Source organism: Lipophrys pholis, assembly GCF_963383615.2.
Source record: "Lipophrys pholis genome assembly, chromosome: 1".
In the NCBI taxonomy this organism is placed as follows: domain Eukaryota; kingdom Metazoa; phylum Chordata; class Actinopteri; order Blenniiformes; family Blenniidae; genus Lipophrys; species Lipophrys pholis.
The window spans coordinates 3061784-3131631 of record NC_137635.1 but is presented as its reverse complement, the minus strand read 5'-3'; the positions used below and the strand labels follow the sequence as shown (position 1 = coordinate 3131631).

At 40.6% G+C, this 69848-nt stretch overlaps 7 protein-coding genes across 9 annotated transcripts; 2 read left to right on the top strand and 5 right to left on the bottom strand.

The window, feature by feature from the left end:
* Window positions 1-5573: 5573 nt before the first annotated feature.
* bub3 (BUB3 mitotic checkpoint protein) lies at window positions 5574-9124 on the bottom strand. 2 transcript variants are annotated; one of them, XM_080483676.1, is made up of 8 exons: window positions 8923-9124; window positions 7965-8159; window positions 7779-7848; window positions 7530-7681; window positions 7100-7258; window positions 6762-6939; window positions 6373-6589; window positions 5574-5783 (listed from the first exon to the last, which is right to left on the bottom strand). In XM_080483676.1, the coding sequence occupies exons 2-8, from the start codon at window positions 8157-8159 to the stop codon at window positions 5774-5776; spliced, it is 981 nt and encodes a 326-aa protein (XP_080339802.1). In that variant the 5' UTR covers window positions 8923-9124; the 3' UTR covers window positions 5574-5773. The 2 variants fall into 2 exon arrangements, with proteins under 2 accessions (XP_080339802.1, XP_080339803.1); XM_080483677.1 differs by lacking the exon at window positions 5574-5783 and having other exon boundaries at window positions 6229-6589; window positions 8923-9101.
* Window positions 9125-10635: 1511 nt separating this feature from the next.
* On the bottom strand, window positions 10636-11745 carry hmx3b (H6 family homeobox 3b; the record flags this gene model as incomplete). The annotated part of the gene is made up of 2 exons (XM_080483698.1): window positions 10636-11231; window positions 11466-11745. 2 exons carry the CDS (start codon window positions 11743-11745, stop codon window positions 10636-10638), a joined length of 876 nt encoding a protein of 291 aa, XP_080339824.1.
* A 2226-nt stretch (window positions 11746-13971) lies between these two features.
* Window positions 13972-19008, bottom strand: acadsb (acyl-CoA dehydrogenase short/branched chain). The gene is made up of 11 exons (XM_080483618.1): window positions 18904-19008; window positions 18545-18704; window positions 18360-18460; window positions 18060-18266; window positions 17802-17972; window positions 17216-17341; window positions 17032-17124; window positions 16864-16953; window positions 16642-16779; window positions 16365-16464; window positions 13972-15861 (listed from the first exon to the last, which is right to left on the bottom strand). Exons 1-11 carry the CDS (start codon window positions 18937-18939, stop codon window positions 15785-15787), a joined length of 1299 nt encoding a protein of 432 aa, XP_080339744.1. The 5' UTR covers window positions 18940-19008; the 3' UTR covers window positions 13972-15784.
* Window positions 19009-20106: 1098 nt separating this feature from the next.
* LOC308122031 (zinc finger protein Pegasus-like) lies at window positions 20107-24204 on the top strand. 2 transcript variants are annotated; one of them, XM_080483630.1, is made up of 4 exons: window positions 20107-20374; window positions 20663-20819; window positions 20897-21085; window positions 22044-24066. In XM_080483630.1, the coding sequence occupies exons 1-4, from the start codon at window positions 20333-20335 to the stop codon at window positions 22949-22951; spliced, it is 1296 nt and encodes a 431-aa protein (XP_080339756.1). In that variant the 5' UTR covers window positions 20107-20332; the 3' UTR covers window positions 22952-24066. The 2 variants fall into 2 exon arrangements, with proteins under 2 accessions (XP_080339756.1, XP_080339757.1); XM_080483631.1 differs by having other exon boundaries at window positions 20365-20451; window positions 22044-24204.
* On the bottom strand, window positions 24078-26127 carry pstk (phosphoseryl-tRNA kinase). Its single transcript, XM_080483652.1, has 6 exons — window positions 25812-26127; window positions 25093-25342; window positions 24811-25012; window positions 24653-24728; window positions 24486-24579; window positions 24078-24407 (listed from the first exon to the last, which is right to left on the bottom strand). Exons 1-6 carry the CDS (start codon window positions 26031-26033, stop codon window positions 24190-24192), a joined length of 1062 nt encoding a protein of 353 aa, XP_080339778.1. The 5' UTR covers window positions 26034-26127; the 3' UTR covers window positions 24078-24189.
* A 976-nt stretch (window positions 26128-27103) lies between these two features.
* Window positions 27104-35027, bottom strand: adam9b (ADAM metallopeptidase domain 9b). Its single transcript, XM_080483593.1, has 22 exons — window positions 34884-35027; window positions 34634-34737; window positions 34466-34539; window positions 34303-34375; window positions 34120-34196; window positions 33398-33590; window positions 33217-33279; window positions 32965-33036; window positions 32695-32864; window positions 32516-32603; window positions 31773-31903; window positions 31434-31605; window positions 31088-31177; window positions 30795-30990; window positions 30441-30552; window positions 30000-30180; window positions 29718-29804; window positions 29525-29630; window positions 28657-28786; window positions 28483-28549; window positions 28263-28306; window positions 27104-28152 (listed from the first exon to the last, which is right to left on the bottom strand). The coding sequence occupies exons 1-22, from the start codon at window positions 34951-34953 to the stop codon at window positions 28035-28037; spliced, it is 2418 nt and encodes an 805-aa protein (XP_080339719.1). The 5' UTR covers window positions 34954-35027; the 3' UTR covers window positions 27104-28034.
* A 2457-nt stretch (window positions 35028-37484) lies between these two features.
* On the top strand, window positions 37485-57907 carry LOC308122017 (poly(ADP-ribose) glycohydrolase). The gene is made up of 17 exons (XM_080483608.1): window positions 37485-38043; window positions 38121-38209; window positions 38288-38997; window positions 39250-39372; window positions 39615-39701; window positions 40054-40128; window positions 43053-43145; window positions 43976-44130; window positions 46326-46405; window positions 46491-46551; window positions 46693-46768; window positions 48312-48459; window positions 52912-52990; window positions 53613-53721; window positions 55414-55519; window positions 56669-56797; window positions 57001-57907. Exons 1-17 carry the CDS (start codon window positions 37928-37930, stop codon window positions 57174-57176), a joined length of 2412 nt encoding a protein of 803 aa, XP_080339734.1. The 5' UTR covers window positions 37485-37927; the 3' UTR covers window positions 57177-57907.
* The last annotated feature ends 11941 nt before the right edge of the window (window positions 57908-69848 follow it).

Here is a 69848-nt window from a genome sequence, read left to right as displayed (position 1 = left end):
ATGACGATCAATAAATGAGTAAAAGAGGGAGCCGGGTGTGATGCTCGGTGCACGGCAGCAGAATAAACTTCCACGCAGTGTTCTGCCGCCTGCCACAAATCTGAAAAACAAATGGACTTGCCCAAGGCAAGAGCCATCAATAATAATATAATGTGTGGACGATGATGAATTAGAACCAGACTTCTCGATGCACGACTGTTCTGTGTACAGCAACATTATTAGTTGAACAAATTGATCTCTGTATTCGCATTATTCACGTTGGTTTGCTTAATCTGGAGTTGAGTCGATGGGACAACACACTGGTTCACTTCACCGAATTCAGAAAAGTTAATAATGTCCAATAATCAAAAGCTGTTTATGAAAGCACCTCCTTTTTGTCTCATTGATTTGGCTCCATAATGCACGACAGTCACTGATCACTCAGACAGGATGCACTTAGGAAATGACAAATGTGTTTTCAATTCAATAACATAGATTTTTCTTCCTGTTTATCCACAGGTTAGAGTTTATGCACATTGTCAAGTAAAGACAATACTAATAAATTAATGTATTACCGCATTACAAACAAAGACATTAACGCTGAACAGGGAAACATGTTAAAAATGGTCCTGGTTATTTTATTTAAACTAGAAATGTGTAGAAATACTGAACATTTCCCACCATTTTGCAATTGTGTCATTTATTTTAATCCTGACATTACAAATCTGTCTGACTGATTGAATCAGATAGCTTAGTACTTTAACCTATTACAGAGCAAAAACATGCTAAGATACCATGATAATACACAATGTGAATGCTAATCAAACACCATGTGTATGTGTTGGTCCTATTTGTGGTACTTTTATAACTATTAACACAAATTCATCTAAAGCTGCAGAACTTAGTAATGTGTACGATGCAAAAACAAGATGTTAGAGGCCCTCACAAAAACAATCAGAAACATTTTTAGGAGTTTTGATTGTTTTTTCCCCCCACTTTCTAACCGATTTGGTCGTATGGAGATTTCATATATTGGTGTTCATATCCCTCATATGTCTTTACAGCCTCGCCTATATTATTCGATGACACCTCAGTGTGGGTTGATCTAGTTTCCAAGTGCTCTTTGAAGTTAAACTGTAACATTTGGGTTTCTCCGGGGCCTCTGGCTTCCCCTCACAGTCAAAACGTGCATTTGATGTTAATTGGTGACACTAAATGACCTGGAGATGTGAATGACAGTGAGGATGACTGTCTCAATGTTGCGCCTTGCTTTTGTCCATAGTCAGCTGGGATAAACTGTAAGTTAGATAAAATGCTTCAGATGATAAAAGGATGGATGTTTTCAGTATAAACACAATGTCAAGTTGTGCTACAGCATCTACAGAAAGTGTACCTTGTTTTCTTAAGGTGTTATTTTGCTCAAATAATAATATTATCTATAATCAAACTACTTCAGCAGGTTGCACTTCCTCTTATCCCCATAGTTTAAAGATCTGCTTTCACTCACTCTCTGGGTGGCTTGACAGCCACATTATAGCAGCCTACATATTTTTGCAATTGTTCTCAAACAATCCCACAGTCAGCCTACATAACCTATGGATCCGCACATAAACTACGTAATGTTACTCAACAAATAGAAAGCTGATCACAGAAACCAGCTCCGAGCTGATTCATTTCTGCAGCCGTGTCACTTAAGACTCATGAGATCCCCGCAGCCCACAACAGTCACCACAATGTCTCCGGTGTGAAGGTTTCTGTGTGCTGAATACCTCCCTGAGATCACTGTATCGTGACCTAGATGTCACAGGGCAACCCAGGGAAGAGGACAATGGCAAAAGATCCCATTTTGTTATGGTCCAGAATTGAGCCATTAAATGTCAATGAACCAGAATCAGCATGTGTTGATCTATAACAATAACATCTATCAAAACACCTGTGTTAGTGTTCTTGTAAGTTCATAATGTGTACATCAGTACATGATATGCACAACTTTATCCATCTCATCCAACTCATGTGACACCAGTGCTTAATTGGACGATAATAGTTGTCTTGAGTTTGTATTCTTCAGGGGATTTTGCCAATAGTGTCTAATAAAGCAGGCTGAAATGGATACAAGGAGTCGGTTAAATCTTGTCCACGGTCACCCGGAGGCAAAGAGGAAACTTAAGCCTCAAAGAGGTGGTGCATTAGTTCTGCTAAGCTAACCGTGAATGCTAATTGCAGGAAGGACAAACTGTAACCCTTGCCCTGTGGCCATGAACCCATTAAACAGCACACAGTGGTGGAGGTGTACAAAAAAGGCTGGCCTGAAAAGGCCTACAATCTGATTTTGGTTTAAATGGGGATAACAACAAGTTTCCCTTGGGATGTCCCCTCCCTGTATTTATTTATTTATCTTTTTGACAGTTTGAGAAAATAATTGTCTGTCACTCCAAAGCTGACCGCAAATCATGGACACAGTGCAACAGGTTTTATGTTCTCAAGTGGGATATGGTGTGTGACATGCCAGACTGTCCTATAGAAAAGTGGCTCTCAATAGGACATGGATCAGTTATGCTCAAGTGTTTGTGGTTCCACGCCTGGAGGATAATAACACATCTCGTCGCGGTACAATATGACACCCTATACTTGGGAAAGCGGTTCTTCACCAGTACGAACTATCAAACACCACTGCTACTACTGCAACCGCTTTGTTGGTAACACATGTAACACAATATTTCAAGAAACAGGCCATAATGTAAAAAAAAGTAAATTAATTTTTCCTGGACATGTCCAAACATACCTTAAACGCTGTCTTTCCTACTGAAACACCCAGTTTAGACATTGTGAAATGACCCTGACACGTTACTGCTATGAGGTAAGAGTGTGAACCACTACACCACTAAAACACAAACACCATCCACAATCAACCCTAAGGTCTATAGGGCCATCACAATTATTTTAGATTATCTTCAGTTTGTTTTTGACTACGTGGTGGTCACTATTATCCCGTTATTGTAGTGTCAGCAAAGCCCACGCTGTTTCAATTAAATCCATGAAAGAACAAAGCGAAGGGCAGATTTAACTCGGCGTCATTGTTTTATGGTCCTCATTTGAAAAACATCCATGCCACACATTTCATTTACCAAATGATTAATCTCCAGCTTGAAGCCCAAGAGCATAATAGAACCACTAACTAAAAATCTGTGACCCCCTCTTGTCACAGTTAGAGTTTTTTTTTGATTGACTGCAGTCCAGTTCCCAGGTGAGTGCCTCCCCCCGCCATCCCACCCCCAGCAGCCTGCCTGACCAAAGGAGATGGATGGCTCAGAGTGTGAAACCCAACAGTGGGTTACATGGCCTTGAGCTTCATCGTCTAATTAGCCTCTAATGTAACTACAATGCTCTGGAGAAGATGTTGTCTCGAACCACCAAAGCTCTTTGAAAGCCTCCCCGGGGCAGGGGCAGTTTGGAGTGAGGTGCTGTGGCAGACCACAGCCATGTCCGAGAGAAAGAGTCGGGTTTCATTCCCTTGCTTGGATGTACTGGAAACAGGATCTAAACGTACCTACGAGTCAGACGCCGAATATTGTAACTTTTACTTCACCGTTTACTCCTTAACTGTAGAAATGGCGTACTTTGGGAATCAATAAAGAGTTTGATAAATACCATTCTGTGTGTACACAACTTGAGAAGGTTGCTATAATACAAAAGAATTCATGTTTTTGCAAATGAAAAAAAAAATCATTCATCCTGCTACTATTCAGTTGGAACTACTGTGTACATCTTGTACCGAAGGTCAGATTTATTAAATACATACTGCATATGTGCTTGTTTCATTACCGAGGATCATTTAGACTCATTCACCAGACCATATTGGTTCACTAAAACATTTTCCTTTGAAACAAGCCAATGTGCATGAGAGGTATTCTTACATGACAATAAGCATGTTTATAATGATGATAAACAATTTACCTCTGCAGTTGTGTAGGTTTATAAATGCTGGATAATTTCCCTTTTACAACTCTGCATGTTCATCAGTGTTGGCAATGAAACAGAAGACACACGATAATGCAGAGAACGCTGTCAATATTTTCCCGATGCATCATGTGATTTCCCCACAGCTCACAGAGGACGGTATCATCAGCTGTGTATAATATTAGAAGCCAGCCTTAAGAGATAAGGTGTCTGATTGAAGGTCATCCGTGCCCTCTTGAGTGAACATAAGAGCCCTTTGTGGTTGGGTTAAATGCACCTGACAGCCTGTTGGAGCACAAGCACCCATTTTAATTGTCGTGTAACGGTTTCATGTAGAGCCTAACTGTCTGCAACACTTCAGCGGTTGGAAACCAGAGCCTGGCCGCACAACCACAAATGTGGTTATCTGGATGCTTGCAAAGCGGACAAAGAGGGGGGAAAAAAAAGAGAGAGAAAAACCCTGTAGAGAGAGCTTTGTGGAGACGAGCAAGGAGAAAGTTGCTGACAGATAATGCAACAGAGTTATTTCCAGCAATTTATTCAATTACAGAGCTTAACACATCCTTTAAGGCACTGAATTAAAAGACTACATTTGTAACTCTGAGTTGAGGATGGAAAAATACTAATTGCTTTAAGGTTTGCTGTTAAATCATTACTCCCAATTTAACAGCAATCCAGCATAGGGGAAACCTCAAATGCAGACTTGAAAAAGCTCGGTTTTACAATCCTGCAGCAGCCAAAGATGAGCGGAAGAAAGATATTTCACCATAATCCCCAACAACAGACCCTAAGCCATCCCCTTGTCTGCTGCATGTGGGAGTAATTATAAACCCAAAATGATCGCCATTTCATATGAGGCATCAGTCAGAATAGTATGTCAAGAGCAGACTCATTATCGGCAATCATGGGAATTAGTTACATCATTTCACCAAATCGAACTAATCATTTCCAGGATGCCACAGAAGCAGATAGAGCCATTAGGAAAAAAATGAAGCTCTTAAATTCTATAATTGACATCTATATCTTGAAGGGGCCCCGGAAATTGCATTATTTGGCATCGAGAATCCGAGCTGAGGGGAAGAGAGACCACTTGGGACGCATGTAGGGCACTACTCCCTGGTCATAGTCCCCCATTCATTTTATCCCAGTGTAACAACTTAAGACACAGCAGAAAACTGGTAAAATGTCTTAATCATCGCTATTTACTATTTTGAACCTTTGATTTCAGCCGGCCAGGTCTTCCATTTTAGTGGTTTTCTCCTAACGTACCCTCATAATAAAGCAGGATCTGGTTTAGGCCCTCAGACCACTGATGTCTATCAGCACAGGTCACTGTCCGAGGGCAAGTGGAGCCTTCAGCAAGATGAGTGGATCGCGACTTTCCCTCAACACATCGTCAAGAGAACAACCTCTCCTGCCCTCACACATTCCTGCATTCTTTGGCTTTCTTTCCGAGCAGGTAACACAAGTGGATATTGTTGACAGCATAAACTGGCTTAATGTTGCTGGCTACATTTTGAGTGGTTTTATTAATTATTCTGCAACTGTCCAACCGTAGTTAAATCGAAGTATTGGAAAAATCCAAGATCATCACGCCAAGACACATTTGAAAATAACAAAACAAAAACTGTAAAAGCTGCATATAAATCGGTTTAATAAAGAACAAGACACGAGAATAGAAAGATTGACAAGAGAAGGGAAAGATACTCAAACAAAAGACACTTAAACTGCTGCACAAGAACATAGAGAAATGATAGGAAACAGTAAGGTTAGGGTGCACTGGATGCCAGCAGATAAATCCAATTTGATTGCAGATGGAAACACATCCACAGTGCACTCAGGTTGACCTGCAAACCAAAACATATGAGAAAATGGATTCATTCCGCGTGAAAACAAGCAATGGCCAATTTGGAGACAACAGGTTTGTTCTGTTATTTTTGTCTTTGTCATAGGAGGAAACATTTTTAATCAATGAAAGGTGAAAGTAGACAAATGTGCTAAATCACTTTTTATGTAATAAACTTCTAATAAATACTGAATTGCGAGAAAGTGAGCAATATTCTGATGGAAAACGTTATACAGTGTTAAACGATACAAATAACGTCGCCACAAATGGCATCACACCCCAGCTGACAACCGGCTTTCAATTTTACAGTCGCAAAATAGTGTAAATGTTTGCATTACAAACTATAAAAGGCGTCTATTTGAGTGCTTATTTGCAACAGCCTCCGATACAAAAACTGAAAAAAGGACTTTGGAGTTCTCATCTGTCTATCTTTCAGCTGTCGGATATTGAAAAGTGGGCGGACGAAGATACAGATCAGCATATGCTGCAGCTGGACGTGCTCTCGGTAAACAGAACAGCTCACAGAGTCAGGTGCAGGCAAACTGCTCTGGTATGAAGTCCTGTGAGCCGCGGACGAGAGGAGGACTCACTTGGGCTTTGTCTCAGCGTCTGTGACTTGGCGGATAAAGATGGCGTCCTCCGGGTGGCTGATGTCGCCTTTCTCGTGCATGTAGGAGGAAGCGATTGCGAGCATGGTGCCGTCGTTATTGAAGGCCAATGACGCAATGCTAGTCGGATAGCGGTGGAATTGACACAGGCGCTTCTTGTTGAATGGATCCCAAATGTTGACAAAGCCGTCTGAGCCACCTGGTCAGAGGAGAGGCTCAAGGTCATCCTCAAAGGTTTTAGGCGTGCTTACCGCTGAGATATGATCTATATTAACCAAACGTGGCAGCTCAATGACAAAAGGTCACAGGAAGAACTTTTGAAAACCAACATAATCCACGCGTGTATCAAAGTGCTAACTGGCCAATCTTACCTGTGGCAAAGGTGTTATGAACGCTGTGGAATGAGATGGCGTTGACGGGGTAAACGTGCTCGATTCCCTCTTCCTTCAGTCTGTGGCACTTGAAGGCATACTTCTTCTTCTGAACCTCCTGGCTTGGGTCCAGGTACTCCACAGCCACACGTCCTTCGATTGAACTCAACACGTAGCCCTGAAGCAACGACAGGTTACCGTCACACTTCCTCACATCAAAAAACTTGCAGCTGCAACACGACACTTCATTAACGGAAGACTGGCTGTTGAATTTTAACACGGCCGGTGTGCCTCTTTGACGGGCTGAACAAAGAGTTTGATTCAACTTTAATACCGACCTGTTTGTTGGGGAAGGCTCTGATGCAGCGAGTCTGATACTTGAGACTGGACTCCCTTCTTTGCTGCACGTAGCCCATGTTCCTCAAATCCCACACTAGGACTCGTCTCCCAGCTGTGCCGACAATCAGCCGGTCTCCGGCCACAGACAAGGTGTACACCTTTGACAAAGATCACAAACACAAAACCTGAAGATGAAACCATTTTCTAAACACATCTAAAAGACAAGGACTGCGAACAAAAAACATTTTTATATTCAATATTTTAATTTGTTTGTGTTTTCATTAAGGCATCTTGAAAATATGTCTTGTTGTCTGGTGTAGGTGTTAGGATTTTAAACTAAATCAAATACAAAGCTTGAAAAGGACACAAAAAAAAAAAACCTAACTTGAAGAAAAAAAGGTTTAGGCACTCGTGCCTCTGCTGTAGTACCTTTTCAGGCTGTGTAAAGGTGCCGGCATTGCAAGGTGTCCGTGGGTCCCACAGCCGAACTGATCTATCCCAGCTACCCGTTACCATGACGTTAACCTCCGGACAGTACTCCACACAACGAATGGGGGCATCATGCATCCCAACCACAGTGCCTGTTTAAAAGGAAGCATAAACATTGTTAGTAAATGAGCATGATACATGTAATAAAGGACACAAGGACAGTTAGTACATGAAAGCATTGCCACATACCTTGGTCTGTGTTCAAATCGTGAGTTTTTAATTGTGAATCCAAACCTCCACTCCAAGAGTGTGTCGGGTCCTGTGAGCAAAAGGTGAAATTCTTGACTTAGTCTGCGATAGCAGGACACCCACAAGACAGGCAAATTAAAAGGCAAGAAGAAAGCAAAGCAAAAAAAATTGAAATCTTTGACCTACATAAAAAGCACAATCAAGAACAGGGGCTGTGTGCTGGTACTTCATGCGCATGGTGTTTCCCCCAACATCGAAGAGGCGAACAGTGCAGTCCCAGGATGAAACCAAGAGGAACTGAGCAGTGCTGGGGCTGAACTTGACAGCAGAGATGCTGTCCTCTGGTCCCTGGTTCAGCTTGTATTCGTTTGAGCCAGTCATCTGCAGAGGAAGAGAAAACAGACTAAATTGACACCGTGTTATACTTGATGATTTAATGAAACATCACAACTGTAAATTAGCAGATTCAAGAGCAGGCGTTATTGCAGTCGCAATACTGTGTTATGCACACAACTGGTAAAACATTAATGATTTACATATATGACACTGCCATATCATTCCACTAATTTAAGCTTTATATTTCACACAGACGTTAAATTCACATAACGGACTTTGCGGGAGGTGAATGGACAAAAATCCAAAGCTTAAACAAATTCATCGCTTTAATTAACGTGTGGTTTAAAAAATAAATAAATAAATAAAATAAATGTTTTGATGAGCAATTGATAAAGGCTTTTAGGGAGATCATTTCGAAAGAAATACAGGATGCATGACTTAAGATAGACTCTGGGTTGACCTGCAGAGAGAAACACAGTGCAGAGAGAAGCTAACTGCGGATCAATAGAACATTTTGTTTTGCGATTGAAGTAAATTCAGTCTCCCATTACAGACAGCGTGTTTAGCTAACCTCCGCTAAGCTCCGTGCTGTTTCACACTTCCAGGTAAATTGTGCTATTTTCATCATTCAAAATCAAATGCTTGAGTAACGACTGCTCACTTAATGTGGAATTGCGGTTATAATCATTCACACCAAGAGACTACAAGCGCTCTAGATCTACATTTTACGGAGCCACACCGGTGTTCGCTAACTAGCATTAGCCTGCAACGTCTACGTCCCTGCTGCTTGAAATCTAATCTGACTTACCACTGCTGTTTGGTGTTCTTCAGACGCAGCCAAATCTCTTAAGTGACCTGCTTAGTTGTTGTACCTGGGGCTACAGTAATAATTTTAGATGAAATATCTTTAAAATGTCAGACAGCAGTGCGGCTACATCGAGCTAGCCCCGTTGTAAAGCGCTACCGAAGCTGAGCTCGATGCTGATTGGTTGAAGCGAATATTCAAGTGCGCGCCAGTGATGTGATTGGTTGGTGTTTACAGTAACTTTACTTCCGTTGTGTCCACACAGATCACGTGACACAGGTCCGCTCGCCCCCTTCTCATAGACACGTGTTTATTTAGACATCTCTGCAATTTTATTTATGAGCAAAATGTAGAATAAGATAAAACGTTGCACGGTGAAAGAAACCATTAAATCGGTAACGTTAAAAGTACTATGTGTAACCTTCATGAATCACAATGGCCCTTCGCAATAACATCTACCACTGCATGTATGGAGTTTAATACGGTTTCTTTGCATTCCTCTTGTAGTTTGGCAGCACCTTGGTCCTGATAAAACACCCGGTTCAACACAGGTCACCTGTAATTAACAATTTCATTCACCTTTTCATACAAAAACAACAGAGGACCCACATTTAAAGCCTTATAATATCACACTGTGTATTGTATAAAAATGTCAACACTGGCGTTGACACTTATCTAGCTTTGAATTTGTACTATATGCTATTTATGTTTTTCAATTGTTGTCTTCAATAACCTCGATTAAATCATTATTATCTGTGATAATAACCCAATCACCCAAATTCATGAAATGTCAAAATGCTCAACGCAAAATTATATTTACGAAAATAATTTTTGACTAAATGCTATACCTCTCTTTACATGAAATATAAAGTGGTCATTACGTATCAATTACACCGATTTCATTTTTTTTTATATATTATTGCTGATACTTTCCTGATGCAGCAAAATATATAGCCTTTACGGAGATGTTTGAAATCCCCCACCTGCAATGAGACATAAATATAAACACAAATAATATGTGAAAATATATATTTTTTAAACGAATCTTTACTGGATGTCAGCTCATATAATACACAGAATTTCAATTACAATATCAGAAGAAAATCATACACAAAACAAAAGCTTTTTTTTTTTTTTTGGCTCCTAATGGCTTAAACATGACTGCCAAACAGTGAGTAATACAAAACGATTGCCTGTATCACCTGCAGTTTTTCCGGACATTTTTTAAGAGATCACATGATTGTCCTCATCACTACAAAGAGAAAAAATATATCTATTTTTTCCTCTAAAATTAACTATAGGTGACAGAAGCCAATGTAGCCTCATGAAAGCCAACAGTATTGCACAATATTTGAAAATATCAAAATATTAAATTACACATTTTTAGCTACAAACACGGACACAAATCTCAGTAAATACATATAGACAGCCAACCCTGTTTAAAACAAATATAATCCCAACTGAATACATCAAAATATATGCACCCATTTCTTTTTCAGATTCACCAATAATGATTGTGATAATATGCCCAATATAAACGGTAATTTCCCACATTTTATAATAATAATAATAATAATAATAATAATAATAATAATAATAATAATAATAATAATAATAATAAATATTGGGTTCACTGATTCTACAAAATATACAAAATTATTGGATTTGTCTACAGTGAATGACTAATTAAAAACGTTTTGTACAGTGTTTTGAGCGTTAAACAGGCCTCAGCAGAGGGACTGGGTGAGAATAGTACATGTGGTGGGGAAAAGCCAGGAGGGACTGGCCGCCTGCTGAGTTTGTGACGGAACCCCCGCTCGTTTCGGGGGCTCCGTTCTCGTGATAAAGTATGGGGACCCGCACAATCCTCTGCGCCGCGGCGTGACTCAGGTTGGCCGCCTCCAGCTCGGCGGCCAGCTGCCTTTTCCACTTATTCCTGCGGTTCTGGAACCAGATCTTGACCTGCGTCTCGGTGAGGTGCAGCGACGCGGCCAGGCCTGCGCGCTCCGAGCTGCTCAGGTAGCGCTTGATGTCGAAGGTGGACTCCAGCTGGAACACCTGACTCCTGGAAAACACCGTGCGCGTCTTCTTCTTCCGACACGGCTTCTTCTCCGAGTCCAACTCGTCCGTTTTCCTCCTCCACTCGTCCTCCTCCGGGTCTAGCTCTTTCTTTGGCTCCTCCGCGTCACTCTCGTCCAGCGCGACGTCTTCATCCGCGCTCTCCTCTTTGGCGTCTTGGTCACTTTTGGGGAAATCCGGGGAGCGTCTTTCCGGAGCCGGCGAGCTTTCTCTTAGGCTGACCTTCTCAGAGCCTGCAGAAAATTGTATTTAACCGCGAATCAATCATTTGATTATGACATGTTTACAATCAGTGTGTTGATTTTAAATGCGCTCTCATATTCAGAATTGAAATTGTGATATTTAATTTCAGATTTATGGCCACAAATCCCTCAAAACTGACATTTCCAAAAACACAAATTAACTTTTGTTGTGACTAAATCAAAAAGTGTTGCTCAAGATTAAAAATATCTTAAAAATATTTTTACCTCCAGTCCTAAAATGCGTCCCGAGCGTGTACGGGTACCACCAGGTAGAAGCTCTTTCTAAATACTGCGCGGATAGTCCGAGTCTCTGTGCTGGCAGCTCAAACCGAGGGAAAGATAAGTCGCCTAGCCGAGAAAATAGGGTGCCCTCAAAAACTCCTTTGGGTGAACCGAGGAGGGTTTTCTGCTTGGTGGGTTTGTCCTCAATATTCAGCAGGTTCTTTATGGAGAACGGAGAGTCTTTAGTTGGTTGGCGAGTCTCCTGCGTGTCAGAGTCCGCCATCACCCCTCACTGTCCGATATAAATCACCATCAACAATCTATCAAGAGACGAAAAAACTTTTTTAAAAAAATGTATAGATGTTGGTTTAAAACAACTGTAATGGTCTTTCCAAGCTGCGGCCGGCTCCTTGGCGATGGGAGAGAAAAGCGCGCACCTCGTCAAAGTTTCCCCGGATTGAAATGATGAAATAAAAGTGCCATCCGAGTTAAAACGCGCTCGGTCTCTGCTATTGGGCAGGTACAATAGCAAATGGGATTTGAGATGAAACCGTGAGGGGCTGTGACAAGAATAGACTCCCATAGAAAAAGGCAGCGCAAGCGTTTTGGCTGCGGGCGGAACGGTGCGCACCCACTTATCATCCAATTAGATTAAAGAGGGAAATGTTTTCGGGGTGTTTGGGGGCGTCCACGCGCCACAATCACCTGTCGGTAAATTGAATTAATAATCCGGAGATAATCACGCTCAAAGGTGGAGCTATGCATCTCGCTTATCATACAAATTGCGCATATTTTATTCAAGAACAAGTTTCATATAAATATCAAGACTTTCTTGCGGAAGAGAGATATAAAAATTATTGATTCGTTTTTTTTTTATTTCATGTTCCTTTTTGGCCATTTTGTCTCTTTATTGTAAGATAACTCTGTTGTACTTGTAGCAGGAGACCAATGTAGTGCGCGTTTCACCTGGACCAGATCTCATTGACCGCCGTGTAATTTCATTAGTGGGGAAATGCTACAGGCAAACGTCAAATTGAATGCTTACCGTCGTGATAAAGTCTTTTTACATCGGCTTTGTACAAAAGCCTGCAAACCCACGGGGGCAGCCGGTGATCCACTGCACCAGGATGACAACAGTCTCCAAAGCATGCAACAGTACAAACTCAGGGGATTGAATCAGTTTGGATGATGAGTATGAGATGATAAAACAAACAAAGATGAGGAAGTAGATGGAGTTCGCCTTTAGAGGGACGTTGCTTTTCGGGTTATTTAAAATCAGGGTGATGAAATAGAAGAAGGGGGGGTTTGTTCGAGGGCGTGTGGCGCGTAAGAATGAAAGGACATGACATGAAAGACAAGCAATAATTATATAAATACAATGCAAACCAGTACATCGTTTTATTTAGGATGAACGATATAATGCAGATTAAATGAAATGCAAGATTTACATGTCAGAGAATTTACAAAAATGTTTTATTTATTTAAGTGAAATTCACGACAATAGGCAATATATTGCCTATGAATATGTCAATCAGTCATAAAATGGGAGTTTAGGTATTAGTGACATTACTATTTTGTTGTGTTTGGTGAGGTAATGACCCCCCCACCCAAACCCTGCTCTAAAAATAATGACTTATAACCGATATGAGGTTGTACTAAAACCATCTGCTCCAAATATAATGTCCTCTCTGACTTCAAAATAAACAAACTGAATAATATTGAAGCGGTTATAAAACAATACCTAAACACTAATGTGGACAGCATATCCACTGTGATGGGGTTTTTCTCTTTTTGGTAATTTTGTATTGTGATTAAATTTAGTAGGAAACAAAAATGACACAAGGTGGATTTAAGTTGCGTCATCTCCATCAAACTGGGAACATATGCAGAGAACTAATCAGACAAATTGAATTTGCTCAACCTACAAATATGCAGCCTGTCCTTTTAGCTCATGGAGCGCTCTCCAGCTCCAAAGGACAACATGGTGTTGTGTGAACAGCTACTTGAATCTCTGCATAATTAGAGGTCTCACCGCTGTGTTAAAGATGGGGGCGGAGAAAGAGGCAGCGCGAGCTGCCTTTTTTTTTTTTCTTTTTTTTTTTCCCAAGGCAAAGTGAAAAACAGATAGCTGTGTTTTCATCTGATTATGCTCATTAAACAGACGATCTGCATGAGTCAGGGTGGACAAGAGGGGAAATCAAAGTACACTCAATCATTGATGCCAACACAGGCCTGCGTTGTTTCGTTGGGGTAATCAAGTGCTTTTGGAATTATGCTTCCCGGAAGCTCTTCTGTCATGGAGCTGATCTATGAATATTGTTTTATGTTTTAGGTTTAAGAATCATTTTCAACCCGTCATGTTCCCTCCACAGTGTTACCAAAATATTGTCCTTATATCCGGATTATTCAGACCATCTTGGTGGGATGACTAGTACTGATAAGTAACGATTAAACTCTACATATTACCACTGCTGTTCTCACTAGAGATCAAAAAGAATACTCACAAAACATATGTGAAAGATTTATTTATGATTTATTAAGATTTACATTGTCTTGTAGGATATCCTGTAAGTGGTGTGTTGAGTAAATGTATTGCTATAGAGATTTTCAACATATCCATCTCTTCAGAGCTGGTGAACCTGCCCTCTGCTTTCAAATTAAAACGACCTCTCCACTTGCATTTGACTGCTGTTAATGTTATGGATTTATATCATTTCACACCTCTTCATAAATACCAAGCACTGTGAATGAATTGTGGCTTTTTACTAAACTTGCATCTCCAAAAATGAACCGTTTTTTTTTTTTTTGTAAAACGGTTGTAGATAATCATTCACGCAGCACTAATGTGTAAAATAAGGTCGTTTAACCGGGAAATGTAATCAAGCGCACATACAAAATGATCAATGACTTAATTATGAAAGGCAGCGTCTCTTCTTCTGTAGCACCTACATAATCTAATTCATATAACATATCACTAGAGGTGACAGGCTGTTAAAAAGACATAATTGACGCCTCTTTCGCTGAAAGGTTGCCTCAAACAAATGTCAAAGGAAATACTGCCACCTAGCGGGGAAACCGGATATACCATCACACAAACAGAAGCTTCACTTGATTGCAGCAATCATATTTAATACTAATAATCTTTTCCAGGTAGTGGCTTGGTGTGTTACCAAAACAATGCCACACAGCAATATTGAGAAAAAAAATAATAAACTGGATTGCAGTAACAGATTTTCGGAAGGCACTCAAACATCTGAAAGAATTACAATCTCTCTAATGTCACAATATGTCAACTAGAAGAAAAACAATGGTAGATAAAGGTGCTAAAAGGTATACAAATCAACAAAGACTGGACATTTACAACAAGTGGCAGAGGGAGAGTTGGACATAAAACGTGTGAAATGTAACCACAATATCAGTAACGATGAAATAATGTTAGCAGGTTTATAACAACATGATATCTGTTGATGATTAGAGGTCTGGAATCCTTACAACCGAAAGCTTGTGTGGAGTCACAATATACTTTTCTTTTAACTAAATATTATGAAATATGAATACTTAGTGGGAACCACTGGCACTTTTCAAAGTTTCTAACGGTTTAGCCTTGTAGCCTCCTTCCTTTCAACTTGTGTTTGCAAACTTTTCTCAACTCGTCACTCAGGAAAAGCGGCACAGTTGGAGCTGAAAGCAAAAGACATTTCATAAAACCGTTTTCATCTATGAGTTCAATTTGTTCAGTGCGGTCTGGGGTTGGAAAATTCCACAATGATGTGTGTATTAAATGACGTAACATTCATTCAATGTCACAATTGTCACCTCAAATTGCAGGATAAGAGTCTCTTGGGTAAATTGCTGACTTTGCAACAAAGTTTAAAAAAAAAAAAAACTACTTTATTTACATTAGACATCAATTTGATGAAAGCCAGAGGGCGCTGCGACAGAGATGAGTTGACAAGAGATTTCAGGGCCCAGAAAACGGAGTGTAGAGAGTTTGTGGGGTCAGTTTGTGACATCACTACTTTGACAAGTGTTTATTCTCATATGATGGCGTTAAAACATTGTTTAAGAAATAGATGGTGGAAATTTCTGCCATTGTGATTAAAATGTTGGGAGATCAAGTTGGAATACTGCAACTCAGACAACAACAGAAGAGATGGTGCGTCGTACTGAGGCAAGAAGGCGGTTATAATCCACTCATGAATGAGTACCAACTAAGAGGCTGACAGCTGATACAGTGTGCATCAATGCAATGTTGGGTTACATATCTGTAATTGTGCATTTCACACAGAAACCAACTTGACATAACAAAGTGCCAGGCGGTTTCAGTAGTCGTACTCCTTGTCAATAAACTTGGCCATAGTGGAAAGCTGGACATTCGTTGTCCCCTCGTAAATGGTGCCTGCACAAAGAAACAAAACATTAGAAGGAATTCCTGCAGCACAAGACAACATTCAATTTGTTAAATTCCTCCAAGCGGTGCATTAATCTGCAGCTTTCACCACCAAGAGGACGAGGAGGTTTATTATCCCTTTCCGTCTGCCAGTCCTGCAGCTGGAGAAACCGGGGAGTCCAAATGGCGGCGATGACAGAAAGGGGACATTTTGCGCAGGCAGCGTCTTTGGCTGCACGCTGCTATAATGGCACTCTGAGTGGGGTCCGGCCGGGGAATTCCTGGAGAGTCTGATTACAGCTCCGACTAACAGGGCTTCTCCCCGCCCCACTGTGGTCCAATCACACACAACTACACCTGACCTTCACGGGGGAGAGTCCTTTTCCCAGGGCAGTTACACAAACTACATATTGTCTCAACGACATCGACCCAAACTCAAGCCTGAACGTGTGAAACGATGCAAAGGAGCCCGTGTTTACGGACTCATAGTACAATTGTTGTGTGGAGCTCACCAATTTTACAATCTCTGTAGTATTTCTCTACAGGATAGTCTTTTGTGAAGCCGACTCCTCCCATCCATTCGATGCATTTTGAAGTAGTCAGGGTTGCAACCTGTAAATGGAAACAAAAGATCAGACAATACGGTGACAAAAGGCATCAGAGGAATGACATAAAACAGTGTATATACATTGACATGGGTGGGGGGAAAAAAAAACCCTATTAACAACTGTTAAAATATCCAAATATTGTCATCTTACTCGAGAGTCAGCGAATCAGGTAAAAGCTCACCTCGGCACTGAAATATTTAGCCATGCAGGCCTCTTTAATGAACGGCCTCCCTGCTTCTTTCAGACGAGCAGCGTTGTACGTCAGCAGCCGGGCAGCTTCAATCTGTGTTGCTACGTGGGCTATTTGGTGCTGCATGCCCTGGAAAGTGCAACGGAGCGGAGCATCGTTAGAAATAACTGAACAGTAGACTCATGAGACGATCATTAGGAGGGAAGTGGAAACCTGGAAGTCAAAGATGCGCTTCCCAAACTGCACTCTCTGTCTGGTGTATGGGATGGTGTGGTCAAAGCAGCCCTGTGACAGTCCGACCATCTGGAACCGGGACAAACAGGATCGGTACAACAAACAGTTCCGTCTTCGACATACTTTAAACACGTCTGATGGTTTTACCTGAGCTGCAATTCCAATCCTGCCCTCATTTAACATTCCGATGGCATACTTGTACCCGTGGCCGATCTCACCTAAGATGTTCGTCTCTGGTACCTGTAACAGAGAGCAGGCAGTTGGTAAAAGAACAGTGAGGTACGGATTCAGCCGCCGTTAGTTTGATGCCGTTCACAGTATTTGGAGTCACCTTGACATTGTCCAGGTTCAGAGGGCAGGTGGAAGATGCACGCAGGCCAAGCTTGTTTTCCTTCTTGCAAATCTCGAGCCCCTCAGTGTCGCCGTCAACAATAAAGCAGGTAATGCCTCTGTATCCCTGCCCCCCAAAAAACAAACATTCTCATTATAACAATTATTGCTGACAGTTTCAGGTGAACATAACTGGGTATTACAAGAAGTGTGGAGTCAGTGCGGTCATATATATATATATATATATATATATATATATATATACACTCCAGTCATGTCTATAATTGTTACCCGTATTAGATATTCTGTAAATTAGGTCTGAACTCTAACCAGCAAATCATCAATCGGTTTATAAGTTCTATATTTATATTCAACCAAACTGATGTTTAAAACTTGATTTTTGGGGTGAAATCCAGTTTGCAGTACGAAATAGAGTTGATTCTCCAATTGTAAAATGTCCGATTAAAACTGAAACAATTCCAAGAAATACTGAAGCGGTTCAGATTTAATGACCGTGTTGTGACCCGATTTTAAAAGCCACAAGTTGAATAATTAGTAGAATCCTAGAATTAGAACATGATACTCACAGCAGAAGGATCCACATTGGCCATCACTAGGAACACGCCCGCATGCTCTGCATTACTGATCCACATCTTGGAGCCGTTTATTATGTAATAGTCCTTGTGTTTTTCGGCACGCGTCTTCAGAGCGAAAGCGTCACTCCCCGATTCTGCTTCAGAGAGGCAGAAGCTCCCAACCTGTTACACATAAGAAAAACAAACCCCCTAATCGTGTGATTGCTTCAGTCACAGGAGTCTATGTCGGGAGAAGGTGGGATGACTCACCATGTCAGTGGACAGTCGGTTGAGATACTTCTCTTTCTGAGCTGGGTCACCCAGTTTGGCAAGCAGCGTGTTGATCAGTGTGTTCTGGATGTCACAGAGCACAGCCACAGAGGGGTCCACCTTCGCCAGCTCTTCAATGACGAGGATGGAGGAGAAGAACGTGGAGCCAGTGCCACCATATTCTGGGTCAATTTCAATGCCCATGAGCTGTGAAACGAAAAGAATCAAGAGTGAATTCAAGGGAAATAAATGTGTTGTAATGACATCTAATGCTCTGTCACGAGACAAGGTATTACATACACCCTGTTCGAAGAGGGATTTGATCACTTCATCGGGCATGGAAGAATTCTCATCCATCTTGGACACATGTGGAGCGATGCACTCCTGTGCATACTTCTTTACTATGAAACAAGACAAACGCTCAGTGTCGGAGAGATGTATTTCTCAGCCTTCGGCAGCAACTTAAAACGGGATTTCCTGCTCACCTGCGTCCCTCATCATGGTCTCCTCCTCAGAGTAAGTCTGCAGTGGAGGGAAGGAGACTCCTCTAGCCTCATCTGCAGAAACGTCTGGGGCAGATCTGGTGGAGCTGCTTCTCCATCCAGCCTGACGTGATGCCCATGGCCGAGAGATCTGTCTGAAGGACTGGGAAGCAACAGAAAAACATGTATCGCTGCTCTACGGAACCTGCCTGACGCTGTTTTCAAGTTTTAGCATGATTAGCAGCATTAGCATCTTGCGTAACTCAAGGATAAATAACTTCCCTTGTCGGGAAAGAGTGCCGACGTGCTTGTAAATATCATCCTAACGCTACAGATAAAGATGACAATAAAGTCACTCTCACCTTCGAGAGAATCCGAACCAAAGGAGCAGCAGCCATGATGGTTGTTACAAAATGTTTACATAACCATAGAAATACACACGAGACGCCGCGCAGCCTGTTTCCGCCCACCGCTCCGATACGTCAGAGCGGCCGCCATCTTGTGAGGGGCAAGTCTGACCCGTCAGCCTAAACAAGTCCTTGTGACAGCGATGTGTTTTCTGAAAAAAAACCACGCAAATATACATTTACATGACTGTGAAGAATCATTGCTTTCATTTTTGATTTATTAAATAAAAAAATATTTCATTTATTTAATGTAGCATAGTTATAGAAAGTAATGAGAGGAAATGTTAAGAGTTAAGAGCAGCAACATGATGGAGCCCATGACAAAAATATGCAAAAGCATTTATTTACACACAATGTGACATTTATGTACAATGAACATGTACATAAGTACAAAACTTTTTTGTGTAACAAATCTTTATTTTTTTTTTAACATATTTACTTATTATACTTGCATTTATTTTGACATAGTTACCTTTAACATTACATAGAACATAAGTGTAACATATTTACGTATTTATTTATTGTTACACATTTATCTATTATTACATATTATTTGACATATTCTCTTTCAGCTCTTCATTTATTAGATTTTTCACTCTCAGTTCCTCCAGAAGACCACACACTGTGCTCTTTGCCCTCCGTTCTCCATCGTTGGCATTCCTTTTCTTTCTTTTCAGACTCTCCACCTCGGCCATGGCTTCACTGAGTCTGGCTTTCAAAGACAGTACTTCCTACTGGGATCAGGCTGAGGTTCTCCTGCTGTAACAGGCGGGGAACCGTACACTGACTGGTTCTGAGCAACTAATTTCTTTTGAAATGTAATATTCCACACACTGTACATGTCTCTGTACATAACGCCCACCGCTTGTTCTCTGGTTTTTAACAACCACGTTACAGACATTACCGCCACCTGTCGGACTGGAGCAGAAACAACAGCTTCATAGAGGTAATCAAATAAAATAAGCTTTGACAATCTAGTTTGGATAAAATTTGTAATTCTAAAGTTGAAAACATCATGTCTGTAATGTTTGGTATTATTAAAACATTGATTATATGTCTTCTGAAAGTTATTTAACCGAAACCTAAAGTGAGAGTTTTTCGCCAGATGGTCAGTGAAGGCAACAGTTGCGTTTCGGGACCAAATCGTTAACCGGAAACAGTTCAGTGTTTCGGAGTAACTGGTTTCCATGTTAACTGGTGACAAACGCCCTTTAACGTTCGTTGTTCTTGCTGCTAGTAACAGCGTATGCTAAAAATCTGACACAAATCAGTAGTTGTTCTGGCGTACGCCGTCTAAACGCATTTACAGTAAGTTTCGAAGTGTCTGTCGTACCTTTTGAATGCGGCAACCACGGCCGCCAGAGGACGTTGGTCACCACTTAACATGGAAACAAGTTTATCCAAAACACCGTCACTGGTTCACCAGGTAACGATTTTAACTAATAAACTCACTGCACAGCCTCTTCTGTTTGCATGACTGTTAATGTAATCTGTCGCTGACAGGTAAGATGCTAGACTGCTATTTCTTTATCCATACGTGTCTAAAATGAGAATCGAGTATTTACATGACGTTAGCACTGATGCTAATGGCTAATCTCGAATATGTTTTGTTACAAACTCCGTGTGCTAACATTAGCCGCAGGAGGGTAACAGCTGTCAGCTGTCGAAGCTGGATTTGTCCCTTGCTCACTCTTTATATCTGGACTTCTTTCAGGTTCAGCTGAGAAGAAGAAACATGGAAGAAGTAAAGTCTGAGCCGGTTGATTTTGTGAAGGAATTCCAGGAGTACCTGACCCAGCAGACCCAGCATGTCAACATGATTTCAGGCTCAGTTTGTGGGGAGAAGGAGGCGCCAGAGCCGTATCAAGCCGGTGGGAATCACACACGGTGGCTGTCTGGTATATCTTGTGGGGGAAGTACGACGATTCGAATTGTGTTGTGTTTGTAGTCGCCCCAAGGTGTGAGCAGAACGGCCTGGATCCCCCCTCGGTGGAGGTGAGCCTGTCGGTGGAGGATGGGCCAGACGTTCAGGTGGACGGCCTGGAGAGGACCTGCGACGGGAAGTACAAGTGTAGCTACTGCAGCTATGCCAACAAGGGCATGGCTCGTCTGATTGAGCACATACGCATCCACACAGGTCAGTTATCCTGCTTGGATACTGGGGGGGGGGGGGGACTTCAATATGGAGATGTGGGGAAATAAAAGTTCTCTTGAATTGTGTGCACGTTCAAGTCAAACTAGTCACACTTTAAACACTAATCAAACAAACAAAAGGCCTGCAGACCCTGACTAAATTGGACAAATTAAGAGTAAATGGGGATCTTCCCAGCATTTTCACCTTTACCTCCTTCAGAGGTTCGTGGCCATCCCAGACGAACAATGACAATCGTGGCGATAATTTTGTTATCGGTGGTCCTACATCTCACCGTGAGACAGGTATAAGGACAAAGACAACCTGCAATAAAATTTTAGTATTTGTCAGAAATTTGGGGTGATTGTGGACTGCAGTTACAACCTACGTCAACTAAGCAACCAATAGAAATGCAGTATGAAATGACAAACTGGTCAGCGCTACACTCAAATAGATGCTTTGCAGCAACAATGGAACAACGTGTCAAAAAAAAAGGAATGTGGGATGTAAACAATCAAAAACCTTTGGGGGATTTCTCTCCAAGCACATGAATGCTACTAGGGCGAGGGCTCTGTTTATGTTTTGCTCGTTTCTTTTTTGTGAATGGATAGTGCACATGGATGACGTTTTAATTTTGCGCAATCGCGTCGACTCGCGTGCATCGTAAGCTACGATTCAGTAGGTGTTTTCATCTGTACGCAGCAAACTTAATGTTGTACGGTGTAGCTCGCTGTGAACTTACAAGACTGTTAAAATCGCACCGTGTGTCGCAAACATTAAGCCCATCCATCGACTCCTAGTCTGTCTAAATACTGATTTAAAACAGGTGTATTGCAGTTATAGACCGACGGAGGAGATAAACCTTTAACATGGCAGAACTGCCTGTTATTGTAAAATGGAGTTTATAATGTCTACGTCTAGTTCTCCAATTACTTGTTGAAATCATTAATATTTCCTCCACCAGGAGAAAAGCCTCACCGCTGCCAGCTGTGCCCCTTTGCCTCTGCCTACGAGCGCCACCTGGAAGCCCACATGCGCTCGCACACGGGAGAGAAGCCGTACAAGTGTGACCTCTGCACTTTTCGATGTAGCGACCGCAGCAACCTGTCGCATCACCGCCGGCGCCGCCACAAGCTCCTGCCGACCAGAGTCATGCGCTCCCCTTTTACTAATAAGAGAGTGCTGAGCTCTTTGCAGAAGAGGACAGGCTCGCTTGGTTTCAGCCGGCGGCTCCTCATCAATTTCAATCCTTCGTCGATGGTCATGCCAAAGTCCGATTACTTGACTGAGCTGTCTCACAAGGGCCACCATTCAAATGGCGGTGAGTATAAGAACCCTCCCAGGGTGGATGAGAACGAATCTCACATCAGGAGTGTGAATGGCTTGACTTTTAAGAACCCACTGGATCAACTATCGACCCTCGCCGGCCAGTTGGCCGACCTTCACCCAGAGTCCCAGGCTCCTGCGTCCCCAGACAGCGAGTCCCTCAGAGAAGAGAAGCCCATCCTCATACATCACATCTCCAGTGAACAGGTGGCGTGTTTAAACGGAGCGCCGGGATCTCCTAGCTCCGGCAACCACGCTTGCAGTCCGGTTCCTGGCCTGGACTTTGAGAACAGCATGAACCCTCTCACAGCCAGTGTCAGCAACAGCCAGCCAAGCACACCCACCGCCGCGCTGACAGCCCCGGACGAGCAGCTCCTACAGAAATGTCAGCACTGTGATATTCGCTTCTCTGACAATATTCTCTACACCATCCACATGGGCTGCCATGGCTATGAACATCCTTTCCAGTGCAACATCTGTGGTCACATGTGCATGGACAAGTACGATTTTGCCTGCCATTTCGCCCGTGGCCAACATAAGCAGTGAATGTTTTTGCAACATTTACACATCTGACTCGAGATGTTATTTATATGTGAAAAGAGCACATTTTAATGGTTTCTTACAGCACACCATTTTTTAAGAGTACAATCAGGAGCTAGACTACTGCTCTCTATACGACTCCTAACTTGAATAATTTTTCCACTTTCGCTGTGAATGTGCAAACCCGCTGCACAGTGGTTAGAACTCTTGTGCCATAATGGGAAGGTCTCTGTGTCGTCAGCTGAGTTTGGCTCCCAAGTTGGATGAAGAAAATGTACGGATGGATTTAAAAATGCACTAAAACCTCTTGTGACAGCTGCCTTCTCCAAGGATATCACCATTAGCAAACTCCTTCTCACCAGTGTTATTTGTCAATGCAGATACAGATTTTGTTTAAGACACTCCGTGCTTTTTTAACTTACACTTTACATGACATGTCACAACCGGAGTTTCACCACTATTGAAACGTACCCAGCTTTGTTTTCGCGGTGAGGCTGTCCGGTTTGTGTATTCACACACAGAAGATTCTTTCTTACTGGAAGTATCTGGAGAAACTTAAGCAGGACGTTTCACATCAAATAACAAATCTAATTGAAATGGTTTGCTGTTCATTATTTATACCTGTCGTCTTGGCTACAGTGATAACCACATCTATCATATTCTAGCAACATCTCAGTGTTTTACTCTATTTTATTAACTCTTGTGCTTTTTAAAAAAAAAAACTAAGGTGTCTCATAATTTTGTGGCACTATATATATGTTTGTAGTACTAAAGCACACGTTGCTGTTGCTATATAACGTTTTGGGGTGGAACTGTCGCACCGTTACGTGTAATATAAAGTAATCCTACTTTGCAATTAATTTATGTTGTTGGCTTTTAATTTATAAATCAGTATGAAATTGATCCAGTTTATGTAAATCCTGGCCAAAAGTAAAAGATTTAATTGGCGCCTCAACTAGTTTGTATGTTATGGTCCTAAATTGGCCATAAAAAGTAATCGTTTTCTTAATTGCTGAATCCTATATTGTACTGTTTGCAGGAAAAGTGTGTCGATATTCAAGTGCATTTTGAAGACTTTTTAAAATGTTTCTTTCAGTTCATTATTTCATAAATAAAACTGGAAAAAAAAGATCCCGTTTGAGTTTGTTTTAATGTGTCAGTGGTGCTGCAGTATGGTGAAAATGATTGCAATCATTGCATTTGGCATTCACTTTAATGTCATTTGTATGATTTGTATTAAAAAGTCATTTGTGATTGTTGATGATTCTCGATAGAATTTCCTTTCTTTTGTCATCAAAAATGGCCACTGCTCTTTTCACCACAAGTTCCACATCAATGTCCTCTTCCTCCATGAAAGGCACTTCTTCCAGGATTTGTGTCCGCAGGTTTTGGAGAAATGTTGCTTTGGTCTCATTCAGCTGAGTAGCCAAAGTCCTCATGTGGTCAGAAGAGAGACGAGTTTCTAAAAAGGAAACAAAACAATATTGGAGGTCAGCTGTGAAATTGCGCCGCGTTCCATCAGACGTGAAGCATTCTTAACCTCTTGCAGTCTTCATGGCTTCAGAGATTAAGCGTCGACTGGCCTGGTCAGCCTGGTGGATCACACTGGTGGCACATTTCAATCGGTCGGCTTCCTGCAACACACAAACACACACTTTTGTAGATTGTACGTCAACCGTCGTGTGTAACGGACTTCATTTGTCGCACCTTTTGGTCAGTGTTCTCCTCAGCTGGACTCAGCGGGTTCCTTAGTGCAGAGGAGATCAGATCCATCACCTTTTTACTGAGGATGAAAGAGAATTTTTTTTTAAAAATCGGACGTATGTATATGAGCTCTATTAGTGTGAATAGTCCAACTCTCTTACACGTCACATTCAGATAAACTCTCAGTCGTGTTCAATGAAATGCTCTGCTTCTCCCACGGGTTCTTTTGTGGATTTGGAGGCTCCAAACGCTTTACCATATCCACTATCACTTCAGTGGGGACTGGAGTGGTCCTGTTCTGGTTTCTGCTGATGCACGACTCCAAATCGCACTGGAGATACACTTGGCAGAAACCCAGTGAACCTGCAGCAACACCCAACAATCTTCAACCACCTGGAATATCAGAATAAACACAATCTTTGCCGGCCAAAAGCAGCACTTACACTTTCTTGCAAGCTGGCAGACTTCGTATCTCATGCTTGGATAGTAGAAGTTGTCGTCCAGCAGAAAGAGAAGAGGGGCTCGCTCTTCGCTCGAACCTTCAGGACGGAGCAAAGCTTTAATGCAGTGCTTCCAGGCGTCGACGTTGATCCGAGAGCTGCTCGGTTGTTCTGCCATCACTTCCACAGGCTGCCTCAAGACCTGCTCCAGACACTGCAACACTGCTTGCCTGTGGAGCTTCCACTCGCTGTGCTGCAGAGAGGAAATTTGACCGTCTGTAAAATGTTTGAATAAGAAATGAAGCTAATGCATGCTGTGAATTTATTAAAAAGCCATTGATATTCATATGTTCAATATTACGAACATAAGCATCAGGGTGGCCTTTTATGTTCTGCCCTTTATTTGCCACGTTATAGACATAATTAGAAAATGTTAGTTTCTGTAATTTACAATGTCGATTATCATAAAACATATTTACATATAAATTTAATATATGTACTGCATATATGTATTCATATACATTTTATAAGTTTCACCCGAAATCTAAATATCCCCAACTTTTTGTGAGTAATGTCATGAAAGAAACTGCATCCCAAAATATCTGGACTAGGATCAGGTGTTTTTCCAGAATATTTGATTTAATCAGAAGACATCACGTTTCACAGAAAGTGTGTGAAACGAAGTGAAGAAAAGAAACGCAGGTGAGCTGTTAACTCTTCACCATGTCCTCCAGTTTGCCTCCGTCCTCCACTGCCAGGGTCCTAAAAGCCCGATCAGGGATCAGGTGGTCGTACTGCACCGCAGCGGCTCTCCACCCGCGCTGTGCGGCGGCACCGAGCAGCCCGAGAGCCAGAGAGGACTTCCCGGCTGCAGGCAGCCCGCAGAGGACACACAGGCACCCCGGAGCCCTGTCGACTATCACCGTCCCAGCTGCTGTTGCCATGTGCAACCAGAGAGCTTTAAAAAACTCAGCTGTTGAAGGCTCATGCCGCACTCAGTTGTCGTGTTTACTTCCGCGTTACAGGGAATCACGTGACACTCGACGACACTCTACATTGGCGTACGGAAGCTCAATTCAAACAATCTTTATTTATTAAGCGCACCTCTTTGCCATCGCACCCAAAGTGATGTACAATACAAATTTAGATAAATACAGATATAGAATTTTTGACACAGTGCACTTATTAATGTCCATTACTGTTCTGTTGTGTGCAATGTATATATTATTCATTTATTCAGTGCATTATCAATATAATCTCTAGTATATTTATAATCACAAACATTATCAACCAAGAATGTAAAATATCGTCACGTTATCTTTTAATATATAATTTTTACTGTTCTTTTATATATTTACCATTCATATTCTATTGCTACTTTTTTTTTGTATTATCGTCCACTTGTTGCAGCAACAATGCAAATTTACCCAATGTGGGACAAAAAAGGATTATTTTGTTATGTCTGCGTTGCGCATGCCCATCTTCATGCCACATTTTGTTCGAGGCCAAATAGTTGTTTTTTTTCACATTTAAATATATTATTGTTATTGTTAACAGACGCTGGAATCAATTGTGATTGACGAGCTTAACTTTTACTCTGATAGAGGGTTTTAAATTCAAATGTGATTATTTTTAAAATCTGCAAATGTTGGACAAAAGCTTATTTTTCCATTTTGATTATGCTACATTTATGACAAAATCCAAGTTATATATATATATATTATCTTTTATAATTTACAAAATTCTACTTGCCCTCGATTTGTCTCAAAACAGAAGCAGAGAGACTGAAAACATGCCGGACACTCAGTAACTACATTATAAATATTGCCAAAACGTTGACAAATCTAGAAGGGCTGGCTGGATCACAAACTGATTTTGAATTGACAGTGACTCATCGACCTTATATTCAATTACTTTAGTTTCAAAATGTACTTGTTTAAATGACAAAATGCTTTGAGCAGGTGAAAATACCTAAAGAGCCCAACAAACAAAGCACAACTTTTTTTGTATTTTTGCTCCATCTGTTTTTCACTTTATTCTACAAGTCAATTTAAAATCACAATTTGCAAAAAGGGGAGTCCCCCGCCTAGCTCAGTTGGTAGAGCATGAGACTCACAATCTCAGGGGTAGTGGTTTCGTGTCCCATGCCGGGCGTCACCTTCCCGTGGGCTCACCACCTGCAGGAAGGTTCTTAATAGGTGCATTGTGATCTGGGTGACGGTGCTCAGACTGTCACCCCCTCAAAACGGATAAGTGGAAGAAAATGAATGAATGAATACAGAACAAAAGAGGTTCAAGGAGTGTCAAACAAAACTGGTTTTCATTCATTAGTTACCAGGTCCATACCTGCGACAGGTTTACCAAGCCCAGGAGCACAAATAGTGATTAAAGTAATTATTTTCTTTGAACAGTTAAACACCTGTGAGTGTTTCATCCAATAAATCAAATAGGAGAGGATGACAAAAGCGCATCACAAGTGCCATGTATATTCAAACAACTTAATCACAAGCAAAAACCCAACTCCTCCAAAACACTGTTTTGCATTGCAACTCCATCTGAAGTTTGTTCCTATGGTAACCTTACTAAATCAAAAAGTAATTTAAAAAATAACTTTAATGCCCATTTCTTACAACATATTCTTATCAAATCTTAATTAACATTCATTTGAAACTCAAATAATTATTATTTTTTTAATACTTGGAAATATTTATTTATAAAATACAAAACCTGTACTTTGTTCTTTCTTGTTTTTACATGCATGTGGAATTTTAAAGCTTAAAACATATATATTTCAATAAATATTAAGAAGTCTCCTCCACCCCATAATACAGCAAACATATAAAAAAAAAATGCTGACACTAAATAATGACCTTATGATGTGTGCAGCGTCTTAAAATACAATCGTGAGCTGCATTAAATGTCACAGATTTGCAATCCCATTTCAATCAAATGGGAGGCCGTCTGGGTGGGATTGGTTTCGGCACTCCGGGTCCCTGAACCCGAGGTGGTGGGTTCGGAGCAGGATCATTCGCGGCTGTGCTCCAGTAGTCCAGTTCTCCATACCTGAAAATGATAAATCACGACGAAAGTCAGTTGAAAATCAGTTACATAGGGTTGCTTGTGCAATGAATGCTTTAGTGTGTGAATGAAAACCAAGATAAATCAATTCATACTCAGTATCAGGATGCGAGGGGATCGTAGGTGGCATTTGATGGAGCTAGAATATAAAAAAAAAAAATAAAGCATGTTAAAATCCATTTTGAAAAATATACTTAAAACTCAGCTTGTTCTCTTTCCTCCTTATTGGGTCCAACTGTATTTTCCCCAGCATAAAACACATTTTTCTGTCTTCAATACGGTGCTCACTGTTGAATGCTAAACAAACATGCTTACATCAGGTCCTGGAGTGGGTGTTTGAACGTTGGTGTTTGACTGTTGATTCACATTTCTGTTTTGAGACCTGAAAAGGGACAACTCGTTTCAAACTTACTTAAAAAAATAAATTGTAAATTAACTTACAGCTAAAATCAATCAGCAAATATATTTTCAGGATGAGTCGATGCTTACTTCATTTTTCTTTTCATGCAAGGGTCGAAGGACTCTCGCCTAAAGAAGTAGAGCATTACCACAGTGACAAGGATCACAACAGGAACTACCAACAGGAAGAAGATCAGCAGACCATTCCTGAGTGAATAATCTGTGGTGAAAAGATCAGATGTGCATTAGGAATATTACTAGACATTTAAATTGATGTTAACACCTTATAGTTGGCTAACTTTTTTATCAGTGACTTATATTCTTTTGTACCATTAAAAAACACACACAATAGAATATTCATAGGATTTGAGCTTGATCAAAACTTTCCTAGGCCAAAACAAAGTCACAAAGTAGGGCAAATACTAACACATACAGCCAGCAGAGGTTGAAAACTGTAGTGTTACTCAAAAGCAAGTAACACTACAGTTGTTGAAAATAATGAAGTTAATGTCCAAAGTACTCTTCTCCAAAAATAGACAATTGATACATTTTATCTATTAAAAAACATTTATCCAACATAAAATACCACATTTCTATATTTATTCAATCTATCAATAATTAATTCAAAATGTATCACTATATATTCTACTGTGTAAATTAGACTTAAGTGGAAGAAGAGTTACATACTAGAAAAGTAACTTCCAATATTCCTTAATTACAGTAAGTTTGTTACCTTTACCTCTTGAGAGCAACACTATGAATGGCTAATTTCCTGATAGTTTCAGCCATACAATCTTCCACAAGATTAAAAGTGTATTTGCTGGTGCCTTCCCATATGTGTTTTTAATGTTTCCCTAATTAGCACCATTCAATTTTGAAAAAAAACCCCTGCATTTTCAAAGAGTGTCTGAGTTGTTCTACGTTCGTACTCCTGAAATCTCCATCGATTTAAACCTACCTATGGTTGCCACACCGCTGTTTATGCTCCCACCTCGCCCTGGGTTGGCACAGGTGGGAGGCCCCCATCCATTGTCGCAGTGGCAGTTTCCTTGATCATTACACACCTGTGGGGTGGGGTGGGGGGTCAGGCCTATATTTAAGACTGATGATGAGAGATCAGAGAAAAAACAAAACACAAAGTGTGTAATTACCCCTCGGCCGTTGCAGGTAGTCTGAGCGTCACAATCCAAATCGGGCAGAATTGCAGAAGCATTCACACAGTGAAAGTCCAGACAGACCTGAAAGATAAATTGAAAACATGTTTTAATACATGAAAATTAGACTAAAGATCCCAATTAATGTATTTATTTTCATAGTCTTGTCAGTGAAATCTGCTAGGGAACAAATTAAGTCACATTAATTCCCATTGACAGTTCTCTGAGATACAGCCATATAAAAAAAAAAAAAAGTTCCCCTCATAAGTCTCTGCTCACCTTTCCTTCGGCACATGGACTGCCAGGCTTAACGTAGGCAGGATCAAGCACGTCTGGGCCCAAGTGGAAGTCTGCATTAACACAAGTTGCTCCTTGAATTATCTGGATAGCAACTTGGGCTCCAGGAGGGGGGTTATTCACATCCACATTAGTGCACTGCACCTTTCCACACATGGCATCTCTGCGGCACAGGTTCAAAATCAACAGTGAGTTTTTACAATTAAATATTGCAGGGGGAAAAAAAGCTAATTTATTTTTTGACTTACGTACTCCTTTGCCTAAACTAACAATTAGATGGTGTGGTGAGGGATCTTACCACTACACAACTGCTGCAGTTATTCTATCCCAAATATATCACCATTTTCTCCCTGGATTAGACGACTTCTATTATACCCGCAAGTAAATTTGGAACACGCGGTGAATAAAAACCAGAATACTTACGCTACTGCACATTTTATGTAAGCTCCACTGCTGGTGATTCCACAGTTTCCAAAGAGATTCCCTAAAGTATTTGCATGGCTGAAACAAATGTCATCCGCCTTTGTTGCAGGATCTGCTCAAAACAGAAATCATATTAAAAAAAAAAAAAAAAAAAAAAAGGAGAAAATGTCAAGAATAGCCTGCACGTTTATCTCTAAAATCTGGTGGCGTTCAGGCTGATATGTTCTACTTTTCATGTTAATTACACAGATTGGAGTAATAAGTATTCCAGTTATATAGGCAGGATAAATACAACCAAGATTGACCCGAGAGGACAAATCCTGAACTTTCCTGAAGTGCTATAATTCAATTCACCTGGTGCAAAGAGCTGCTTGCACTGGTAATCATATGTCTGGCAGCGACCTTCATAGCAGGTTGCGGCGTTGTTTTCACAGGGCAGACCATCCATGACGTAGTAGTCTTCAGGACAAAATGAACTTTTGCCGTCGCAGTACTCGGGGAGATCACAGGTGTTGGCAGACTTTCTGCACGGCGTTCCAGGAACGAGCAACTGAAATAAAAACACACATTTGTCAATGTTACCCTTTGTGGAAAAATGTACTCGGCTCATTTAGTTGTGAGTAATGTGTTTATAACCGATTGTATACCTGACAGTTGTTGCAGCAGGCTCCATCAGCACAGGTGGCCCCGGATGTAAATGTACACGTGTTGGCATCACAACATCTATTGTTGCACTCCTGTTGTGAACAGAAGAAGCATTAAAAAAGGCCAAGGGTCAAATCTGAAGTCTGCACACAACGAGAACAATTTCACCAAACTTCTTTAAGATGTATATCTAAATGAACAAACACTGTACATCACCTTACAGCGGAATCTTGTATCATTCCTTTATTTGAACACAACCTGACCTTAATTCTAAATTAAACAACAATATAGCATTAATTTTTTCTCATTTCCAGAGTGAGAGACTTTGTCTGACGAGCAGCGCTCTACCTCTGGTTTGCCACAGTCGCATTCCTCTCCTACATCCAGGCGGCCATTGCCACATTCAGCTTTGTCAAACACATCTGATGGGGAGGGTGGGTTTCTCAGACACGCCCCTCCTCCACGAATAATAAGCCTCTCAAAGTCGTCATCGCTGCAGCTGCTGAATGTGGTGGAACCACTACAGTGTCACAGAACAAATATTTCAAATGTTAAAAATCAGGAAACACCGACAACAATTTTCAGCTGCATTTATTCAACATGTGTTCCTTGTATTCCACATGAGAGCAATTAAAACATATAAAGTTATATAAATGAAGTACGAGGCTATATGTGGAAAACATTTACCTTGCAGTCGCTGCCATGATGCAGGCCCCTCCGTCACACCGGCAACGATCTGGGTCGTGATTCATGCCCAGATTATGGCCCATCTCATGAGCCACCACAGTGGAAGCATAGACCAAGTTGTCATTATCGAACTGTATCAAATAAAAATCATTGTTTTTAAAATAACGACGACAAAAAAACACCAAAAAACCTAATAGTCGAGCATATTTCAAGAAACAATCAAACTAAACATAAATTATACAAGGAACTTTGGTGGAGTGGGTCATCTTCCAACCCAAACAATGGCTGTTTCATCCCCCATTTCACCATGATCACATGTCAAAGCGTCCTTAGGCAAGGCACACATTTTGAGTGTGTGCTTTAATAAAAGGTTTTAATTAAATGGTGTGCATGATAAATTAATCCAAAAAGTATTCTGAGCATACCAACACTTACATTTCTATATTTAAGAAGACATATCCCCATATAATTGCCAGATGTAACAGAGTGTTCTAAATGTGAACTCAGACATTATAAGGCAAATAAACCTGAAGAAATTTGCCTCGTCATGGAGTGTCATCCGACCACATTCAAGTCTGACCTGTTAGACTGGAGAGTGTGCTGTTCATAGCCTGACAGCGTGAGATGCACGTGTACGGCATGCCATGAATAATTAAACTGGCATCAGTTTCTGCGCAAAAGCTCATCCTGCCATGTCAACATGGAGTTGGCTGGTATGGGAAACAAAAGGAAGTTGAACTAACCACATTGATTCCTCCAGAAGTAGCTACCGAGCAGACGGCTCCCACAAAGGCCATGCCAAGTACACCTCCATCATACCGTGGCCGACCACTGACAAACAAATGGTTGACAAAGAGGTTAAGCCACAGGTTTGATTCTACATTTCAGCCTGTGTACTTTCTGCAAAACAAAGATTACTTACACGATGAGCTGACCAACGTCATGTCTGATTTTTGGTAACAGAGTACTTTTCCTCCACTTGACAAACCTCCCCAACACATCGCCTGCGGAGCCGTCCACACTAAAAGGATTGTCGTCCTTGAAAATCTCCACCCCCACGAGCACAATGCGGATGTTCAACGGCTTGTAGTACTAAACCACAAAGTGAAAAAAAAAAACAGAGGATCAATACAGAATGAAACAAAAGTTTGAATCAAGCATATTTTATTTTACAAACCACTTTGAATCTCACCCCATCCAGTAGATTTGCCATTGCCACCATCTCATCTCGTACTGCCGTCTCATTTTGTTTCTTGAAATTATACTGGAAATAATAATTAAGAAAAGAAAAAAAAAAAATGCAAATAAGCAGTTGATTTCAATATTGTAAGCTGTATTGTATTTAATTGACTGCAGACTGAAGGACATAAAAAGGAATTTAAATCTGTAAGAACATTTTTCAAATATTAGTCAGGAAGGTAAAAGTATTACCTCATGTACTCACCCTCATGTTATCAACAACCAGAACCAACTCCACGTAGCTGGTTTGTGGTAAACTGCGTCTTTCCTGTTGGACAAATAAAACATTGTAGAACAAGAATTTGTCATTCAGGATTACATCCTTCTTTTTTTGGAAACAGTTCACATTTCAAATGTGCAAAAGAAACGTTAGTGAGAATCCTCGCCCGCAGTAGAGAAGTCAGCGACTGGCCGGGCTCAAAGGGTTCATGGCTTGGCGTTGTTGCAGCATCGTTTACAACCCCACAAGTGACGGGCTCTGACTGAACATCTTTCAGGAGGTACAGAAGATGGTCATTGGAGGCAGAATGGGGCACAGGCTCAAGTGCATAGGTCTCATTTCTGAGGACGATCACACCCCTATAGAGAGGTAATGAGGAGTAGATAAATCACGATATAAATCTTCTGACTCTACTGAAGCAGACACGTGGCTCTGTGAAGCTGCAGCAAATTCATTGACCATCTTGCTGAGGGAATGTAAGACAGAGCTACACTCGGTAGATTGAAAAAAGAGCAAATATTTAACATACAACACTTCTCAGTGAAGTCTAATCAGTGTCACAGCTTCATGTAATTACTTAAAACAAAGTATAAGACTAGTCTGTTCTGCTGCTGCCCTTTACTGGGACAGCGAACTGCAACTTCTATTGTAGACTTTAATGACAAAAATACAGGATGCCTGTCCTGGCGCAACCTTTCGAACCCAGGTTCCCCACGCCCAGTGTCAACACCGAACCTGTTTCTAAGACAAACTAAACAGTCAAACTGATTTTTCAAGCAAAACTTGTGAAATTCACCCGTTAAGAATCAGCATCAAAATTACTGACTCCCATCTATTAGATAAGCAGAATCAATCTATTAAACTGGAATGAGAGAGGGATGTCCAAACCTGAGACCAGAACATGTGCTCACTGCCACTAATGACTTCTCATATCCTTCAACTTCTCCATGGTAATAGCACTGCATCTGAAAGAAGTTAAAAATAAAGTTTAGAGGTTGACTTTTAAAAAATGTGAATGTATATATATATATATATATATATTACTACCCTCAATAATAGGTATAAACTTACATGTTTCCATGGATGTGATGAGTTACTGGTAGAGTCAGATGAATACTGAAGAAATTTGGGGTGCAGAAAATCTCTGGCAGGAAGGAAAAAAAGACAGGATGTTTAATCTGAAGCATGAACAGTGAGTCAAGTTGATGCCAGAATTATCCACCTCTACACATACCTGTTCTTCTTTAAATGAAGAATGTGATTTCTGTCGTTTATGTTGAGTGAATATGATATCTGATCATCATATTTCTGTAAAAAACAAACAAAAAACTCCCCAATTTTTATCGGTATTGGATAAAATATCAACACATAATAAAATGACATAATTAAAATAGGTATCTACCTCTTTCAGTTTGGACGTGTTGATGCTCCGTGCTGCTCTCTGAATCACATGAGGATTCACAATGGAGTACTTCGAAAGCTGTTCTGTTAATCTACCCAAAACGTCTAGGGGAAAAAAAAAAAAGAAGAATGGTAAACACAAAACAAACTAAATACTTTTCGATGATTTTCACGAAGTAAATCAGCGACTTCTTTTGTTAAGATACACACACCACACGCACACATCGACTTATCCCATATACGTGTCTCACCCGTGTTTTCAGCCCCATTTATGAAAAACCACAAGAAAAAAAGGCAGAGAGTGTATTTTCGGTCCATCATCGTTGTTAAAGTATCAAGATTGTCTTCCCATTTGGAATAAGCAAACGCCTAAAGAGTTACTTCCTCCTCCTGTCGCCAAGTGTATTTTTGATGGGCGTGGCCAATAACAGGTGCAGTGAGGGGGCAGGAAAGAAGCAGTGCCCTTGGGCCTCATTTATAAAGCTTGCTTACGCGCAAAACGGGCCCTGGAAGATGCGCACGCGACTTCCCACGCAACGTTTGTGATCTACTGTATAAAAATAAAGTTACCGGTACGCAAACTTTGAACATTGCGCACGCACATTTTGAAGACGGGGAACCAGACAACGCTGATTGTGAGGTGGAGAACTGAAGCCAGATTCATCGCATACATTTAATAGCTTCACATATCAGACTTACAGATCCACGTAAGCATAAACAGTCAAGCTACAGTGGTATAGATGCGTTTCTTTGGTGGAACATTACTACTGAATCAGCAGCACGATATTCACATGTCAAACTTTCATCTTCAAATGATACAGAGCGGTGGATAGAACTGATTGATTAGCAATTGTGACAACGTGTGTCACAATCAGTCTAATTTCAGAGTAAGCACATAAATAGCACGGTGACAGCCGTGCGTAAAGCGCCGGTGTCGTGCAAAACCGGATTCCCGTCCAGTGATGGGAGCGCACACTGACTGGCTGTCGCTGGGGACGTCTGCTCTGTTCCAGCTGCTTTTTATTAGGATTTACAGCTATAACGTACAAATATACTAAACTGTATGTACACGGTAACAACTAAAGTGAGTCTCTGGGAAAGTCTCGTGCAAAAAAACAAAAAAACAAAAATTGCAATTGAGATGATTTACCAATGGGTTACATGTAAAATAGATTTTCTCGTCACCCACGGCCTCCAACTCTCGAGTGACTGAGGATAAAACAGTCCACTGAGCCTTTTTTACAAGTCCCTGTTCAAATATTTAATTAAGACATTAAATAAACAGATAAGACAGAACTTTATCGGTCCGCTGTGTCTTCACCAAAATGTCCCATTCCCTCTCCGACACTCTGACACACACGCTGGCCGTCACAACCATAAACATAAACACGTATGCATATGTACATGTACATATATATGTACATATACATGTATATGTCTATGGTCACAACCATGGGGGCTGTTTTGGGGTCCAGTAGTGAGCTCTGGTGCTGCCTTCCATTATGACACGCTCCTCTGTATTTTATTAGTGATTACACTTCTGTGACCACCAAATAATATCATTCTCCTGACCTCCACCTCCTCCATGACTATTTTGCTCTCCGTAAAATTCCTTTTCTTCGTCCTTTCTGTCAGGATTTAACGTCAAATGCCTGCGATCAACAGGCTGAATGAGAGGCAAGAATTTTGACGAGGCACTTTGCATTGACCATTTATGGTAGAAAGTGGGCGTGTTGAGGGCGGGACATGAGATGCTCAACTTTCCATGTAGACTGATCTTTAAAAGGAAAGTGCATTCAGGTGTGCATACGCACGGTTTTATAGATCCGATTTTTTCGGGGGGCGACATTTTCTGCTTTTGGGCGCACGTACATTTTTAGAAGGAATTCTACGCAAGGTTTTATAAATGAGGCCCCTGTTTATTAACCATTCACTCATCATAAGACACTACAGGCTTCATTTTACTGTTAACCAACAGTGAAACAGCTATTTGACTTTTGTGGATCAAAATGAATATACTGTTAATAAGATTTCTTCCTTCTTAATTGTAATATTCGATCATTTTATTACATTTAATGGATCGATCAAAGATGACCTGCACAACTTTCTTCCATTGCATAGTTAGTTCTATTAATCATCGCAATCCTTTCCCTAATTAGACTCAACCGATTTAAGAAATTTAACTGAAATAAAAATGTCATATTGAATTGAACTGGGTCAAATAGGTTTATTGTCATTATATGTCACATATAATGAAATTAAAAAGTGCTGCTTCCTTTGTGGATAACTATAAAGTGTAAAAAAAAAACAAAAAAAAGTAGACAAATTGCACATAAGACAAACTATGAGGTAACAGGAAATAGGATTGCATGTAATGGAGATATTAAAGCACTATTGTCTAATGATCAATTGGTTCAAGGAAAAAAACTGTTTGATAAACATGTATTTGCGCTTGTCAGAAGGCATCTGTTTCAACACGAGCTGAGTTGGGTAAAAGGGGTCTTAAACTTTGAAAACATTTTTCAAATCAACATAAATATCGATTTTTCCACCTCATTACTTTAATTTGCCCACGTTTTGTCTGTCATCAAATGCAATTCTTATTTCTTTGGTTTCATTTCAATGCACGACATATCACATAGTGACATTTGCAATTTTGATAACTATACTGTTCTCAGACTTCTTCTTCTGGTTCTGGTTCTTGTTTGTAGTTCTTGTTCTTGTTCTTCTTGTTCTTCTTCTTCTTATCATTATTATCATTATTATTTTATTGACAACAATATTTATAATATACTGTATTAAAAATATATTTATTTTCAGTAACGGTTTTTGGAGATCTCGCGGTATTTGACAGAATGTGACGTCATTAAACATCAGGAAGTAGACAGTTGTTTTGGCTCCGGTGAGAGTGCTAATGATTAGCTTTAGCATTTACAGTAAAAAGTACTTCTCCCAAATGTTGATACAGTGGGTTTGAAGCTACTTCTAATATAGCGCTTTGATTCCAAATATTTGCTGAAGTATAACGCAAGACCAAACTGTAGTTTTTCCTGGTTGTTTTAATTAGTACGCGTTTAGTTAACAGGTAAGCTAGTTGAAAATCTTTGGATAAATGAGTGTCATTTAGTCTTTGACAGCGGCGATAACAAAGAAAAACATCAGTATAAAATAAAACGAGTATCATCCTGTATCGTGAGTACTTATAAATAGATTAGTTTAATATTACAAGCACCCACAAGTACAGGTGACAGTTATAGCGCTGCAATGAGCTTCTTGGAAACAGAATGAGTCGTACATGGCTTCATACTGTAGATTAAGATTTATTCATTTGCTGAAGAAAGGACTGCCAAACAATCAAGTCTGGACCAAGCCAAGCAACACTTCATTTTTGGTGTCTGTTCAAGTTACATTGTGAGTAAACAAACCCATGTTTTCAAACTACTCGTTTTGTTTACATGTAAACACTAAATTAATCGCTTTTTATGTAGACTGGCTGCCATGACAGATCTTGAACTTCCAGCAAAAAGACTAAAGGTCGAAATAAGTGCTCCAACGCCATCTTCATCATCTCACCAAGGTATTGTAATTTGATTGTTTTGTTCTTTGGCTTCATTTAGTTTCCCCATTTCTAAAACAGTTGTTTACCTTTCTTCAGGGCCATGTCAGAGCAAAGAGAAGTTTAAGCAAGAAAGAATAAACGATAAACCAGAGGCCAAATTGGGTGCACGTTCGAAGACTTGTGAAGGGGGTGTCCTTCAAAGAAGTGGCAGGAGACAACAACAGAAGATCAGCACTACTACTCTTGATCGATGGTTGGCTAAACCCCCAAAAAGCCCCCAAACTGCAGAAGTGTCGCAAACTCCACGAGATGTGGAAATGACTGACGACGATGCCTTTCCAAGCACCTCAGCTAAGTCTCCAGACTGCAAGGTTATCGATAACCTTTCTGTCTCTGACACGGATGAAGATACCCAACCCTTGACACCACAAGACTTGGTCCAGGAATTATCCTCTTCACCGGACTCTCAAGATTCTGCAGGCCTTGGAAATTTGCAAACACAGTGTCGCAGTGATGGGGGTTTCGAAATGCGGAAAAGTGAAACAACCGCAGCAAGTTCAGTCGACTCAGTCAAACAGAAAACCAAAATGACACACTTCTTTTCACCGACATCAGCACCAGGCTCAAAGGTAGGATCAGGTCAGTCAGTTAAAGATCCAGGGAAAGAAGATGATGATGAGGAAACAAGCTCTGTCGATTGCACATGTTTGGGGACGCCAATCAATGAACTAAAGAAAATGCCCAAATGTGCTGGACCACTTCCTCCACTGAAGCGAGTTCGTAACCAGGACACTGTGATGATAAGGGTTAGTGCCGTTCTTTCTATTGATTGATGGGCAGCAAGGATGTCTGCCAATGTTTCAGCAGATTGCTGCTCTAGTCCACAATCTTGAACAGATTAATTGGCTACAATAACATCATATCATATTTAAGTAAATAGCACTTTTTGACTTTCTTGAAATGTGTATTTTACTGAATCGCTACTGAACTGTTAGTCGTGTACACTAGTTTTGTATGTGCTAATGTAATTTATTTATTATTTTTATTCCTCCTGACAGACCGACCTTCTTCGTAATGGTAAAGTTCCTGTTCCATATCCCACTGAGTTTAGAGATACTTGGGATGATGACCACGTCAAGATGCCTTGTTCCAGCAGAAACCTGTTTCCTGTTATAGATGAGGTGACTATTCAAGTGTTTCTTGATTTGTCATTATCGGGATGTATATTGTAAAAATGCTTGAAATGGTATTAATCTCACATGCTGTACAATCGTTGTTCAGGTTGGGCCATACATTTGCCATTGTTGCTTGTTTTTATGAGCCCTTTATACAATGTGTGAATCTACGATTAAACAACACAAGACTGTTTATATATACACACATGTCTCTCTGCAGTGATCTTATAATAAAAATGTTTTTATAGGAAACAAAAGAACTGCAGAACAAGAGCCGATGGGAGCTGATCAAAGAAACTTTAAACAAGGAATTTACAAATCCACTCGACTTGAAGGCAGGTGTCATGTTTTTGTTCATTGATGACATTTCAACGGCCTTGTATTCAGGTTGAATTACACTTTTCATCTGACAATAATATTAAAAGATAAAGATTTATTTGAAAGATTCAATACCAAACTTCTAAAATCGCTAACAACATCCAAAATATTGTAAAGTTGAGTCAAGGTATTTGACAGCAGCATAGTTGTTGTTACTACATCTTGCCATAAGAGGGCATCATTGCCCCATAAACAGGAACAAACGCTGTCAATATGTAGTTCTTTTGTCTTATATTGAAAATGTGATTTAAAATGGTGAATTTAAAAAAACTTAATTTGTTTGCATGGTTGTTTGTTTGTCTCTCACAGAATGCCATTTTAAAGTACAATGCTTCACACGCCAAGAAATGGGACTTCACAGCTTTGCATTTGTACTGTGTCAAGGTAAATATATTTATTGATCTGTTACAGTTCCTGATTACACATTTTATGGATCTTGGTATTCCCAAACATAGTAAATTGATCGTCTGTTGTTTACAATAATTACAGTTGCCAGCAGGTATGCTGACACATAAACTCTGATGAACACACATATTGAAGTTCTTCCTAAAGAGTACGCTGTGGACTGATGAAGCATCAGCTGTCTGATCGTAACATTTTATTAATCAACAGAAGGCATTTTAAACTGCACTTTATAATTGTCAAAACATATTAAATGGCTTTGTGACTCAGTACCAAGAGCAAGGCCTGATGAGTTTGTAACTTCATTTTCAGAAAGTATTCAACACAACTATGCAACTTTATATTGCTTTATCTCTTCATTTGAAAATGCAGTTGCATATTCATCCAGATTGCTCATATAATGTTGATGCACTACATTTATTTAAACACGATTAAAGTATTGGAAGTTAATATATTTTTCATAATGGAGCTCCAGCCCTCGTGTGTGTGTAAAAAAGTCCCAAATCTGCAGCTAAAGAAAGGTCTCTTTGAAGTAAAGTATTAAAAGGTGTTTTTCATCACTTATCAAATTAACATGTCCAGTTATGAGTTTTTGTCGCCGCCCAAATAAAATATTCAGTATCTAAATTGCAAGGTGTGATCGCAGTCCTGTAGCACCAAAAAATAGTCACATTTGATTCATTCATGAGTTAAAGTGGCTTTTATATATATATATATATATATATATATATATATATATATATATATACACCCCCCCCCCCCCCCCCCCATTCCCAGATGAGTAATTTAATTGACGATTAAAGAAAAAAAGAAAAAAAAAACATGACTTGCATTGTTTTAGCCAGAGCCCTGCTGGTTTCTCAGAGTTTTTGGCATCTTCTCTGGGTCTTGTTTGGAGGCCATTCATCATCCGTTGTCTTAATGTGCTCTGCGTCACCCTGTATCGAGAATCAGGGAGGGCTGTACGACTGTCTGGCGCTTGAAGGAGATGAGAATATTCCATCGAGAGAGGTGGCTGTGTTGTGACATGAGTGCTTGATATAGGAAATACTGAGCCAGACAATAGGCTTTATTTTCCTTCTGGACAGAAAGCAGTCATGCATCCTGAACTGTGTTGCACCACCAAAGCTACATGTTTCAATATTATCTCACATTTCATGTGAGACTGTACTTGTAATGCTTTTGTCATGGATGTCAAGCTGCTGAATGTGTTCCTGCCATTTTGCAGAAGAACACTAATGGATTTGGAGAGTGTTGCAGCCCTTTTACAAGGCAAAATGGGAGTAAATAATTTAATCCTTTACCAAAAGGTCATGTTTAGTAGCATGTCAGAAATGAAAGAATACTTGCATTCCATTTCTGGGACTGTTTTCAAGCCAACACATCCAGAATTCTCGTGGTTTTTATTGAAGATTTTCCATTTTTGTCACATATATTGTAAAGGCTCTTTTACTCCCAAATAACTGTGACACTCAGAATATTTTAAATACCAATGGTGTTGTATCTGATATATCAACTGAACATTCATTGAGCTATTGGAGACATAAACCACTTTTAATGCACACTTGTATGTGTCTTACCCTGACAGAATTCACTAGGATCATGCCAGTGTGTATTTGAGTAAAGAAATCGCACAGCTTTATGTAAAATATTTTTGATAAAAAAGCAAGCCACATGCCCAAAATAATGAAAATAGAATTTTAGAGCAACCAATGTAAGTGAAGACATGTTTTTTTTCCCCCACTTTGTTAATCCTCCCCTGCCCCAAGCCAGATTGTACCAGTCTGATTTTGAGTGTCAGAGAAAAGTGGACATGAATGGCATGTAGTGACGGCCCTAGCATCTTCATTGAATATTCATCTCAGCATGGATACCTCATGAATAACCAAATAGCCTTTGACGGACAGCATCAGTTCTGTTTATTTTTCTCTCACTGTCCACTTGGTCCTGAATTTACAGTTATAAACACTAAATGTTTTTTGTTTTTTTTTACCTGGTCACCCTTCGACAGAGTTGGTCATGCAGATAGCTTTATAGCCAAACCCTGAAGGGAATTGGAACAGGACTGCATGATGTTGTGTTGAATCTGTATGGTAGCTCTGGTCTTTCACCACCCACTCCCCCTTGTCTTGTTTGATTGCTGTGTCAGTTTGCTGTGATGTACAGAGCCGCATCCAGTCATACAGAGAGTTAGTTGAGCTGATTTGATACACTGTCTCCTGCTGATTTAAAGAGCTTGGCTTATACTACCTCAGCTATATCTGCTGTCTCGGCCTGTCAACGGCCTCCATTTATTACGCCCATAGGAGCAGTTTATGATGTCAGCGAGGTCATTACTTATGACAGTGTTTAGTCAGGCTTCCTTTGCCATAATATAAATGTCCCCGGTTAAATCACCAGTCAAGGCTCCTTGTCCTGGGAACACACCGTCCTCTCCTTTTTAAACACTTGGTCATTTACATCTTTGCCAGGAAGACTGTTTATTAGGTTGGCATCACTGTGCAGCCTTGATGAAATTGCCCTGTTATTGATCACTGTGACATTTGTAGCCAGAATGGGTTTAAATATTAGCAGTATATAATTGCAGTTGTCTGTGGGATTCATACGACTTGCATAGTCATGGATTGACTGCTTTTATTATTTTGCATGAATTGTATAACCAATGCTAGATGTATTTAACACTGCACTGACATATAGTTTACGCAACAACCTAAAAAGTTCTATGTTTTCCTTCACGACATTAAATCTGAATCTAAATTACCTTTAGTATCTCATTCATGATAGTTTTCCAGACATTTCCGTTTTTGCTGCTTCTCTCACACTAATCAACCCAAGCAGCTAATAATGTCACAGCTGAGTTTTGTGGCAAAGCAACAAACATAAACAGATCTCCTGCTCTCTCCAAGGTCCTGGAGCCTGATGCTGCCGAACATCTGTTTGACTTCCTGCTGCCAGACATGGTGCAATTAGCACTGAGAGTATCTGAGCTCTGTACCAAGGTAACATCACTAACCAAAGGAAAGTGACTCACCGGCCTGTGACACAGTAGATCACTGCAGCAGGTTGACCCCAAAGGTCAAGACGTGACAAATAAACGTGTGAAATGGTTGTACAAGCAGCGAGGTCAAGGCGCACAGCTATTGGTGGTAATTTGCCAGATGCTTTACAGCCCCTGTGGTCATCTGGTTGTTTAGCATGTGGATGATGAAGTGCAATGTGTGTGCAGTAGCCCAAAAATGTCTGTTGATTTGGCCAAGCTGCTGCAATATCGTTGGTGAAATTATTTCTAATTCGATATAGTTAACATTCATAGTATAGCAAAATAAATTCCAAACAGAATTGGGGTACAGCTTCTTTATACAATCTAAATTGAATCTAAGCTCAATGTCATAACACAAAGCTTGTTGTGATAGGCATTATTTTTGTTTTGGAAAATGTTTCTTTAATATTTGCTTACTATGACATTTCAGCAGGTATCTTTTTTTTTATATTATAAAAAGTTTATATTATAAAAAGTAAAACATTTTTTGGAATGGGTTGAATATCTGTATTGGAGTAAAAACACACCATCAAATTGTCACAATGTAGCAAGCTCCCTGCAGATATAGATTCAGATGTGATGTTTATAACGCCATAACCTTTATTGGGCGTATGCCTTTCAAGCACTTGTATAAATTGATTTTGATTGTAATTGTAATGGCTGACTCAAGAAGCAAAGACAAGTGCCAATTCATTGCATTTATGTGGCATACTTCAATGTCTCGTTTGGTAAATTGAACCAAACTAATTATTTTGACCTTCCTCAGTTGTACTTGCTTTCCTCCTCTAGCCAATACCCCTCCTCAAGAGGGGCATGAACCACTCCATCACCATGTCTCAGGAGCAGGTGGCATGTCTGCTCGCCAACGCCTTCTTCTGTACCTTCCCCAGACGCAACTCCAGAAAGTCTGAATACAGCAATTACCCAGACATCAACTTTTTCAGGTAAAGTCCTGATGTGGGACTTTTAATGTTTTAAGCTACGTCGTCTGACTGTGAGTTACGCTGCTGTGACAACTAACTTCATTTCCATGAGGGGGCACTCCTGTATATGCCTTTCTTACTTGTCATTTCATCCTCTTGCTGCAAGTTTAAACATTCAGCATTTACACAGTGAACGTGTTGTTTTAAACAAACAGACCCTTGAGTTTATTTGTTGAATCACTGCAGTTTTGTGTAACAAGTTACTAAGAAGACAATAATGTCTTTGTTGACAGAGCAAGCAGAAATATTAGGGAAAAAAATTCACTTCACAACATTTGTGCTGGATTTTAAATACAGCAGGAGACTGACAGTTTTAGTATTTCAGGTTTTTTTTGGCAAAGTAATTTGAATTACATGAAGGATGCAGACAGTAATAGAGTAGCCGATGAGAATGCTTACATGGGGAGTTTTACCAAGAGGCTTGAATTGTTTGATAAATTGATAATTTAATTTTCTTAACAAACTGAAGCTCTGGCTCTGTTGATCCCTATTGCCTCCTTGAATATTTCCGTGTTTTAATATATTGTACATTTGCTTATCGATTGTGTTAAACCTAACATTGTTTCTCTCTCATTAGCAACATTTCTTCCTCTCGTATTTTTTTAAATAACCATAATAATAAACAACTTTTGAATCTAAATACTCACAAATGTAATTACTGACAATTATATACCAACACTCATGCAAAAACTGGGATATCAGCTCACGCAACAGTTTCAACCTCTATATTTCACTGGAGATCGTCTTGGTGGTGTAACGTAAAATCAGTCTGCAGATCGCTGCTCAGTCATGTCGACCCATCTCTGATGGCATCACATTGTAATTACCTAAATGGAAAGGAAAATGGGATTAACATTGACTCAGATGGCTGCTTTTGGCTGTATAGCCGGGCCAGTGGCAGAAAGCAGTAGAAGAGCGGCGTCGCATCAGAATTTCATCCACATAGAGGTTTGGTTGTGAATGGAAACAAACGTGAGCATTGTCATCTTTCTCTGTCTAAAAGTCTGTTTATGTACACGCCATATTAAATAGTAAACAGGAGTAGAAGTAATATTAGGACTGTTGCCTTTTTGTGTTATTTGAATGGTAACATCCCCAACCAGTGTATTCTTCAGCAAGCTTTGCTTATTTTGTCACAACGCAAAATTGTTACATCAAGTTAAGTTGATTTTCACGTTTTCAAGAAACGTTTGGTCACGCCTATTGTTTTCACATAAACACGTAATCTGAGTTACATCATAGGTTTCTGCTCATCTGTAGGAGGTATATTGATGTTATATAATTGGGTATTAACTCTCATTTCCCCAAAGATTTCATTACGATTTGGTACCAAGAGGCTGGTCTCACTGGTGGCTAGCTTATGTCTGACATTTTCCCCGAGGCCCACACGAGGCTTGATTGCTTCCAGGGGCGGACTGGAAAAAAAAAAAAAAGCGGAATGAATGCTGGACTTAGATGAATGGGTTTCTCGGGGCCTGAAGGGCTCTCAGTGCATCAAGCTTTTGTCGTTATTTTTTATCCTTTGCAAAATTTCTGTCTTTATGTTCTTGCATGTGAGGTGGCCCGTCAAGCTCTTTGAAGAGTTGGCTTGAGAGAGAGAGATGGTGGGCTTAATGCTTAAAGTGCATTCAAGCCCGTTCACTGCACCTCACTGCTGCGAGCAGCTTTGTGTGTCAGAGTGTGCGTTATGTTCCAGGGGGAACGACCTTTTGCCTCCTGAGGACTCTTGTTTCTTAAAAGGGACACAGGGCTTCTTAATGTATCCCCGAAGAGGAAGCCTTGTTTCCTCCTCTCTTCCTTTTTTGTGTGAGTGCCGCGAAGTGGCTCATGAGTGCGCGCTGTGGTGGCAGGCCTCAGGCAAGTCCGTTGTCGCAACAGTGAAGGAGCTCCGACATAATCGGCCACTGACTGAAAAGGAAGCTGAGTGAGAGATGAACTAATTCATATAAAAAGTTAAAGCATGACTGAACTCACATGGCTAAAGTGGAGGTTATGTGCCTCTGCTGCACTGAATACATGGGGGGCAGTTTTTCCTCATCCTCACTTGAGCTTGGATTGTCAGTGCACAGCGTGCTGGTTGACCATCTAAAATCTGTTTATTGAGTGATAAAGACACATCTCATCACTTTCTTTTTTCTTTTTTTTTCCCTTTTCAGACTGTTCGAAGGTTCGTCTTCAAGGAAGATTGAGAAGTTAAAAACATTGATATGCTATTTCAATAGTGTCACAGAGCAAAGTGAGTGCTTCGTTTTTATGATCATGAAAAAGACACGTGAATATTGTAGGATATACTTTTGACATCTACATTTCTATTTTTTTAGTGCCCACCGGACTTGTAACATTTACCCGGAAAAAACTGGACAACCCACCAGACTGGGAAAGGTTGGGTCTTTTAAAGTACTTATGATTTATGATTTAAAAGATAATGCGGTAATATTTTTTTGCAGATGGTTGAGCATTCCATTATTTCATTAAGAGATGTTATTTTGTTTTTGATAACTAAAAAATTATCTTATGTTTCAGTTCTGAGACACCGCTTACAAGGCTACACATCACCTGTGAAGGCACCATTGAAGAGAATGGCTATGGGATGCTTCAGGTACGTTATTGAGAAACAGTTTTTCAAATAATTTGTGTGAAGACAACTTAAAATCAATTTATAGTGTCTGTGCTCGAATAAACTTGTTCATAAAGGACAACCCCACCCCATCCCTCCGCCTGCTTTTGTCAGAATGAGTAGAAATCGTGATCAACTCAAAGGCTAAAACTTAAATGTGTGACATGAGAGTTCAGTCGGGGGGTGGCTCTTCGTCCCACACTCGGTATAAGAGATGTTTCTTCTAACGCTCGTGCATCCTTTTCCCCCTTTGTTAAATCAGCCACAGAGTTTCCACACAGAATGCTTACTCCTGTTGAAAAGGCCTTTGAGGGAGCCTGTGATGCGTTGGACGGAGTGCGTACTGGGACTGGGGTCAAGGCCTCTGAGCCTCCACCGCTCTCTGTGACGGCCATACTTCCCGTACACGCTGTGGCTTTCACCTTTTGTTTGCCTCCAGTTGCCACAAACTGACAGTTGATATGCACACATGACCAGCTCCGGGGCACGCCGCGTTCCGGATTGATGGATGCTCTGCGAGGGTGGGGGTTGTGGCGAGGGGCTGACAGCTTGTCAAAGCAGACTTTAGAGGCTGGCTCGCTGTCCCAGAGTTGAGTGACCAGTTTGGGGAGATCTGCTCTTGGACTGCTGCGCACCCCTGTGCAGCTTCTTTCCAGGGTTGGGCGGGACAGTCTTCAGGCCAATGAGCAACTGTCAGCATCAAAATTGTAAGATTATACGTTCCAGCTGCCTTATGACTGAAGCAATTGTCATGCTTGTATAAATGAAAACAATGATATATGTATAATCTTTTAAGTCACAATTGACGTTAAGAAAAAAAGGAAAATCTGTTTTACAGCCTGTTATGACTGGAGGAAGATGTTTACTTTGAACTCCAGGACTGCTCTCTTGATTTGATGTTTGCAGCTGGCAGCCGCACACTTAAGTGTCGCTCCTGGGGAGAGCTGATTTTGGCATAGGGGACGGATGTCTGATTAATGCGAGCACCTCTGGCCACCTTCCCAGTCAGCTTGTCAGGGATTCTGTCATAAACAGAATAAAAAGGGCAGAGACCATTTGGTGAGGTGTTTTTCCTCCTGTTCCAGTATGTGGAAGCTGCATGTTTCACCACCTGATAAAATGTTTTGATATGTTGTTTTCCTAAGACTAAGGCAGATAACCCCCCCCCCCCCCCCCCCCCCCCCCAAGAAAAAAAACATTAAAAATCTCTGCATGAATGTTATACATTTCCTCCTTTATGGGGGTAAGTGGTGGCCTAGAGCTTAAAGATGCAAGCCTGTATTCAGAGTTTCAGACGTTCAAATGCCTCTATTTTTGGTGTGGGTTCCCAAACAAGGCCCCTTGACCCTTGAATGCTCAGTGGGTTCCACACTGTGGACGCCCACTCATGGAAGTGTGTGTAGTTAAGGTTAACTATGAATAAAATGAGTTTAATGCAGAGAAATAATCCCCCCAAGGTGATTAATAAAGTAGGCTTTCTTTCTTTCTTTCTTTTCATCATTGACCTTTTTGTCTTGGTCTGCAGGTTGACTTTGCCAATCGGTTCGTCGGAGGAGGCGTCACCAGTTCTGGTCTCGTTCAAGAAGAAATCCGCTTCCTCATCAACCCTGAGCTGATTGTTTCCCGTCTCTTCACTGAAGCTTTGGGTCATGATGAATGTCTGATCATCACAGGTCAGTGATAACTGAGTCTTTGTAAACAATAACTTCCACTAAAAACTGTGAATTAACTGTGACAAACTAATTTGTTTGATCCGGATGACATCCATGATGGAATGTAATCACGTTCTCCTGCTTGACCATGCATTCATCGTTTCACACAGTATGAAGTACTTGTTGCACATCGTCAGGTTTTTTGGCAATTGTCTTGCTTTTTGTGTTTGTCCTTGTCATGTTTTGTCTTGATTGGCTACAGAGTAGAAACTAGAGACTTGGCTGTCCTGATTGCTCTCTGGGGTCTTTTTACAGTCTGAGTCTTCCTCACAATTGATTGTAACAAATAAGCAGAAGATAGGCCAGTCGGCCCAGTAACTTGCCTCAGACTTCAGAAATCCCAGCAGGAGGCTGATGACTCCGTCTGTTTTCCTTCTTCTTTTTTCATTGTACACTGTTCGTGCAGACAGATGTAGCAGATTGATCGTGTTGAATGAAAAGCTTTGACAAGCAGTAAAATATTGTGATAGCCTGTCGAAATAAAACAAAGTTATCTCACTGCTACAACTAAAAATATCCCCATAGTAGAAATCAGTATGGAATTGATAAAATAAAAAAAAAGATCATGCATCCATCTTCAATATCACTTTACTTTAACATTCACAAATCAACTGACCCTAACGGGCAGGAGGAGGTTGGGTCACATTTTATCTGCTGAAACAGCTCATACTTGAATTATACAATTAGAATTTGCCAATAAAGCCTTATATTTAGCATATTCCATGTGTTATCATGTTATGTCATGTTATCATTTTGCTTTTATTACATAAAAACATCATGAATGTGTTAAAAATTTACATGTTTAATTTATAAATCTACCCTGTTTTTTTCTATAAATCGAAGTCCATGACGACATGAATTGCTTTTAATGATTATCATCCAGAAATAGCTAAAGTGCTGCTCTCAACATTGCTTAGCAATCAGGTTGGATGATCACAGAAGTTGCGGCACCAGAGGCTCCACCCTCTTAGTCGTGCCGCAGTGTAGGAGCTCCTTGCTTTAGGCAGAGTCACCTTCAGACTTCACTGTGGTTGTCTCTCCCACGCCTCCACTTACACCACTTAACTGAATTACCTTGGCCCGGAATTAATTATAGCTGGAAGACCTGCCCAAGACCTTCCCCACTAATGGACTCTTCCATTCCATCATCTTTATTAAACCCTGCCCGTATATTTTGTCCCCTGGTTCTCCAAGTCCAAGCCTTAGCTGCATTGTGGCCATGCGCTAAATCATATTCCCCTGTGATACATCCCGACATACAGTGCAGAAGCTAATGGATAGTACCTCTGCACTGAAATTTGCAAAAGTGCCCAGGCCTAATTGAATTCTCCTTGATTGCTAGATATCTGGCTGCCACTAGGCGGTCAAACATATAAATAGCATCAAGGAGAAGTCATATGATTCACTTACGGTTGAGCTGAACAGAAAATACAGGACATCCTTGTTGCCATTTGGAGACAGTAGCTACAGTTATACTATTCATTGACATTGATATGCTTATTGTAAAAAGCCATAGCTTCCATTCACACACAAATGTCATCTAATTTGTCCCATAGTACAACTTGACAATAAAGGAGAAAAACATATTGATTTTCTTAATTTTGTCTTGACATGGCAACACACATCTGACCTTTCAGTATCTGGTCCATCACAAATAAAAAAACAGTTTGTTGTTGATAGGGATGTCCCGATCCGATCGGTAGATATCGGATCGGGGCCGATATTAGTGATTTGTGAGTGATCGGGGATCTGCAAATCCAGCCGATCACCTCGCCGACTAATAACCACAACAATCACGGACTACAAGCTCCGGTCGAGCTGCAGAAGCTAGAAGCAGGCAGAGCGGGGCCATAGACCTATAAAACTAGAGTTATATATATTGTTTTATGTGTTTATGTGTAGAAGTCTACTTCTAAATTTGTATGTGGTCTGTCGTCTTCTGCTTTTTTATTGTGTTTGGTGAGTCACAGCGCCCCTCAAGGCCTGGCATGTGTACTACATGCCCAGAAGCCTCTTGTTGAGCCGTGTTCGTAGTGAGGTGTGGACGGTTTTTTGGGAGAAGGCCAGGGAGAAAAAAGATCGTTTTTTTTCGTCGTGTGGATGTACCCTCAGTTTACAACAACAACTAAAGAGAAAGAGAAGAATTTTGATTCAATAAGTGAGTTTTCCAATCATTTCCAGCTAAACAAAGCTTCTGCCAATAGTGCTTTTAGCTTCAGACATCTTAGTTGCTCCAAAAATAGACTATTGAGTATATTTGCAATAGCAATGTGAGTATCGGATCGGGAAAGTATTGGTATCGGCCGATACTCAATTCTGAAAAATCGGATCGGTATCGGGGGCAAAAATGTGTGATCGGGACATCCCTAGTTGTTGATGTATTTACAGATGAATAGACCAACCTTGAAGACATTGTGAATGAGACCGGCTGATCGTCATGCAACCTGTTCGCTGTTTAGAATTCATTTCTGATACTTGGGCATCTCTTGGCCAGGATTGATCGACTTGCCACCAAAAATGATTTCTAAATGACAAATTGGTTGCGGGGAAATCAAATGTAGAATTTATTTTGTTCCCAGAGTGGAGGAGCTTATGCGTCATTGTAGCCGCCATCTTGGTTGAGTGCCTGCATTTCTTCCAGTGCATTAATTTCTATTCAAACGTCTAAAAAGCCAAATTTGTCGTGCACACAAGCTTCTATTCTGAATTTTTCCTACAACTCTGCTGTTTGTAAGAAACCAATTTCAGTAAGGTATGATTATTATAAACACGTAAAAACCTCATTCATTGCATTTGACAGGCGGGTCCTCATTCAAGATGGCGGCCATGATGATAATGTTCTTTTAGCTACATCAACTATCTTATGTGTGTTTGGTATTTGTTTGTTTTGGCCTTTAAGCTTTGCTGTTTGAACTAAGTTCAGTTTGGCTCTTTTAACAGTTTTGAGGAATTTCATCAATTTTATTTCAGTTGTTCAAGCAATTGTGACTCTTTAAACATTTTGACCATTTTTCCTTTTCACATTTTCTCATGGTTTTAGGCTTTTTTGCTGCTTTTAGCAACTGTGGGTAACCCTAACCCTAATTTTACTTTTATTTCTATATTTATTTTGCATTTTTTGGCTGTTTTAGCAGTCTTGGGCTATTGTTAGCATTTGTAATTGAGCTGCTAAAGTTGTTTTGACAGTTTGTCCGTTAGACACTTTTTCAGAGCTCTTTTGTCAAATTTGTTCTTTTTAGCCAATTCAGATGTTTTAGTTTTTTGTAGTTTCTAGCTATTTTAGCCATTTTAGTTGTTATTTGCCAAAATTTTCCTTCTTTAGGAGTTAAGAGTTTTTTTGATGTGCAGATTTAAAAAGAAAAAAAAAGGTTATTTAAACCCAATTTCAAGAAAGCTTTAACGAGCTGCTATGAATGTCTGTCATGTAGCGTGTATTCTGGAGATTCCTTCCCCCTTCATGCTCTTCCTCATACCTGCTGACCAGCGCTCCACTGCTAATCACTTGGTATATTCACTTCACAGCATGAAGCATCTCTGCAAGTGCCCTCGACAGCCATTTACTAATGAGCGCTAATGAGACCAAAGTTAATTTGTGGCATTATTTCTTTGACTGTGTTGTTTCCTCCATCGCCTCTGGTCCCCGTTTTACAGGTTTCGAGTGCTCCCCTGTGGGCTGACAGTTAGTCACTGCTACTCATTAGATTAAGTATTTTATAATTACTTATTATTCTAATCAATTTAACATATGTTTCTTTTTAATGAATTGCAGCCCTAATCATAAATGTCAAATAATTATTTATTTTAGATTTTCTTTCAAAGTGTATATTTTGATCATAATTATAACGATAAATCAATATACCACATAATAATGGAATTACACAGTTTGGTATTTTTTGATGTTTGTTGGCAGACATGTCAATGATTAACTATGACATTTATGTATTAGCATTATTATCTTCGTGTCATATCAAATCTTCTGAAACACTTTAAATGCCATATTTATATGAGGATGTCACAATATTTTAGGATCAGAATACAAAACAAAATGTGCAGCTTGGCAAATGTCAATGATAAACAGCAAGATTGGTAAATTTGCTTCAATACTTTTGATGCAGATATTCCTCTATATTTGAAGTATTTATTTTGTCTCTCTTGAAAATATTAAAGTATGACATCCTGGGGTTAAAAAGAAAAATAGCCAGTCCCTTTTTTAATGGTGAATATGCAGAGTTTGCGCAGACGTTTCAGGTTCCGCCCGTGAACCCTAAATAGGCTCCGCCCACTTTAAATACCTGTAGTACTTGCAGCCGCACAGGGCGACAGGAGACCGGGATCAACATATGGTGTCGCCATACTTGCCTTTGAGCTCTTTTCCTACAAATGGTGTAAAATTGATCTCTTTGTTTTTAATAGGAACACAACAATACAGTAAATACAGCGGCTACGCACAGACCTATAAATGGATCGACTCCCACCAGGACACGATACCAAGGTATTTCCTCCATCTCTGTGCTTCAAGATATACATGTCATATCAGTCTTTTTTTACTGCCACTTATCTGGGGTGGCCTTTCAGCTCATTACAGTACTTCGGCCTGATGGAAACATTTTACTATCCAAAGTATCAATTCGATGGATTGCCATGACCTTTTGTGCAGGCATTCATTGTCCCAGAGGGTGAATCCCACAGAGTTTTAGTGAAACATCTCATCAGCTTTAAATGGATTACAGGAAAAGTTGGCACTGATATCCGCGCCACCCTCTGGATCAACGGTACCAACTTTAGCAACCCCTGACCTTTTGCTGTTTTCCCATCATAATGGAGAAATTTCAATTTGTCCGCCAATCATGATTCAATAGTGATAAGTATCACTGCTGAGCATTGACACGGGGAGCATGATTTTGTAAATATGTGAAGATTTTTCGCAAAACCTTTTTTTAATGCTTTCACTCCAGTTGCAAGTAAATCCTGTACACGTGTTCACTAAATTCAGACATGCCACTTTATTATCAGAGTATGTATTCTTTGGTAGAAATCACAACCCTCCTTTACTACAAACCACCTGGTTTGTTGTATTGTAATGGTATGAAACCCCATGGTTGGATGTTTTTCAGGGATGCCTGGCAGAGGAGATGCACTGAGATCGTGGCCATTGATGCGCTGCCGTTCAGGAACTTTCTTGAGCAGTTCCACCCATTGAGACTTGACAGAGAACTTAACAAGGTAATTTTTCTATTTAGCTTTTACCTGAAATTAACCTTTTTGTTTATCAGTATTTCAGTCTTTGTCTCTGCAAACAGTCCATTGAATGTTTTTTATGGCTGCAGCAATGTTCTTTTAAGCATTGTTGTTTCATGCTTGATCTTCGTCAACCTAATGGTATCGGTACCAGTACCCCGGGTTGCTAATGGAAACACAGTATCATCACAAATGTCAGCCGAGATAATATTGACTCATGTTTACTTTTCTGGATGTAAATATATCAATAATGGATGTGTCATATGTGCATAACACACACTGATGGATTCTTGTATTTGTAGAGAATAAGTACAATTGTTTTCATTACACTGTCCATTAAGCCCAGAATACATTTTAATGAACATAATTGACACTATGATAATTAATCACAGTTATAATATTTACTTCCATTTTTGTTTTTATTTTTTTTACATAACTGATGTCTGTCCTCATGTGTAATCTTCCCAGACTAGTCATGTCTATTCATTATAGAAAATCAAGATGTTTATGTTGTCAAGTCTGCTGTCAGGAAGCATGGAGCAGCTTGACAGCTCTGACAAGGAAGTGAAAAATGCACCAACACGAAGATCAATCCTCTTTCGAATATTGTTCATCTGCCCTTTCGAAAGAAGAATTTATAACTGGTCAATTGGGGGGGCTGGGCACTTTCAACTCATTTTTTTTTTGTTTGTTTTTGCAATAACCTTTTTTTTTTTTTTGTGAAAATTAATGTCCAGAGCCTTCTCAAATCTTTAATTTAGCGAGCTCTCGCATTTACAATTCACATGACTCGTAAGCCACCTGTCACGTCATGTGATATGTTTTAAGCAGGAGGCAAGCATGGTTAAGTGCTTGTAAATCAGTGATTAATAAATGTGCTATATAAGCACAGTATCGACTACTAACAATTATATATTTTTACATACATTCCATGGCTTTACTACAGTTTTTGATAAGTAAAACACAAAGATTTTTCTGTCAATGTCGTTGAAATTAAGTAAAAAAACATACACAATGTGAGACAAATGTCCAGGATAACTTGTACAAACTGCAGACCTGCAGTGAAATTCTATTACTTTGCTCTGCAAACCATTTACATATGGAGACTTGTTGGTTGGTTGGTTTCTATGAAACATACCAGTGATCTGATACAATAATGCGATCCCATGACTAATTTCTGATTTTTACACCAAATCACAAATATTAATCTTTCCTTACTTAACAATCTTTGGCACACTGACTGCATAGTTGTCATGTCACTACACAATATCAGGTGTAATCACTAATTTATGATATAAAATTATGTCTCCAAAGTTCACACAAGTCACCAAATATCGTCACACGCGCTTCTTCCTGCTAAAGATTCTGAATGTATTTGACACCTCCTGCTGTTCATGATTCATATGTGCACAAAATCTCAAATCAAAGCGTGGTTTCTCTACAATATAAAATAAAGTTAGATTTGCAAGCATCACAGTTTCGGTTGATTTTCATTCATTGGAACTTCCGTGTTTGTTTTTTATTTTGTGTTTGTTTAAGTTTTCATTAACCGTAATAACCTTTCTATGTTCGGATTAAAGCTACTTTGCTATTATTATGTAAACTCGCTTTTCCTCCTGTGCTGCTGATCTCTCAGCTCAGATCTCGGTTCTCTTGACATTCCCTGTTGTCATGTAGGCATACTGCGGCTTTGCTCGCCCTGGAGAAGAAAAGGAAAACCTGGCAGCAGTGGCGACTGGGAACTGGGGCTGTGGCGTTTTTGGAGGCGACACTCGTCTCAAAGGTAAGCTCTGACGTAACGATGCCGTCAGTGGATCCTGTACGGAGAAGCACTCAGACTGTATTTGTTCCAGTCTAATTGGGCTCTTTCCCTCGATGTAACGGAATAAATTTCAGATTGAAAGGCTGCAGCTGATCAGTGCAGGCATCCATTTGTCTTCCGGGAGTACGTTCATTTACTTAAGGCCTATTCGTCGTCTTCCTCCTATTGATCAAATGACAAAGTTAATATGTTTCATTAATAGTGAAATTGATCGCCTGCTTGAGTCCATCAATCTGTTGCAGCTCTCCGTCTGTGCCTTGCATCACTGTCACTGCACAGGGAGCTTCTGGACAGATGTTACCAACCGTTTGCAGTAGTAGCTCCACTTCATTATAACTCGTATACGTTCCTCACAAACTATACATATCCGTGCATATTTATCAATCAGATGAAGCAAGGTAAACTCTTTCATTGGTACAATCCCTTCCTGTCTGCTTCATTACAAGCCTCCAGAGAAGAGACTCTTATATCCAGATGGCGTTTTCTTCCTGGATTTACCTTCAGAGGTCTCAACTAAGACGCCTATATTTCTAAATTGCCTGATCATTTTTGAAGAACGCAGTTGAAAACAGTACGGCGGAGAGAAGCCGCTGAAATGTAGACGTATTCAGCTAAGCCCTCGTCTGACAATGTTGATTCAGTTTTTGCTCATTAACTCGGGAGCGTCTCAACGTTCATTAATCAGCAGACATATTTCCAGTCTCTTAAAATATTCACGGCTCTCCAGGGCCAGACCGAACCTCCCTTTGTAACTAATCCAGAGTTCGCAGTAGGGAGGAGACCTATTCCCCCCGATTACTTAGCTTCTACACTAGCAGCCACAGAGGCTGCTGCTGCTTGGTTCTAAACAGAAACATTGTTGACTAGATGACTTTTCAGCCCTCAGTATATTTAATCTTTGTTGTTGTTGTTACTGTGATGCCTTTAAAATGCCTTTAAAAAAACAAACTCAAAATAAAGGTGACATCTAAATGGATTGGGGTCTTTTTTCTGTATATTCAGACAGTATGAATGGCATTTTGAAGAAAGGGGATGTCAGTTGGTGTGCTGAAGCATTATTTGTGACTCTCTCCTTGTTAATCTTTAACACAACCTTTCCTCTCCTTCCAGCTCTGCTTCAGATGCTGGCAGCTGCTGAGGCGGGTCGGGATGTAGTCTATTTCACCTTCGGTGACAGCCAGCTCATGACAGATGTCTACTACATGCACACCTTCCTCACTCGGAAGAAAATCAGTGTTGGTAAGGCGCGCCGTCATCCTGTTCACTTCTTGTTTGTATGAAACTGTGTTCATCCCTCTTTTTTTCTTAAATACCGCAAGAAATGAGAATGGTGAGATTTCCCTAATGACTTTGGTGTAAAAGATCAAATCTTATGAAACAATTCATCCTGAAAAAACTGTGCAACTAAAGCAATACACCCAATCTCCTTGTCCGTGTCCCAGGGGAGGTGTACGATCTCCTGGGGCAGTACTACAGCTCCGTGTGCAAGAGCTGCGTCGGTCGCCGCCCTGACGTCAGCCTCTACTCTTTCATCTACAAGCAGGTCGGCTCCTCCCCGACGTCCGACGATCCCGACGCGAGTTCAGCCAGACGGCACGTACCCACAGACTGTCAGTGAGGTCAGGTGACTGATGAGTCACGGTGCCTTGTTTCCAGAAGATAAAACACCTCATGAGATCAGATATCTGCCTTAAGCTTCATTTTATTTCACCCGATGTGTTGTGGGTTTCCCCACATGTGGCTCTGACTACTTGCTACTTAAAATGAAAAATTCCAGCTTCTAGATCCTTTCCAGAAACGGCTGAGCTGCAGGAGGTGGTTAGTTATGACCCTGTCTGCGGCTGCGGTCCAAACCGCGTTCATTCTGCAGCAGCTGGTAATGCGGCAATAGATTGAGCTTCAATGCGACGCAATTGTGATTTTAATGGTGAAGCAAAGGTTGCCATCCATCTTCTCGGTTTGTCATGTTGCCTTTTTTACACCCAGATATATCCAGCCTAATTGAATTGGCTGTCAGAAATCAAGTTAAAGGGAGAAAAAAAAAATAACAAGAGTGGTGTTTGGAAAGCTGGGAGCGGCCTCAGGAAAGTGGTTGGATTTAAAGAGCAGCCTGGCTGTGAGAAATAATCTCCTAACTGCTTTTATCTGGGCGCATGCATTGTAAATGCATACTGATTTCCTTGTTGTTGATCTCTTGCTTTCATTTGTTTTTGTAATTTCTTATCAATCTTGTTATAAATCAGTTTATAAAAAAAAAATCTGTCAGCCCAATGACAATTAAATGTATTTTTCTCACATATTCTGTTTTTAAGTTTGAATAAAAATAAACAAGATTCAGTTAATCAATTCAGTTTTTGTTTCCCTGCACAATCATTTAGAAGGAGCCATAAATGTCAGTAAATACACTTCAGGATAACAGCTTCTTGTCCCACGGATGTTCCAGGGAAAATTTGTTCCCATACAGCATTGCCATTTATCTTCACCCAGTTCCTGCTTCACCCGTTCAACTCGCAGTTTAATAAGGTCACACCTTTTATATAAAGTGTACATGACACCTCATTAAGTGAAGAGTAGATCAGAGCACATCCAGTCAGATGTGAGCGCCATGCATTGGGGCTTCCTGGCTCTGTCTTTTCAATCAACATGAAGCCGGCCGACGGAGCAACTTCTCTCTTTTTTTTTTAATATTCTATACTGTTAAGATACTGATTGACTGTTTAGTTTGATGTGAAATTAGTTTGGTTTCCTCTGCCCTGAATGGACTCCTTCCTTCCTGTCTGTCAGTGAATGAATGAGGTTCAGGAGCCTCGAGGCTTGATGTTGTCTGCCTCCATGAAATCAGGACCTGAAGTAGCGGGGTCTCTCTTTGTTGCTTGCTGAGTTCAAAACGAGCCTTTGGTGGCGTCTCTCCCGAGGGGCTCCTCCACACCGCGGTGTCTATGGTGGATTGATCCCTCCACTGTCAACCTCATGGGTGCTTTTGACCTTTAGACAACCATCTGTCATAAACTCATGTTTAGTTTTAGACACAATCAGTTAATCGTGTTGTAGTGATTGGGAAGTGAGACGACTAATGCAGTTTGCAGTTTCCAGCCATGATAGCAAATTGTTTTATATTATTTTTTATTTTCTTCTCTATGTTTAGGTATCCATGGTCTTCACAGGATGGAGTGAACAGAGTTAGATCTTCTTTTTTCTCCATCTGACATCACTAGTAGGTCAAAGCTATAATAAACTCCATTCATAAGATTAGCTTTTTAGTGAAATGTTGTGAATTCATCACAAAATATTCCCATTTCGTGGGGTTTTAAGATTTTCATATTGGTTAATATTTATTACACACATAGATATATCAGAATGATAACATTTGTGTATGCATGGGTCCATAGGATTGGCCCCACCCCCTTCTATAAGCACCCCTAACTTAGATAAAACATTATGGAAAATCGATTATTAGAATGTAACTTGATTCTTTAACTTTTCACATTCATCTAATCTCGGAAGATCCTCAATGGACACATTGATTTAATCCATTAGTTTAAGTGAGGGCTATACTTTACAGAACAGTTACAAATTAGTAAGTGATTCAAAGCCTAAAAAGGCTTTCAGTATTTTTCATAATCGTTCCATTACATGGAATAATACTACGAAGTCAGACACAAGACATCAAGTCAGTGTGTTGTTAAATATTTAAGTTACTGCACGGACTTTAAACCTTTAAGCTCACTGCTCAGGTGCTTTATCTATTGATTTCCACACAAATACAGTGAATGAAGTAAAAAAAACACATAATTTATTAATTGTTGGTAAATATTTATCCAGAACAATATTCTATAGCATTGATAAAATGGTATTTAGGTGGAATGTCTGTAAAAGGTGGATGAACAGATGCTCATTGACGTATTGAGCCACATTGATGGAGAACACTGTTCTCATTGGATCTGATCGTGCCGACAGCAGAACGGTTCCTCTTCAGCTTCTTTTTGAAACTGGAACATCACAGACACGCCACTCCTCTACTTTTGTTTTGTTTCCATCCAAGAAGGTCAGCTCAGATAATGTAGGGTGCTGTATTATAAATGTGGCGGTCTATAACAATTTTATTTAAGTTATTTATCATTTTTGATCATTAGTGGAAACTCCCCGGAGTGTTATGAGGAGCTATGCAAGGATCTCTTGGCCACAGATAAAAGGCTTTATCAGCTGAATGTTGATATGTTTAATCAAACCCTGGGAACTGTGGCTTCTATTTGTTTGCACTGAAGACATAAGACAAGAATAGGATTCATTGTCATGAGCAGTTCTTGGCTGATTATTCAGAGTTTGTCCTTTCTGTGGTAACGATGGGTGATAAATGTTTCAAATTCACACGAGGCATCAAGGTTCTTGCAAATTAGGCGTGGAATAAAAACCCATTTTTTATTGGGATTTCACTCTGTTGGTACTCATAGAGTTGGCTGATGTGTCAAAGTGACCAAAACGAATTCACGTCTATGCAAATAAGGTTTACTAATACAACATCAGTGTATATTACATTTCACATTTCCCCAGTTCATTAGAAAACTTTACTGTGTGACCGTACAGATCAACTTTTTAAAATTGAAAATCAAACTTTTAACGCCAAAGAGTGATCTCACGAGTCCGTGTACTTCAGTTTTCAAAGGGATTTATGAAGACGTGTCTTTGGCAGGACCCTCAACACCGGTGCCTCTTGTTATTTTATTGGAGCAGGACTCACAGCCGAGGTCACTGCTGGTTTCATCATTGTTTACAGCGCATAAATCCGAAATGTGATAATAAAATCTGGGTTATAAACAAAAGTTATAAAATCGAATTTGAAGTCATGAGTTTATTTCATATCGTCTTTGAAATTCAGTTATTTATTGTGGACACCTTATTTTATGTTACTGCTAAACAGGCCAAACGGGCAAAAACTGACATGTTAAATTAACCGTATCAATACAGTTATTGACAGTAAGTTACTGCGATTCATTTTACAGTTATTAACCTTTCAATTGTTGCTCGTTTAAAACTGGTCAATTTTAATTTGTTCATGTTCTTGAACTTTCAACGTCTCTCTTCCGTTGGTTCAAATTTCACAGTAGATCTTGTGTGCGATGATGTTGGCGGGATCACACGCACGGCTGTAGCCGCCAGCGCATTTGAACCCGACGTGACCTAAATGTTTCCCCGCTTCCTCTGTGTCCTGTGTGACGCCTCAGCAGTGGCGTGGAAAAGCTACCGTTTGATGATAGTTGCGCGTCTCCTCCGGCCCCGTACATGCTGAGACGGTTCCTCGTCCGACGGCGGTTCCTTCACCGCTCCTAAAACCTGCTTGCGTTTGTCTTTTATCGGAGCTAAATATCCTGCAATGTTCTTGAATAGAGGCTGTTTGAGACGGTGGGGGTGGAGGTGGTGAATAAATCCATGACAACAGCTATTATTTACAAGTGACAGCTTTCTATGGCCATTTTAGTGCAAATGTTTCCACCGCAATTGATCCTGAAACCAAAAAAAAGAAAAATCCATTTTATGTGATAGCCTTAGCTTTTAACCAAACTGACTGCACGCTCTGTAAGGTCAAGGATTGAGTGAGTGAAGTTATTTTTGCTCGTCGTGTTAATAGATTGCCTATCTATCACTGCGGTGTCATGTGATTGATACTGACTCAGCTTGAATGAAAGATGGAGCCGGGCCGCCGCGGCATGCACACGACAGTAGGAAGTGGCCCTGCGTTCTGCTGGTGTGGAGGAAGCTCTTAAAGGACATAATGAAGAAGAATTTACCTGCTCGCTGCTTCGGGTTCCGTCATTTTTCATTGACGCTCGTTCCAGATCAGTGTTGAAGTTCTTACACGCCATGTTTCGTTACGAAAGCGACCGCATCAGCATGTTTTGTTAAGAAAATAACTGCTGGATAGGCAATTGCAGCATGATGAGTACACTAAGTATGGATGCAAAAACTGTTAGTTTAAGGACAATGTTCATATTGCTGACCACATAAAATTGCACCTACCGTTCATTAGCTTTCATGTGTCATCACTTTACCGCCTATTAGCATTCCCGGCAACAGATTTAAGTCTCCGACCGCGACGTGAAGAAATGATTAGTTTTGTGGTAGACAGCAGAATCGGTTTACTTTCCAGAGTTTATCGGGCTTGTATGAAGTATTTCTTCAGGCCTTTAATTGCACACTTGTTGCTCCTCTCACCCAAGAGGTAGACAACACCATCTGCTCGGCGTCCACACAGCACCCATCACAAATTCAAAAACGAGAAAAGCACATTCAGCTTCCCACATGGCAAAGTACTACAAAGAAGCTTATACTGCACGTGGGAGAGTGAGACAAAGGTTATATATTTGCTCGTAAATCAATTGATTAGATCATTTAAGGATGTTGAATTGAGATGAATTGATGCAGATGTCGGAATACTGGTGCACATTGAGCCTCACACTTCACCAGACAGATGTTTCTCTCCGGGTTTCAGAGGTGCCAGAGACAGATGCTTCTCGAACATTTCAAAGGAGATTTCTTTTTACTGACTTTTGGCCTTGATCATTTTCAGGATATGATTAGACTCAAACACATGGCAAGCAGTCATGGTAAACAAAGTGGAGGGATTAAGTTTGAGGATATTTCACTTTGGTAAATGTAGTTTGGAGAGCAATGGACAAAAGTTTGAGCTTATTTTATCGCTGGATTCATCAAAAAAGCTGCCCATCTACTGATTTTCTACACTTTATCCAGCGTAGGGTGGCAGAGTGCTGGAGATGATTCCAGTTCACTGTTCATGACGGTGGGGAACTCTCTGGATGTGTCGTCAGTCCACCGAGACAGACAACCACACACACTCACACTTGTATCTGTTTGTGAGTCTGATTAACGCCAAATTCATGTGGTTTTGGACTGTGGTGGTTACGAGACCAAGGTTTGTTGCTTCCTAATATTTTAAAGGGAAGATCTTTCCAGCGATTCGAACTTGCTCTGAGATTTATTGTCACGATGATGACATTCATTTGATCCTCAGTTAAACTGATAAAACCATCACATGGTGATTCCACAACGCTCTCAAGCGCTCGATGGGTTGCTTTATGCATGTATGTGAAGAGCCTTTGACAACGGGCTCAAGAGAATCGAACCGCAGGGTGACCGCAGGCGAAGGCCTGTCACGTGTCGCAGGTTGAGTCAGTGTGTGTCTGTCCTCGGAGAGGAGGGAGCTGTCTTGCGAGTGCTTGCTTCCAGAGCCTTGCAGAGCGGGACTGGCAGGGGGAACCTCCAGGCTCTTGCTGTGCGCTGGCCTTGTTATGGAGCTGTCACTGTTGGGGTGGCGGCGGACGATGCAACACTGCCTTCCCTGGATGTTGGTAAAGAAAAGTCACAACTGACTGTTACTCCCAGACAAATGAGGAAACCAAACTTTTTTATTTCCAATGTCTGTTTTTCTATAACAAAGCTGTAATTACAGTCCAGGGAGGCTGCACGGGGGGTTGTGGATTTCCTGGTTAATAAGTGAATCCCTGCTGGGCTCTTTTTCTTTTTCTTTTTTTTTTTACACATTATTAATTAGATGTCCTCTATGAAAGCCCTCCAGTCCTGAAACAGACATAATTCTTTATCAAAACATAAATGAGACATACAAACGTGATAGCAGCTATAACTCAGGGGGATTTATGACTTCTACTGAGTGTAGAAGTGCATGGACGGATTCTTTTATCTTTGCATTTTGCAATCTTATTAATGACTGAACTCTTAATTGGAGGAATGATAGGAATTACAACGCTTTGTTATGTAGCTTTCTTTTAAGAGAACAAATGTAACTGTGAAGATGAAACAAACGGTCAAAGCAGCTGTCAGTGGCGGTGAAACATAGTAGAAATACATTCTGGGGAAAGAAAGAGCGCTTGGTGAGACAAAAGGCAAAACTTTGTATTAAAATAATGGAAAAATATTTTTGTTACCGTTTACACTGAAAATAAGAGAGTACACGTTCAATATTTGAGGTTGAATTGTAAATGTACTTCAGTCCATCCACTGCCAGCAGTTCGGGGTTCAGTGTCTTGCTCAAGGACACTTTGACTTGATGGGGAATTGGACCTGCAGCCTTCCGATTGAAAGTCCACCACTCTACTTTAGGATATAAAGCCACATCCTCTCTGCAGCATCTTTATAGTTATTTTGGGATCCCTCACATTTGAAACACTTTGTTTCCTCCAGTATTTTGTCGACTGCCATCACAACTCTTACTTTGCAGGTATTTTGTTGTTGTGATTTTTGCCTCATCACTGGGGGGGAAAAGAACAACGACACGTCTTTGTCAGCTGATGTTTCCGAGTCATTTCAGGGAATGAAAATGCCACATAGTTTGTCTCTGTGTTGGTAATTGTAAACTACAGAGACAACGCCGATTCGTCGTGCCCATCAGAGATGTCTCGTAGTGCCAGTTTCCCTGACAAGTGTGGCTTGAAGGGGCCATATAGCGGCACTGCCATCATCCCTCAGTCCGCTCCTCCATTACATATCAACCAGCGGCTAAACTGGCAGGCTTATTTACACCAGGACATATGTAGTCAAGATTATGCCATCGCTCCAGTGCCAAACACTGATGGCCGCTAAACGTATCATTGACTAATTACAAAGAGTTAAAGGCAGCAGGGAGCGGGTAAAGAGTCATTTGGTTTGGATGCACTTCCTTTACGGATAAGTGGATTAGAGCCTCTCCCTCCTGCTGCTCAATTACCTGAGCAGCCATAAAAATCTGAAGTTGTGTCTCGAGAGTGAGATATTGTCACAATAAGAGCAGGATTTAGAATGAGCTCTTCCCCTGCGACAGAGACGCGGCACAGCGACTCTCTGTCACCAGGCGTTGCGTTCCCCAGCCGCTCATTAAACACAGACCCATTACTTTACAGTAGCTCCTCTCTGCTCCTCTTCATCTAACTTCACGACCCCCTCGAAGTAAATAAACTCAAATGAGGTAAAGAATGTACAGAAAACACACGAGCCAGATTTGGAAAAAGCGGCCATGAAGTGAAACTTCACAGCTCGGTGTCCACTAGAGTTCCTAATGACTGTTTTCGTTATTTCTCACTGCACCTTTGTGCGGTTTGAATTAAGTTTTATATCCGACCGCACTCTTCTGTGAAACCTGCACCATAATGTGCTCATGGTTTGCAGTATCAGGCTTCCCTTCGGCGTTGTTTGTATTTCAGCTCTCTTATTTACTTCACAGGGGAAGGACGGTCACACACTGTTTATTCTTTTCAGCCAGTGGAGCCTGTTGCTGGAATCGTTTGGTTATGAAATGCTGGATTTGTGTGTTCAGTTGGTCCTGGTAAGCCGTGCGTAAACACTCACTGGCCCCAATATTCGATGCACCTTGCCACTACCAGATTGGACCCCGTTTTATCTTAAGAACAGTCTTCATTTACAGTTTCCACATGGTGCTGGGAACAATCATCTTGAGTTTTTGTATTGCACTGACAAACATGACAGCATCATGCTTTCTGCAGATTTGTGGGTTTGAAATGATGACGCTGATCTCATGCTCCACCGTAGTTTAACGGTTCTATATTGGACGATCGGTTGAGTGCAGTGTGCTCATCATGGGAACAAACCTGTTGAGACGATCAGAGCGTTGTGAAATACTGAAATTAGACGTCAGAACATAAATACTGTAGTCATAATGGGATGGTTATGGTCTGCTACAGCACTTTGATAGGCTGAAGTGTTAATAAGTTGATAAGTGTCTTATTTTCAGCCCGTAGGAGAATCAGTTTTGCTGCTTTGGCACATTCATTACAGGTTTTCCAGTACAGTGCATTTGTGATAATGCTTTTTAGAACCGTGTTTTTTCGAGTTACTGTTGCCTTTTGTCACCTTTGGCACATTTATTCATTTGCTTAAAGAGCTCCTGCTGATTAGGTTCCTCTCTTGAACAATTGTCTTTTTATGGAATACAGGCCTCTTTGGTATTTATATCCATGTATTTATATCCATTGATATTTATTTCAATCAGATTTCTTATCCATTCTGACACTGTGTTTGCCCTTCAGCAGGTCTTCTTCAGCAGGTCTTCTTCACCCTGTCCGGCAGTAGTTTCACGAACGGTGAATAACTGACATCGTCAATAGATAATAATTTATATTATATTCTTTTCATTTTGAGAGTCCATCTATTTATCTGCATTATTTTTAATCCATGTGAGGGTTAGTGGGTGAAGTGGGTGAAGACAGGGTCCACCAGTCCATCACTGGCTAAAACAATGAGGGGACAAATGCATTTATTTCCGTACTATGGGAGAAAACCCATGCAAACTGTGGAACATGCAAACTCAACACAGAAAATGCCTCCAAGTAGGTTTTGATCCAGGAACTGTTTTGCTATGAGGAACAAGAATCAACCACATCCCCACCATGCAAGTATGCTAATGTGCTAATACATGTTTATATCTTTTTTTTTTTTTTTTTTTTTTAATAAACCTGTGTGTCATATTTAAGGTACATTTTATAGTTATTGTAGGACAGTGGCCCTCAGCAATGTATAAGTTGTGAAAAAAGGATGCTAGAATCCTTCTAGTGAGAAATAGATCTACTAAATGTTTTATAAATAGTGAACAAACACATGATTATCGTCTGTTTTGCACTTTCTTGCAAATGTTATTGTATGGAAGTATCATACGGTGAATATTGCTGTATATACTTTTTACATCCTTAAATGACAGGTTTCCTGTGAAGGGTCAAACCATACAAAATAATTATAAAATGTTACATAAAGAACAGACTGAAATATACATTTTTCCCTTTGTTCCTTCATACCAGTTGCCCGAAACTTCATTAGCATTAAGACGGTCTCCTGACAATATGGGAGTTTACACATTTCCGTCTTCACATCTGTCGCGGCTGCATTAGTTGTTTTTTTTATGGTGTGGCTGTAATTGGCAGGAGTCAGGAAGCGGAGCACTGCTCCACTGCGTGTGGTTTAGTTACTGGAGTCTTGAGAGGGATGCAGCCACTGGCAGCTGTGGGCTTGAGGATGCTGCCTCTGTTCATCTCCTCCCTCCAGCCGACACAACCCTGCTCCGCGGGGACGGAGCCACTGGGACAAACGGCCTCCTGGGAGCCGAGCATTTAATGAAGCACACCTTTTTTTTTTTTTAATTCACTCCTCTTCCCCTCAGTCAACCTCTTTTTCGTAACACTAACAATCCCTCCATCTCACATCTGGCCTGGCAGCAGGTGAGAGAGAGAGAGAGAGAGAGAGAGAGAGAGAGAGAGAGAGAGAGAGAGAGAGAGAGAGAGAGAGAGAGAGAGAGAGAGAGAGAGAGAGAGAGAGAGAGAGAGAGAGAGAGAGAGAGAGAGATGAGAGAGAGAGAGAGAGAGGAGAGAGAGAGAGAGAGAGAGAGAGAGAGAGAGAGAGAGAGAGAGAGAGAGAGAGAGAGAGAGAGAGAGAGAGAGAGAGAGAATTACTTATTGCAAACAGTGTCTCACATGACCAGAGTCACGAAGCCCACATGCATGCAAACTCATGCCTTTTTATTTGTCTTCCTGACAGTATAGCTATTAGCTGCCTGGTGGCGCTCTTCACTGTCAAGTGTTATGAGATATCCTTCAGAACTCATGGCCAGGTCACAAATTCCTCCGCATTACCGAGATGGGGTTTGTGAGGAGAGTGCTGCTCGCCTAATGAGTTCCTTCCATCTAACTTTTCTTCCCCCTGTCACCTTGGATCATTCATATTTGCACTTATGCAACCGGCTCTCATGCTGAATTGAGAGGCCGCGCAGGCGGACGAACGTTTGTTACTCCGATGTGAGGGAGAGCGTTTAAGCGTGTTTGTCTCTTTCGCCGGGACCTTAGCCGGGACCTTTTGTGGTTGATTGAGTCTGGCCTGGCACAATGATTTACCTTCCAGATCACCCCAGTCATGATTTCTCTCTTTTCTTTTTGTTTTTCTCTTATGTGAACAATCATTGACTCTTGAGATTTTCTTTTTTTGTGTGTGTGTTTTTTTTTACTTTTTGATTCTAACACCCTGACCCTTTCACTTACCTTCCCCACTATTCATTCAGAAGCTTCTTTCACTGAGGCCTCTCAAATTAGCCGAGAGCCCAACTGGATCTGTCGCCGGACCGAGGCATAAATCATTCCCCCGGAGCAGGAGCCGTGACAGGGCTAGACACACATCCACCACCCGAGATTTACGCTGCACATCCAAGCAGCCCAGCCTCGCAATCTGGATGCTCTTCCACCAGGTCATCTTCAAATTGGTTATTGATCTTCCAATCACAAAATGAATCATACCTTGCCAACGTTGTTTAGGTACTGCGTTTACAGTAGCGTAGCTTGTGTTACGGCTGATATTCAGCCGGGGGATGGATTATAGTTTCGAAACCATGAGAAAACAAGTTCCCAGGCTGAAAGAAGCATAAATATGAATTTAAAAAAAAAATAAAATAGAAGCAGTCTACCTTGAGATGAATAGGTGTCATGTTGTCATCCAGCAGCGCCTCATTATAACGTATCACAACACCTGAAGAAACTGTAGACAGTCGCTGGAAAGAAGAGCTTGAAGTTGGCCATTTTACCATGTTGACATGCAACACTGTACGATTAAGTCATTTTAATTTTTTCATTCAATAATAATTGCTGTGTCTATGATATCATACATTGCTGTCCTTCAGAAAATAGGAGCAAGTTGGGCTCTACTGGGAAATTCTTATCTTTTTTTTTTTTTTTTTCAATCATTCTTAGTTTTTGTTTAGAAATCGAGAAAACAAAAATGCACATTTGAGTTTTTCAGCAAGCGAATCAATGAGTTCTTTTTTTATCAACATCTCACTTAAATGGGACTGGTTCCGTGAAAGTAGTTCATTTCAGCTCTTGTCATGTCCTGTATTGTGGCATAATATTTAATGGCCCCTCACTTCTTGCCCAATTAGGCCTCAAGATGGTGTGTAAATGTAGCTGCTGCCCCGGGAGCAGTTCCCTAATAAATGTCAGAATGGCCATTATCAGATTCTCTTTGTGAGTGAAATCAGACAGATAAAATATAGACTCCGTCCTAACTGAAAGAATGTAAGAATGGCAGGGTTGCTTTCTGTGAGTTTCCACTTAAATGTCAATATTTGAAACCGAGAACAATGGCTTATTTCTTTTCTCTCCCAGTTTTTGAGGGAAAATGTCAAGCTCATTTTCATATTCAAAGGTGCTACATTGTGGTTCAGGTTGCAAAATTACCAACAAGTGAAGCTAATAGGCTGCCGAATGGAGTCATTCTGTCATGTTATAGCTTCCGAGGCTCATTATGTATGTGCACTTGTTCAATTACAGATTAATATGATTACATCACATATTGATTAGTGATTACACCACGACATACCTTGAAAGATGATTGGCTGTTGGTGTAGATGGTTGTCAGCTATTGGGGGGGTAAATACAGATTTTAGGTGTAGACCGAAATCAGAAATGGCAAGAATGACAGCAGGTTACACAGACAGTCATTAAGATTACTTTCAACACTTTCCTTCACGTTACTGTCATTGGTCGCGTCCCTTAAGGCAACTTAGACATCAATTGGGGATTAGATTCAACAAGGAAATGTAAGTTAATCAATGTCGAATTATCTATATCAAACAGTGATTCAGAACGTTTTATAAAGCCATAGAAATGCACATTAAAGCATTTACAAATGACGCTAAGATAACTTTTAACTAAGCTGATGGACAATTAAAAAAACACATAAACATTATTATTTTGCTTTTTTTTGTGTGTCTGACCCATAATAAGTACCAACACAAGTGTACGTTTCAAACACCTTCTTGCAGGTGTATATTGCACAGTTTGAACCTCTTTCCAACATTTTGCCGAGGGACCTTGTTATGCCTCTTTCTTGCTCATGCTGAAGTGGAATGCAAGCCAAAACAATTTAAATCCCCTCTGCGTGTGCACACCTGGTCCAGGCAGGTGTCAGGCGTCAACTTGTCTCATTTAGAGATGTTCATAGTTCATATGCCAGCGTGTCGATTGTAAGCGATGCTGCCTCCTCTTTTTATTTTTGTTTTTTTTGTTTTAGTTTTTTTTTGTCATCCTGATATGCGACATAAAAACACACCTTCCGTGGCCTCTCATTTCTCTTGCACCCTGGCAAACCTCTAAGCCGGGAGGAGGGGATGTGGATGGACAGCTCTGCTCCCCTCTCCTCCCCACTGCAGTCGATAGCAGCCAGCAGGTAAGGCTCGGACTCTGTCTGCGACGTGGCAGACGCTTATTAGTGGTAATGTTCTCCCATCATC

Excerpts from the sequence above, each read along its gene's own strand:
- bub3 (XM_080483676.1), bottom strand. The coding sequence starts at position 8,159 with ATGACTGGCTCAAACGAATACAAGCTGAACCAGGGACCAGAGGACAGC. Across the intron at positions 7,849-7,964 it reads TTCTTGATTGTGCTTTTTAT|GACCCGACACACTCTTGGAG; the intron begins GTAGGTCAAAGA and ends TTTTGCTCACAG. Across the intron at positions 6,940-7,099 it reads GAGCCTTCCCCAACAAACAG|GGCTACGTGTTGAGTTCAAT; the intron begins GTCGGTATTAAA and ends TCGTTGCTTCAG.
- acadsb (XM_080483618.1), bottom strand. The coding sequence starts at position 18,939 with ATGGCTGCTGCTCCTTTGGTTCGGATTCTCTCGAAG. Across the intron at positions 17,342-17,801 it reads CCAATGTGGATCCTTCTGCT|GGATACAGAGGCATTACCTG; the intron begins GTGAGTATCATG and ends TTTGGGGGGCAG. Across the intron at positions 16,465-16,641 it reads CTAAATATTTCAGTGCCGAG|GTTGCAACCCTGACTACTTC; the intron begins GTGAGCTTTTAC and ends TTCCATTTACAG.
- LOC308122031 (XM_080483630.1), top strand. The coding sequence starts at position 20,333 with ATGGAAACAAGTTTATCCAAAACACCGTCACTGGTTCACCAG. Across the intron at positions 20,820-20,896 it reads GCCAGAGCCGTATCAAGCCG|TCGCCCCAAGGTGTGAGCAG; the intron begins GTGGGAATCACA and ends TTGTGTTTGTAG. Across the intron at positions 21,086-22,043 it reads GCACATACGCATCCACACAG|GAGAAAAGCCTCACCGCTGC; the intron begins GTCAGTTATCCT and ends TTCCTCCACCAG.
- pstk (XM_080483652.1), bottom strand. The coding sequence starts at position 26,033 with ATGGCAACAGCAGCTGGGACGGTGATAGTCGACAGGGCTCCGGGGTGC. Across the intron at positions 25,013-25,092 it reads CTGCCAGCTTGCAAGAAAGT|GTTCACTGGGTTTCTGCCAA; the intron begins GTAAGTGCTGCT and ends GTGTTGCTGCAG. Across the intron at positions 24,408-24,485 it reads AGCCATGAAGACTGCAAGAG|AAACTCGTCTCTCTTCTGAC; the intron begins GTTAAGAATGCT and ends TTTCCTTTTTAG.
- adam9b (XM_080483593.1), bottom strand. The coding sequence starts at position 34,953 with ATGATGGACCGAAAATACACTCTCTGCCTTTTTTTCTTGTGGTTTTTC. Across the intron at positions 28,787-29,524 it reads CAGCGGTGTGGCAACCATAG|ATTATTCACTCAGGAATGGT; the intron begins GTAGGTTTAAAT and ends TTTTCACCACAG. Across the intron at positions 28,153-28,262 it reads CCCTCGCATCCTGATACTGA|GTATGGAGAACTGGACTACT; the intron begins GTATGAATTGAT and ends TATCATTTTCAG.
- LOC308122017 (XM_080483608.1), top strand. The coding sequence starts at position 37,928 with ATGGCTTCATACTGTAGATTAAGATTTATTCATTTGCTGAAGAAAGGA. Across the intron at positions 38,044-38,120 it reads GTGTCTGTTCAAGTTACATT|ACTGGCTGCCATGACAGATC; the intron begins GTGAGTAAACAA and ends CTTTTTATGTAG. Across the intron at positions 43,146-43,975 it reads TATCTGAGCTCTGTACCAAG|CCAATACCCCTCCTCAAGAG; the intron begins GTAACATCACTA and ends TTCCTCCTCTAG.